The following is a 62,906-nucleotide window of genomic DNA, read 5'->3' on the forward strand; positions in this document are numbered from 1 at the left end:
AAGGTTCTCTGTCTACTCAGTAGTTACAAGAGAATGTCTTAAAACACTAAACAGAAGTGCAAGAAGTTTCTTAAGCATTAAGCCAAATTAGACAACAATCTCCCTGGATTGTCAGATTAGTCTTAGTTTCTCATTTCGCCTGTTCCCTGAACAGAAGGCAATATTGTGTCCAGACACGATATGAAAGTAAGTAACTGTTATACTTACTGGGATCGAGACGTGGCCAGTGCCCTCCGGGTCGACAATACCACACAAGGATATGGTTCTTACTGGTCCGGAGGATGACCCTCTCAATCCCGGACGAGCCCCCAGCTGAAAGGTTCTCTGTCTACTCAGTACCCCTGGTACCAGGTCCAATTTGTCTTAAGGCTTGTACTGGCGCCAGGAGAGCATCTTGTCGGGTGTGGAAAGAATACATGCACACAGGATACCATCTAAGATCACTCTGCATTACTTTTACCAATTCTTAGTTATATATCATGAGGAAACAACAAAATTGTACAATAGTTACAAGTCAGCAGTCAAGCGAAGCAGAATAACAGGATGTACGTGACTTAAGGTCTGTACCCTTATATGGATTGGTGTAACTTATGCCTTGCGGTTACTAGAAAGGAGAACTATGATATGTCATACAAGGAATAAAAGATCTGTATAGAAATAATACAAATTTATCAGGATCCTTGCATTCAATCCCCTTCTGCCCTAACACACCACCCCGCCCCCCCCCCCAAGACCCCTGCATCATTCCTATTTACACTTTTATGCCCCACCCAGACCCCTTTATCCCCTTCTGCCCAAACACCCCCAAGACCCCTGCATCATTCTTATTTTCACTTTTATACCCCCCAGACCTCTTTATCCCCTTCTGCTCTAACAACCACCCCACCAAGACCCCTGCATCTTTCTTATTTTCACTTTTATGCCCCCCAGACCCCTTTATCCGACTCTGCCCTAACAACCACCCCCCAAGACCCCTGCATCATTCTTATTTTCACTTTTATGCCCCCCCAGACCCCTTAATCCCCTTCTTCTCTAACAACCCCCCCCTCCCAAAACCCCTGCATCATTCTTACTTTCACTTTTAGACAGCCCGATCCAGCTGCTTCTCTGTCCCAAGTCTCAGCACTGCTCTACTGCTCTGGCCTCTTCTTGTCAGGTCTGGCCAGAGCATATGATGCAGGCAGAGCTAATCATGCCGCCTGCATCATAGAAGAAGCGCAGGCCAGGCAAGGAGCAGTGTTCCCTTGCTCCAGCAGTGTTCAGCTATTCATTTGTATCGGTGTCTAAAACACACCGATACATATAAATGCCAGAACAGCGGCTGACACCGCTGAAGCGGACAGAAATCCGGATGCTTCCCTGAACCGGCCAGAGGTCCAGATCATTGGTGTCCACGGTCCGGATCTGGACCGCGATCCGCCAGTTGAGTTTCGCTGTTTTAGGGTATGCTGCCATCTAGTGCTTGGCGGTTCATATCGAATACCGAAATTGTTTTCCTGCACGATATGAATTTTACCCATACCAAAATACCTGTTGGGCCCCTCCCCACCTCTCGAATTAAATTAAGTAATTCAATTTAATTAATTACGCGCACAATAGACCGGCCTAACACTCTGTAGTTTGGTCTATTTTGATGCGGGAAATAGACAACTTTGATAAATCCTCCCCCCCCCGAAGCAAGTACCTATGCCGATCCTCACCTAGAGGAAAACTGTCTGTCCGTTTCTAGACCTGCAAAATTCAAACCCACCCATTCAGCCATATGGGAAACAAACCGGGGGGAACCCTTGCCTGTCCAAAGAGAATAGAGATGTTCTCCTATTCGTATGGATACTTTTCGTTTTGGTTTTACCAACATTAAAAAAAAACTTGCACGGACAGATTAGAAAGTAAATAACATAGGTAGATTTGCTTGTAATAAAATGGTTTAGGAAAATGTTAACTCCTCCCAGGATAAAATTCCTCTTTGCTAAATTATACAGACAATAATTACTGTTCCTGCATGGATAGTTACCCTTGGGTTCATATTCCTTTAACCAGTTCGTTTTCTCCTTTTTCTCTTTATATTTTTGATATACCGGTAATCTCCAATAGTTGATTTTCTAAATGTATTAATGGGTTTCTTTCTTGCTACCTCTCCTAATTAAAGGGGTATTCTGCCCCTAGACATTTTATCCCCTATCCAAAGGATAGGGGATAAGATGTCAGATCGCCGCGGTCCCGCTGCTGGGGACCCCCGGGATCCCCGCTGCGGCACCTCGCTATCATTACAGCACAGAGCGAGTTCGCTCTGTGCGTAATGACGGGCGATACAGGGGACGGAGCCGCGTGATGTCATGGCGCCGCCCCTTGTGACATCACGGCCCGTCTTCTTAATGCAAGTCTATGGGAGGGGGCGTGACGACCGCCACGCCCCCTCCCATAGACTTGTATTGAAAGGGGCGGGCCGTGACATCACGAGGGGCGGAGCCGTGACGTAACGATGCTCCGGCCCCTGTACCGCGCATCATTACGTGCAGAGCGAACTCGCTCTGTGCTGTAATGATGGCGGGGTGCCGCAGCGGGGATCCCAGGGGTCCCCAGCAGCGGGACCGCGGCGATCTGACATCTTATCCCCTATCCTTTGGATAGGGGATAAAATGTCTAGGGGCGGAATACCCCTTTAAGCATCGGGTTAAAAAAAAATTATCACCCAAAAAATATTATTTTTTTATTATTAAGAGGGGAGTTAGCAAGAGAAAGTAAAACGTGTGTTAGTAGAAGTGTTTTCTTTTCTTAGGTTTTAATAGTGCCTGTTTTTTTCTCTCTGTTTTTAGAAAAGCTTTTCTAATAATAGATTGAGGATAACCACGCTCGAGTAAGCGAACGGTAAGAGCATCTGCTTGCTCAAGAAAAGTTTTATGATCGCTATTAACCTTTTTTAACCTAAGAAACTGGCTATAAGGGATGTTATCTTTTATGTGTCGTGCTATTGTAGTGCAATAGGAAGTTTTTTGCAATTTCTTTGTTGTAACCTGATGTATGTAAAATATTCTCTCAAAGGGGAACTCATGGAAAACTTTTTTTTTTTTAATCAACTGATGCCAGAAAGATAAACAGATTTGTAAAAGATTTCTATTAAATCTTAATCCTTCCAGTACTTATCAGCTGCTGTATACTACAGAGTAAATTATTTTCTTTTCTATGTGACCACAGTGCTCTCTGCTGACACTTCGGTCCATGTCAGTTCCTAAAATGGACAGAGGTGTCAGCAGAGAGCACTGTGGTCGTGACAGAAAAGAAATCCCAAAAGAAAAGAATTTCCTCTGTAGTATATAGCCTGTGCTGCCTTCGCAATGTATTTTACATGCTTGGCACTCAGCAGGGTCTGTCCCTTTAAGACCCTCCATTTTCTTGAAGCCTAGAGGCGGGCCTTCTCTCTAAAGCCTAGGGCTAGCCCCGGCACGTCTCATTCATTCCAGCTCCAGCTACCACAGTGACCAGAGATCCACAGGACTTCTTAAAGCTAATACAGACTGCAAATCTGATAAATGCCAAAGCCTGTGAGTACGGAATTGTTAGTTAGCCTGTGTAGAGAGATGCTAGGCATTTGTAGATAGATAATGTGTGTTTTCAGTGTGTAGTAAGTGAGCACATGTTAGACTATCTATGTATTAGCTATGCATAATGTAAGGCACTTGAATAGCCATGCTTATATTTGTCTTTCATATGTTTGTTTTACAGTTTTACCGTGTGTTCATTATATCTCAGTAAAGATTACATCAGTTAAGCAAACCAGCGTGTCTTTCCTTGAGATTCGGTATAAACTTGATGTGAAGCTGTGTCCACGAGACAGCGGAGACATTATAGTAAAAAGGCTTTTAAAACGTTATCAGAAGCAGTTAATCAGCTTTGAATCGTCTGCAGCAGTAAAAAAGACTCATAAATCCTGTGCCCTGCAGTCTGTGTCGGAGTAAGGGCGCGAAGCACTAGAAAGTGAAACTAATTCTCTCACGTGCTATAACACCGCTGTGCTGTGTCCAGTCATCATCATTATCTACGCTGCCAGCTAAATCAAGATGCAGAACCCAGAGAACAGCACTCTGACAGTTAACCCTCAATGCTCCTATAAAGAGGAAGACACCTTGCCAAGAAGTAGATCTAGGTGCACAACATTGTCTAGAGCGTCCAGTCAAACAAATCTAACTTCGGTTAGCGCCGATTTAAACGCCATAGTTCTAGACACTCAAGCACCACCAGCCTGTCATCCGCTAGCGCCATAGCAACTAAGGCAAGAGCGAAAGCAGAGGCAGCTTGTGCAATGGTGTCCTATGCAAAGCAGTAAGCTGAATTGATGAAAGAACAAGCTGAAGTGCAAGCATCTTTACACTTACTGCAACAGCAGAAAAACGCTGCAGCAGCCTTAGCCGAGGCAGAAGTTCTCACAAGGGCTGCCGAAGCTCAGTTCGCTGACATAGAAACCCAGATGTCACCCCTCAGCGCAAGCCAACGTACCCGTGAGTACATACAGTCACTAGCAACCATGTACACTGACCAGCAGTTCAATTATGCACCAAGACCATCATTGACTCCACCAGCAATAAGCAACTTTGATACTATGCAACACTGCAAGACTGAATCAGAACCTCAGGGTAGGAAGTTAAGTGGTCGCATGCTCAGAGACCAATCTGCCAACCTGACAAGAGTGCAAACGGATGCTGATTTACTCCCTCCTCAAGCAAATACAAGTCTGGATTATAGCAGAAAGACTTACAATAGAGGAGAACAAAGCAGACTTAGTCAAGTACCTCATCAGCCTTACCAGCCGCAGCCATACCCTGAGTTTACACCCAGGAAGTATTCACCAGATGCAGCAAGAGCTACAGAGGTAGCAAGATTCCTGATGCGCCGTGAGATAGTGAGCGCTGGTCTCATGAAATTTGACGACCGTCCAGAAAACTACTGGGCCTGGAAGTCATCTTTCCTAAGCGGTACCCAAGACTTAGATCTGACAGACAGAGAAAAGCTTGATCTGCTCGTCAAATGGCTAGGACCAGAGTCCACTGAGCAAGCCCAAAGAATCAGATCAGTACATGTTCATGACGCAGCAGCAGGACTTGCAATGGTGTGGAGGAGACTAGAACACTGCTATGGGTCACCTGAAGTGATTGAAGATGCTCTTCTGAAGAGGATAGAAAACTATCCAAGAATGACAAACAAAGACAATCAAAAGCTGAGAGGGTTTGGGGACCTACTCTTAGAAATAGAAGCCGCTAAGTCTAGTGGATATCTGCCAGGTCTCTCATACTTAGATACAGCACGTGGAGTTGATCCCATAATCGAGAAACTTCCTTTCAACTTGCAGGAAAGGTGGGTCACTCAAGCATCAAGATACAAGAAAGATCATCGAGTCGCATTTCCACCATTCGCCTTCCTTGCTGAATTCATCGTAGACCAAGCTGAAACACGCAATGATCCAAGCTTTGCTTTCCTGAACAAGAGAACTGCAAGCTCCCCAAAGGTAGAGCAAAAACATCCAACGCCTTACAAAGAACGCAGAGCAACAGTTTCTGTACGGAAGACAGAAGTCTCGCCTGAGTCTGCAGTCAATCAGGAAGACAACAATTATTTACCCCGGAATGGGTTAGGGTCAATTAAACATAACACCATTGACCAAGGGACAAAACTCTGGGTCACTAATACCCTTCTTAATCCCACCCCCTAAAACTTAACTTTTATTAAAGTCACAATAATAATAGTGATATGGTGATCAACTGAATTAAAATGAACCTCCTTGTGTGTATATAACTGTATAATTGTTGAACTGTGAGCAAGTTGCTTCCTAGTAATTAGTCATAGCCAGTGGTTTTCAGTCTCACTGGTTAATAAGACACAAGAGAGGTTTTGATAAAAACTGAATATGCCCCCTCTACATGTTTTGTTGCAGCAGCAACGTCTTCAGGAGGGAAATGGGCATCAACCTGTGTTGTCAACTCACCAACTATTTATGGACCAGACCCTCATGCTGACACCGCCCCAACCATCGTTCTGACCAATCAGTATTCGCTAGTCCTATCAAATTGTCATACACACATGTCGTTGATAACATCTCTACAGTACCACCAATCAGATCAGGGCTAACCTCGTACCTCATCCGTGCGCGCCTCCTGGCGCTTTCACCTGCGTTCTTCAGCGTGTCTTTGTTTACTTTCGTTATCGGGTCGGCGCATGCGCATTGCCGCTCCGCTCGTTCCTATCTTAGCGCAGGCGCACAGGATGTCGGACGGCACTTAGAATTATTCTGTTAGTTGTTCTAAATAGCGCATGCGTGAGTATAGTTCTCCATCTGACTGTTAACAGATTATTTATGTGATAGACTTAAAGCTTTGCAGGTTGGCATTAACATATGCCTATCCAGTGACCCAAAGGAATATTATGTTAGATCTAATAGTTATGCTCCTTACTTTTCATTAGTAAGTGGTAATATTTATACAGTAGTACAGTACCAATATCTGTCATTTAGGTCTAAATACCTATCATGGGCAAATGGTATTGACTATAACATATGGATAGCACCGTAATATGGGTATATTAGGTTTTAAGAACATCAGGTCATAAACGACAGGGATCGCAAAAGCCTACTACCATCTGCTAGATGTAATTAACAGAAATATATATAGTAATAGTATAATTAAGTATTCCATGAGATTCATCTCATGGACACCTCACTAAAATAATTAAGGTGACCTTGATATTATTCATATATGGCAACTGTACGGGTTCATAATATATGTGGTCACTGGAGAGGTCCTACATGTCAATATTGCTCTGGGCTACATATATATTGTGTCTGGTCCATCCTGTATAAGGGAGTATACAACTTAAGAATCTACCAATATAACTAAACAATAAGTAAATTAACACAAATTGTGCTAATAATATTGTCGCAACGAATCATAGGAAGGCTGTGAAGGAAAACCCTTCATTTAACCCATTAGGCGACAGGCTTTTCAGCCTGTAAATCCATTTGGCTTCCTCTCTAAGGAGAATCTTGTCGATGTTCCCCTTCCTAGGGCCTAGTCTTAACCCCTTCCCGACCTATGACATACCTGTACGTCATGGGTGGCAAGGTGTTCCCGACCCATGACATACAGGTACGTCATGGATATTACTGCCGCTACTCGCGGCATCCCGCAGCGCCCGGAAAGATGGTGGCTATCACTGATAGCCAGCCATCTTACCGTGCGACCACGGGGGGTTTCGTCCCCCACCCCCCCCAGCGATCGCTGCTATCAGCTAGTCAAATCTGACTAGCTGATAGCAGCGTTTCGCTATCAGAATACTTAGCAGCGCGGTGTGTGAGTTCCGATCACGGGGATCGGGACTCACACCGCTCTGCTAAGCGTCCCTGACCCGTCCCCCGGCGTCACTTACCCGTCGGAGCGGTGTCCCGAGCGGTCCTGGCGTCCTCCGTGCGGTCCCGGCGTCCTCCGTGCGGTCCCGGCTGCGCTGCGTCCCGGAGGTGAGTTTGCAGCAGCAGTGCGGCATCTTCATTGGCAGCAGTGAGATCGCCGTAAAGCGATCTCACTGCTGCCTCTGAGAGTTTCAAAACTGCAACTCCCAGCATGCCCAGACAGCCTTTGGCTTTCTGGGCATGCTGGGAGTTGTAGTTTTGCAACATCTGGAGGTCCACAGTTTGGAGACCACTGTATAATGGTCTCCAATCTGTGCTCTTCCAGATGTTGCAAAACTACAAATCTCAGCATGCTCAGTCTGTCCAGGCATGCTGGGAGTTGTAGTTCTCTAACATCTGGAAGAGCACAGATTGGAGACCATTATACAGTGGTCTCCAAACTGTGGACCTCCAGATGTTGCAAAACTACAACTCCCAGCATGCCCAGACTGCCCAAGCATGCTGGAAGTTGTAGTTCGGCAACATCTGATCCTTCAGATATTGCCGAACTACAACTTCCAGCATGCCTTGGCAGTCTGGGCATGCTGGGAGTTGTAGTTTTGCAACAACTGGAGGCACACTAGTTGGGAAACATTGTCCGTTTCCTACCTCAGTGCCTCCAGCTGTTGCAATTGTTGCAAAACTATAACTCCCAGCATGCACTGACAGACCATGCATGCTGGGAGTTGTAGTTTTGCAACAGCTGGAGGCACACTGGTTTGGAAACACTAAGTTTGGTTGCAAAACACTTGAAAGTTTATTACTTAACTTAGTGTTTCCAAACCATTGTTCCTCCAGCTGTTGCAAAACTACAACTCCCAGCATGCACGGACAGCCAAAGGGCATGCTCGGAGTTTGCAACAGCTGGATGTTTGCCCCCTCCCCCCAATGTGAATGTACAGGGTACACTCACATGGGCGGAGGTTTACAGTGAGTGCTGCAAGTTTGAGATGGCGCAAATTTTGCGCTGCAGCTCAAACTTCCAGCGGCAAACTTGCTGTGAACCTCTGCCCATGTGACTGTACCCTAAAAACACTACACTACACTGACACTAACCTAAAATAAAAAGTAAAAAACACTACATATACACATACCCCTACACAGCCCCCCTCCCCCCAAAAAATGAAAAACGTCTGGTACGCTACTGTTTCCAAAACGGAGCCTCCAGCTGTTGCAAAATAATAACTCCCAGTATTGCCGGACAGCCATTGACTGTCCAGGCATGCTGGGAGTTTTGCAACAGCTGGAGGCACCCTGTTTGGGAATCACTGGCGTAGAATACCCCTATGTCCACCCCTATGCAAATCCCTAATTCAGGCCTCAAATGCGCATGGCGCTCTCACTTCGGAGCCCTGTCGTATTTCAGGGCAACAGTTTTGGGACACATATGGGGTATCGCCGTACTCGGGAGAAATTGCCTTACAAATTTTGGGGGGCTTTTTCTTCTTTAACCCCTTATGAAAAGGTGAAGTTGGGGTCTACACCAGCATGTTAGTGTAAAAAAATTAATTTTTTACACTGACATGCTGGTGTTGCCCTATACTTTTCATTTTCACAAGAGGTAAAAGGGAAAAAAGACCCTCTAAATTTGTAACGCAATTTCTCCTGAGTACGGAGATACCCCATATGTGGGCGCAAAGTGCTCTGGGGGCGCACAACAAGGGCCAGAAGGGAGAGTGCGCCATGTACATTTGAGGCGATTTGCACAGGGGTGGCTGATTGTTACAGCAGTTCTGACAACGCAAAACAATAAATATCCATATGTGACCCCATTTTGGAAACTACACCCCTCACGGAATGTAATAAGGGGTGCAGTGAGCATTTACACCCCACTGGTGTATGACAGATTTTTGGAACAGTGGTCTGTGAAAATGAAAAATAAAATTTTTGATTTGCACAGTCCACTGTTTCAAATATCTGTCAAACGTGAGTGGGGTGTAAATGCTCACTGCACCCCTTATTAAATTCCATGAGGGGTATAGTTTCCAAAATGGGGTCACATGTGGCACCATAGGGGCTTCCTAAATGGGACATGCCCCCCAAAAACCCTTTCAGAAAAACTCACTCTCCAAAATCCCATTTTCGCTCCTTCCCTTCTGAGCCCTCTACTGCGCCCGCCGAACACTTTACATCCGCATATGAGGTATTTCCTTACTCAAGAGAAATTGGGTTACCAATTTTAGGGTGATTTCTCTCCTTTTACCCCTTGTAAAAATTCAAAAATTGGGTCTACAAGAAAATGCGAGTGTAAAAAATGAAGATTTAGAATTTTCTCCTTCACTTTGCTGCTATTCCTGTGAAACACCTAAAGGGTTAAAACACTTACTGAATGCCATTTTGAATACTTTGGGGGGTGCAGTTTTATAATGGGGTCATTTATGGGGTATTTCTAATATGAAGATCCTTAAAATCCACTTCCAACCTGAACTGGGCCCTGAAAAATTAAGATTTTGAAAATCTTGAGAAAAATTGGAAAATTGCTGCGGAACTTTGAAGCCCTCTGGTGTCTTCCAAAAGTAAAAACTTGTCAATTTTTTAATGCAAACACAAAGTAGACATATTGTATATGTGAATCAATATGTAATTTATTTGGAATATCCATTTTCCTTTCAAGCAGAGACTTTCAAAGTTAGAAAAATGCTAAATTTTCAAAATTTTCATGAAATTTTTAGATTTTTTTACCAAGAAAGGATACAAATATCAGTGAAATTTTACCGATACCATAAAGTAGAATATGTCACGAAAAAACAATCTCGGAACCAGAATGATAAGTAAAAGCATTCCAGAGATATTAATGTTTAAAGTGACAGTGGTCAGATTTTCAAAAAATGCCCAGGTCATGAAGGTGAAAATGGGCTGGGTCATGAAGGGGTTAAATGACACAATCCCCAGAACTTCAAGTCCTGTAGTCTACCTCCATGCATAGCATGCATGTGTCTTGCTACAGGTGTGTCAGTATTCAACCTGATGTTACTAAGGTGTTGACAAATTCGTCTCCTAAACTCCTGCGTGGTTTTACCCACGTATAACTTGGGACATCCGCAGCTGGCAATGTATATGATGTTCCTAGACCTACAATTCATGAACTGTCTAATTTCGTATTCACGGTTGTCCACTGGATTAACAAATTTCTTAATCCTCGGTAAGTATGGGCAAAAACTGCACTTGCCACAGCTGTAGGAGCCAGTTGTTTTGCTCCTCAACCAACTGTGGGGTTCACTCTCCTGGGAGAAGTGACTCCTCACTAGGAGTTCTTTCAGGTTAGGCCCCTGACGAAAGGTTACATTTGGTTTATTCCCTATCGCGTCTGCTAGATCAGGATCCCCTGATAGCATATGCCAGTGGCGACGTAATATCTGCATGACGGCATCTGTATAGCCATCATAAGTCCCAATGCAACGAATCTTCTGTTGAGAAGGACCATTGCTTCCTCCATGTCCTTTTGGTTTAGCATCCAGGAGAGATTTCCTATCACTCCCTATTGCCCTATGGTAGGCCGACTTTAGGTGTTTTTTCGGGTATCCCCTCTGTCGGAAACTATTGTACAGTTCACGACTCTCTTTCTGGAATGTTACCTCTTCGGAGCAATTCCGCTTGGCCCTCAAATACTGGCCAATGGGTATGCTCCTCTTTAGAGATCCCGGATGCCAGCTTTCCCAGTGTAATAGTGCATTAAGCGATGTAGGTTTCCTGTAGATCTCGGTTTGTAACCTGTTATATCCGTCCACATAGATGTGAATATCCAAGAAGTTTATCTCCTTGCCTCCAATTTCATAGGTGAAGGCCATGCCTATCTCATTAGAGTTTAGCCTAGTGACAAATTCTGAAAATAAATCCCTCACCATCCCACAAAATGAGGACGTCATCTATATAACGTCCCCAAAATAAAATGTGCTCAGTGTAGTGATGAAGTGTCTCACCAAAAACAATAGTGTCCTCCCACCACCCCAAAAATAAATTTGCATAATTAGGTGCACATGAGGCCCCCATAGCGGTGCCTTGTTTCTGGTGATAGTGTTTGCCATTGAAAAGAAAATAATTGTGCTTCAAGACAAAATCCAGAAGTGCATATACAAAATCATTGTGCTCAGAAAGATAAGTGCTCCTAGTGCTCAAAAAGTGTCTAATAGCTATCAGGCCTAGTTCGTGTCTGATGTTGCTATATAAGCTTTCCACGTCTAGATTGGCCAAAATCATAGAATCTGTGACAGTGATGTCCTGAATTTTCTTAAGTGTATCTTTAGTGTCACGTAAATGTGATGGTAGTGAGGTGACAAAAGGTGCAAAAACTAGATCCAAATAGATACTCGCCCCCTGTGTTAGGCAATCATTGCCCGACACTATCGGGCGCCCTCTAATGGGGTTCACTGACTTGTGAGTTTTGGGTAAAGCATAAAAGGTGGCTAAAGTGGGGTGAGGGTTAAACATAAATTTTAATTCCTGATCTGAGATGAGCGATTTACTCCTGGCTTCACTCAAAAGATTCTTATAGGTTTCCAAATAGGCTGATGTAGGATCTGTTGGTAGAATCTCATATTTTTCTCTATCTGAGAGGAGTGTCATCACCATATCAGTATATTGTGTTTTGTCCATGATGACGATGTTACTCCCTTTGTCTGAGGGTTTGATCACTATGGTGTCATCCACCCTCAGACTTAATAATGCCTGTTGCTCATCTTGGGGTAAGTTATTCGTCTCCATGTTTACCTTGGGGCGGATACTCTCTATGTCCCGAGTCACAGATGTAACAAACATTTCCACATTTGGATATTGTGAGAAATGAGGGGTCATCTGTGACTTGGGCTTGAGATCTGTAAATGGAGCCATGAACTGAAGCTGGTAGCCTTCACTCTCCAGCCAGAGTTCATGGAGGTTATTACGTTTTTCTTCGTCACTTTGTAAGATAGATCGTGCATCGGAGTTGTATTGTATATGCCATTTATGAAGTGCAACCTTCCTAGCAAACATATTGACATCCTTTATCCAAGAGAACTTGTCAAACCTTGGTATGGGTGCAAAGGACAAACCCCGACTTAAAAGTTTATTTTCTGTTGAGTTCAGTTCCCGTGAGGAGAAATTGAAAATCTGTAATTTATTGTCAGGTTGTTCACCTATGTCATGTCCGTCCTCCCCAGTTGTGAAGGCAGGGGCGGGCCTAAAAAAGGCATACCTGCTTGTGGGGGGGCCTGTGTTAAAAACATAGGCATCGTAGTTTGGCTTGATGCCAAATTCGCTTGGTGAGACATGGTCTGAGAGCGCGTGGTCACACCACCACTGGTTGCTTGTCCCAGTGGTCCAACATATGGTAAACCACCACCACCACCAGCAAATAAAGCTGGTGTGTTTGGACCTTGTGTAGTGTTGGCACCTATCGGGCCTACTACGGGACATGACTGTTGTCGTTGATTAGACTGATGTAATGTAATGTATTATAGGGTCTGGGCTGAAAAGTTCTCTTATTTCCCTGTTGTCTACCCCTATAGTACTTTGCCTTCCTTCTGTTTGGTGGTCTCTGTGACCCACTCACATCAGAGAAGGCCCCTTCTGTGCCCGATGTGTCCGACTCAGAGTAAGTCCTCCCCGAGTTAGTCTGTATAGGCACAGTTGAGGGTCTGCCCTGTGCTCGATTCTGACTTTTATAGGTGTAAACCTGATCGGAGGCAAAGTCCGTATAATCCCTGACAAATTTCTTATGTTTTTTCTCCTTTATTTCCGTCTTATATAATTCCAGGTGGGTTTTTAGTTTGTTCTCAAGTGCTACAAACTCAGGATTATTGACAAAGTTCTGGATCTCCCTGATTTGGCCTTCCAACTCAGTATTCACTTGTATTAGATATTTCTTCTCGTATTCAAGAAGATAAGAAATAAGACGTAGGGAGTTCTCTGTTTGTAATTGTTCCCAACCTTTGAGAAATGAGATGTCCTCCCTATGTGAGTTGGGCGTAATATGGATCCTAAGACCTCTGTAGACCAATTTCTGTTGGAGGTAAGTCTCAAAACTTGCTACCTCCCACCAGGATCTTATGCAATTTTTATAAGTTTTGGAGATGTTTTTTGAATGCTTGCTGAATATTCGTTTGATCTAATGGTAACGTATTCGTAGAGAATACATGTGAGGCTTCTATGGCCAAACTGTCCAAGTTAGGACGTTGCGACAAAAAAACGGCCATTACATACCATGTGCCGAAAGTATGGGGTGAAACCAGAGAACTAAATCTCACATATCATAAACAACAATTATTTACCCCGGAATGGGTTAGGGTCAATTAAACATAACACCATTGACCAAGGGACAAAACCCTGGGTCACTAATACCCTTCTTAATCCCACCCCCTAAAACTTAACTTAACTTAACCCGATAACGAAAGTAAACAAAGACACGCTGACGAACGCAGGTGAAAGCGCCAGGAGGCGCGCACGGATGAGGTACGAGGTTAGCCCTGATCTGATTGGTGGTACTGTAGAGATGTTATCAACGGCAGGTGTGTATGACAATTTGATAGGACTAGCGAATACTGATTGGTCAGAACGATGGTTGGGGCGGTGTCAGCATGAGGGTCTGGTCCATAAATAGTTGGCAAGTTGACAACACAGGTTGATGCCCATTTCCCTCCTGAAGACGTTGCTGCTGCAACGAAACATGTAGAGTGGGCATATTCAGTTTTTATCAAAACCTCTCTTGTGTCTTATTAACCAGTGAGACTGCAGACCACTGGCTATGACTAATTACTAGGAAGCAACTAGCTCACAGCTCAACAATTATACAGTTATATACACACAAGGAGGTTCATTTTAATTCAGTTGATCACCATATCACTATTATTATTGTGACTTTAATAAAAGTTAAGTTTTAGGGGGTGGGATTAAGAAGGGTATTAGTGACCCAGGGTTTTGTCCCTTGGTCAATGGTGTTACAATCAGGAAGACAACACAAGTAAGAAGGTTGAGGAGCCAGACAAAATATGTCTAATCCACAACAAGCCTCATCCACTAAGAAAATGTCGCAGTTTCAGAAGTAAGACATTAGAAGAGCGCAAAGCTTACCTTAAAGACAATCACATTTGTTTCAGATGTTGCGCTTCAATTCAGCATCTTGAAAAAGCCTGTACAAAAACAATACAATGCACAGAGTGCAACAGTGACAAACACCTGTCAGCACTGCACCCAGGACCACCACCATGGAAACAAGAAGTTCCAGCAACTCAAGAAGATCATGGTGGGGAGCAAGGCAAGAGTACAACGCCAGCAGTAACCTCAAAGTGCACTGAGATCTGTACAGAGCAGGGCCGCCCCAGATCATGTTCCAAGATATGCTTAGTCAAGGTGTATCCTGCAGGCTTCAGAGAAAAAGCAATCAAGATGTACACAGTCTTGGATGAACAGAGTAACAGATCTCTGGCAAAAACAGAGTTCTTTGACCTCTTTGGTGACAAAGGAAGTCCAACTCCATACACCCTGAAGACTTGTTCTGGAGTTGTAGAGACAACAGGGAGAAGAGCAAACAACTACATCATTGAGTCATTAGATGGAAAGATAAAGGTGACTCTTCCTACCCTCATAGAATGTGATGAGATACCAGACGACAGGTCAGAGATCCCCACACCTGAAGTTGCTCGTCATCACCCCCATCTGGTGCGAATAGCAGACCAGATACCAGCACTAGATCCAGATGCTGCAATCATTCTTCTACATGGGAGAGATATCCTCAGAGTGCACAAAGTCAGAGAACAGTACAATGGGCCACACAATGCACCATTTGCACAACGCCTTGATCTCGGATGGGTCATCGTTGGAGAAGTATGTCTAGACGGACTCCACAAACCAGAAAAGGTGAATGTCTACAGAACACATCTGTTACAGAATGGTCGCACATCTTGTCTTTGCCCATGTACCAACAGTCTACACATTAAAGAGAGACTTGTTAACCCAACATATCATCAGAGTATCCAGAGGTGCATGGAAGACTTAGCCTCAACTGGAGATACAGATGAACTGGGATGTAAGGTGTTTGAAAGAACACGAGACGACGACAAGCCAGCACCCTCTGTGGAAGATACTCTCTTCCTTGAGATCATGGACAGAGAAGTCTTCAGAGACAAATCAGGCAGCTGGGTAGCCCCTCTACCCTTCCGGTCACCACGCCATCGCCTTCCTGACAACAAGGTACAAGCAGAGAAACGCTTCACCTCGTTGCAGCACATACTACAAAGAAAGCCAAATATGAAGAAACACTTCCAAGCCTTCATGCAGAAGATCTTTGATAACGATCAAGCTGAAAGGGCACCACCACTACAAGAGAACCAAGAACACTGGTACTTACCAATATTTGGGGTGTACCATCCTCAGAAACCAGGCCAGATACGCGTAGTATTTGACTCTAGTGCGAAGCACAAAGGCATCTCACTAAATGATGTCCTTCTCAGCGGACCTGACCTGAACAACACACTCCTTGGAGTACTCATCAGGTTCAGAAAAGAACTCATAGCAGTGACAGCAGACGTACAACAGATGTTCTACTGTTTCCTTGTTCGTGAAGATCACAGAGACTACTTAAGGTTCCTGTGGTATGCAGACAATGACTTTAACAAAGAAATCACAGAGTACAGGATGAAGGTACATGTGTTTGGAAACAGCCCTTCTCCAGCTGTAGCTATCTACAACCTGAGACGAGCAGCACAGCAAGGTGAAAGACATGGTCAAGAAGCCACACAGTTCGTCATGAAGAACTTCTACGTAGATGATGGACTTGCTTCTTTCTCCAGCAACGAAGAAGCTATCAACGTCCTGAAAAGTACAAGAGAAATGTTTGCAGAATCCAACATAAGACTGAACAAGGTAGCTTCCAACAGCAACAGAGTCATGGAAGCATTTCCAATGGAAGACCGTGCTAAAGACCTCAAAGACTTGGATCTAGGAACAGAATCACCACCCTTGCAAAGAAGTCTTGGGATTAGTTGGGACCTGAAGACTGACAGTTTCACCTTCAGGGTCTCCAGAGAAGAGAAGCCATTCACAAAAAGAGGTGTCCTATCTACAGTCAACAGTCTTTACGACCCCCTGGGGTTCATAGCACCCATCATCATGCAAGGTAAAGCTCTCTTGAGACAGATCACTACTGAGCAAGAACAAAGTGACTGGGACGTACCACTACCTGAAGAGAAGGAAATGCAGTGGAAGTTGTGGAAAGACTCATTGTTAGAGCTTGAACAACTCAACATCCCTAGACCATACGTATCTGTTTCCTTGTCTGCTACAAAGAGAAGAGAAATATGCATATTCTCTGACGCCTCCACTATGGCTATCGCATCTGTCGCCTACCTTAGGGTAATAGACACTGAGGGACAAAGCCATGTCGGGTTCCTCATGGGAAAATCTAAGCTGGCTCCCAGACCGGCTCACACTGCCCCACGTCTAGAACTTTGTGCTGCTGTCTTAGCTGTAGAAATGGCAGACATGATTACAACAGAACTGGACATCGAGATCCATGCAGTGAACTTTTATACAGACAGCAAGATTGTGTTAGGATATATTCACAATGCTTCAAGAAGATTTTATACATACGTGGCCAACAGAGTGACACGTATCAGAAAGTCTACAAGTCCAGAACAGTGGCATTATATCAGCACAGACAAGAACCCAGCTGATCATGGGACGAGACTAGTGCCAGCCGCTGCGCTCAAGCAAACTAACTGGTTTGTAGGTCCACCTTTTCTTCGTAAACCAGAAACCAAAGAAACTACTCAGGTAGAGACCTTTCAGCTCATAGAACCAGATCAAGACAAAGAGGTAAGACCTCAAGTTGCAGTTTGTAGGACTTTAGTTACAAGAGACAGTCTGGGCGCCCATAGATTTGAAAGGTTTTCCAGCTGGAAGTCGCTGACCCGTGCAATCGGAAAACTTATCTGTCTAGCCAGATCCTCCTGCAGAGCTACCAATACTGATCAGCGTAGCAATGACCACTGTGAACAAGCCAAGGTCACGATCATCAGATGCATCCAACAGGAAGTCTTTAAAGAAGAAATCCAAGGCCTTCTGAAAAAGGAAGAGATTTCTCAACACAATTTGCTCAAGGACTTGTACACCAAGCAATGGAAACAAGTTCAAAGTCTTGCAGACATTTTCTGGAAGAGGTGGAGACAGGAATACCTGGTGACACTCCAGCAACGCAAGAAATGGCAAGAAGACAAGCCCAATTTACAAGTTGGAGACATTGTCTTACTGAAAGACTCTCAGGCCCACAGGAACGAGTGGCCTATTGGACTCATTGTGGGGACTGATCCTAGTAGTGATGCTAGAGTTAGAAAGGTTGAAGTTAGGATTGTTAGACAGGGCATTCCCAAAGTGTATGCAAGCCAATTTCTGAAGTAGTTTTACTCCTGTCCAAGGGTTAGTGGCATAACAAAAAGTATGCCAGGTGGGGAGTGTGCTGCCTTCGCAATGTATTTTACATGCTTGGCACTCAGCAGGGTCTGTCCCTTTAAGACCCTCCATTTTCTTGAAGCCTAGAGGCGGGCCTTCTCTCTAAAGCCTAGGGCTAGCCCCGGCACATCTCATTCATTCCAGCTCCAGCTACCACAGTGACCAGATCCACAGGACTTCTTAAAGCTAATACAGACTGCAAATCTGATAAATGCCAAAGCCTGTGAGTACGGAATTGTTAGTTAGCCTGTGTAGAGAGATGCTAGGCATTTGTAGATAGATAATGTGTGTTTTCAGTGTGTAGTAAGTGAGCACATGTTAGACTATCTATGTATTAGCTATGCATAATGTAAGGCACTTGAATAGCCATGCTTATATTTGTCTTTCATGTTTGTTTTACAGTTTTACCGTGTGTTCATTATATCTCAGTAAAGATTACATCAGTTAAGCAAACCAGCGTGTCTTTCCTTGAGATTCGGTATAAACTTGATGTGAAGCTGTGTCCGCGAGACAGCGGAGACATTATATAGCCACTAAGAAGTACTGGAAGGATTAAGATTTTTTTTTATAGAAGTAATTTACAAATCTGTTTAACTTTCTGGCATTAGTTGATTTAAAGTAAGTTTTCCACTGGAGTACCCCTTTAAAGCTTCTATCTTTGGATCATCTACGCTTCAGGTGAGTGCGACTTTTGTTACAAGAGAAGTTAGCACCCCTGACTGGATCCTAGTAGCAGTTAAATTTAGTCGTCATTAGAAGCTCGGATCACAGCAGCGCCTCATTGCTGTTCTGCCTCTTGTTCTTTGTGTTAATACTATAATACATTGCAGGTTTTCCATATGCACAAAAATCCCAGCATATATGCTATATGTGCATTTAACTGGGTTTTCCAGGCAAAACTAATAGTTGGATATCTAGCTCTCTGTGCATTAGCTGGCATACTTGCCTCCAATGCTCCTGGTCCCTGTGCTGTTTTCCCTCCTTTTGATGATGTTCCCTTCCCAGTCAATCACTGGGATGAGCAGGATGCCATTGAAATAACAGCACAGGAGCAGGAACAGGTGGGACATAAGCTCTCTCTATTGACTGCAATGCATTATCGAGCAGATTCCGTTCAGAGAATTACATGTTCAGATGTGAATTTTCTGCTGAGGATATTCTGCAGTGTGTGCGGTGCAGCAAAGTCTCATTAAAGACGGTGGAAGCAGCTACATTGAAATTTCCTAGCAGAATTATTGCACTCAGAAATTCCATAGTGTGAATGGGCTTAACTTAGATTCGCCTCTTTAACCAAAAGCTTCCCCTAAGTTACTATGGTTAAATTGCCTACATTGTACAACTGTCCTGTTCTTACCGTAAAGAACACCAGCTCTCTGTACACCATGGCATCAAATCTGAACAAGCAGAGTTTTAGTGTAAAGCAGAGAAGAGGGGCAGAACAAAAGCCTAAAGGACCCATATACAGGTTTCTACTGAACCCCAAAGTTTTGAAGAGACCATCCGACCATCTAATGTGTAGGGTCCTCCCGACTCTCGGGGGGAAGAAAGGATCAGGTATGTTTAAATATTAAAGACTCCATCCTCTTGTTATTGTAGACTCCTCTGTTGTCAGATGTAAACCTCCCCACCTGAACACGCTCTATTCTGCGCACATGAACTCTCAGATGAGTCAGTCGTTCATATGTATGTTGGTATTGGGACAGAGGTTGTCTTACATGTATGGTCACCAAAAACCAGGGAGCTCAGCTGGAGTTCCCTAATAGTTCAGAGCTGCAATGTGAAGACTGAGGGAGGACAAATAAAATACCTCCTGCTCTAATATGACTATGCAGCTAAGCCAAAGTTACAGATGTATCCTAACCAAACAGAGTATGAAAACCATAAATTCCTTTATTATAAAATACAACAATGTTCAGATAAAATGAACAGATAACAGTATGAACATTTTAAGACTGAATATTCGGGGTAATAACATGAGGCAAGAAGGCCATTAAACTCTGCAAGGTGTCACAGATCTTCAATGTAACTACCTTCAGGAGGAGGCACTAAAGCCAAAATTCCTAACTTTGCAAGAAAACATCCCCGTTAACATTAAAGTCTATAAAATTTAAATAAAACATAACTTGTTCACAAGGCATTATTCAAGTCAATCCTCAATGCCTCGGATTCTCTTTGCAAGCTGTATATCCTCCTTGCGGAGAGTGACCCTCTTTGCATGGCCTCTGCAGAGGTAGGCATGTTGAAATAGATCCACAAGGAAGAACTCAGATGCCTGTGGATACAAGGAGACATCAGCACATTACGTCCTTCTTAAAGCAACAGTATTTCTCCTGTGTAGCCTAATACATCAATGGCCCATTAAATCCTATCAGGAGAAAAGCCCACTCCATACACAGCAGGTGTCAGCTGACACACCACCGCCAGCAGCCAAGATCACAGGTGACTGATCCCAGGCTGTTTAATGGGATTATCCAGGAATAGAAAAACTGGGATCATTCTTTTTCCAAAACACCTGTCCTTATTTTGTATGTGTTATTACAACTTGGCTCCATTTCCTTCAATGTAACTGGGCTGCAGTTTTATTAATCCTGAGTAACCCCCAGAACACCCTAGATGATGTAAGCAATAGTAACAGCAGCATCTGGGTGGTGACAGACAGGGGAGAGGCCTGCACATCGCAATCACAGGTTGTTGCTGGGTTGTCATTAAAGCAAAGGGACCTAGTGAAGACCTCCAGGTCTGCCATGACTGTACAGAAAAATTCTCAGCGCCAGAACTGCTTTTTTGGTCACCTCTGCTCCAAAAACATTTGGATTACAGCAATACAGCTGTTTTTACTATTTTTAATCATACTTACCCACAGAATAGAGTTAGGGCTCGTTCACATTAACGTCAGACCCCGTTAATTCATACCCATTCTCTAATCTGTTCAGGTTTTTTGCAAACGGCTGTAAATGAATCCCATTGATGTCAATGGAATTTTTATTACAGTACTTTGCAAGCCGCTTGCACCTGTTTGGTTCCTAATCTGTTATTTTTGATGGCAAAAAGACATTGCATACAGTATTTGTTTTCCTGTCACAAGTAACAATAAAACCTGATATTATAAAGGCTTATCAGTTTGCCATAGACTTCAATGTTAGACTTAATATCATCCCTTTGCACCCAGTTTTTAATATCTGTTTTTGAACAGTTATTACTTCTGAACATACTCCGAAAAGGTGAAAACAGCAGACTCCTGAAATGCAGTGTGGGAGTCTGGGGAGGATACATTAGTGCTTGTACTACTACCCCCATCATAGAACAGAGTCTGTTCCATGTTAGGGGTAGTAGTATAGGGGGCTGAGGTATTAACCGCTCTGGGTCTCACTTCTGAGACCTGATGCGATCAAAAGCTATTAACCAGGGGAGTGGACGGCATGTTCCGTTCCCCTGCCATGTATATACTGTGGAAATGAATGTACAAGACAAATCCCTGCCGGGATCCCTGAATGGCCGGCATTCAGGTCTCCCGGAGAGGTTTTTAAAGTCAGTCAATGAGGATCAACATAGCGCTGCAGGGGCCATGTGTGTATAGAAGCGCAGCAGGGGGGGGGGGGGCGCTATATGCGCTATATGTCTGGCCCCACGCAGTGCTTCTATATGTCTTGCCCCCCCGCTAAGCTATATCTATTTTGCCCCTTGCTGCGTTTGCCCCCCCCTGCACTATGTGTCCGAAGGATTGTATCAGCAGCACAATCGGGCTGGCCGGGGAAGCAGATGGTATTGCGCTGCGTTCCTCGGCCGGCTGATGCCTGCTGATAAAATCCTTTTGACACATAGTACTGCGGGTGCCATATGTATATAGAAGTGCTACGGAGGGCCAGACATATAGCGTTATACGTCTCCGGGAGTCTATAGGTGGCTGACTTTTCATACTAAGGGATGAAAAACTGATGCAAAAGGATGGCACTAAATGGAATCAGTGTACATCCGTTAGTAGTATGCTCCCTTTAGGAACAGGAACAACCGATGTGAACCTAGCCTTAGCATGTAATTTTTTTTAATGATTAAAAGGGTTGTCTGGCAAAACAAACAACCTGTGTATGGTGTGAAAAAGTAAACAAAGCAACTCACTAATATGTTAATAGCCATAGTGCTCCCTTGTACGCTGTGCTGTGACGTTATGTCACAGGCTCCTACTGCAGGGAGCTCCCGTCCTTACTTCCCCCTACCCTCCTGTCAGTTTGGAATGAGATCAGTAAAGTGAAGGGGGAGCTGGTATTACTGCTCATTAGACTTATGGCTTTCAACATTGAAAGCCTGTGACATGATGTCACAGCTTACAATGGAGAGGACATGGCTCAAATAGATGATCTTTGCACTATGGCTTATAACATTATATTAGTAAGTTGCATTACTATACTTTTTCACACAATACACAGGTTGTTTTTTTCTTGTTGAATAACCCTTTTGAAGAGTTTTGAATAGCTTTTTAATTCTTTAACTTGTCAATAAAATTAATGTGGAAGGTCAGGCCTCCAGGAATTCTACAGTAGAAAGCAATTCTTATGCCAGTAAAGCATATGGATGTAATAAAAGGGGTCTCCTACTCTGCTCCCTCCCTCTATTATCCCATCCACTGTAAAGTACAGTTCTGCCCCTGGTTGGCCCAGCAGGTCGAAGCATTACCTAACTTGTAAAAGTGCCAGGATACTGACCTCTTGTAAAGCCTTTAGTGCCATGCTTTGCCAGAGGAATGTCACACCACGGGTATACTTCAGGCAAATTTCTCTAACCTGCAACAATTAAAAGATACGTTTTAACCCATAGATTACTGAAGATGGGGGGGGCACAGAACACTTCCACTTACCAGTCTGGCAAACGGAGCTCTCTGGATGAGCAGATCGGTTGTTCTTTGGTACTTTCTTATTTCCATCAGTGCTCTGGTACCTGGGCGATAGCGCCTTGTTTTTTGTTTGGTCTCATTGCGACTGGTTTCTGGTCTTTCTGTTATGAAAAAAATGAAAGCACAGCTTATAATAGAATCTTCTAGAAAAGGCCACTGAGGGAGGTCACTGTATAGTCATACAACCCACAGGGTGTGGGGGGGGGGGGGTGTAAGTGGACAGCACTGTATTTAGCTCTAAGCGCGTCCTCATAACATGCCTATAGCTACATACAGTGGCAGCTCACAGCTTTCACTAGAGGTCTGGAGCCTGTCTTCCTGTGCGCAAAAGAAAACAGGCTGCAGAGCAGTGGAATAGAGAAGAGGAGCCGGAGGGGGGAGCCAGAAGCCTTGGTATGTTCTTATTTTGTTTGCTTTTTTTTATAAGGGGGGAGGGGGGGGGGGGTTGGGGGATACTATATACAGGTGGGAAGAAACTACCTATATGGAGGTCTAATGTTAATCTACTTGTATTGCTAAAATTAGAGATTCTGATAGGAGAGGTACAAAATAGTGTCAATCTTCCATATTAAAATTTGAAAAAAATATTTTAATTCAAAATTTGGTAGGCATCCGATGTGTTTTTTTTAGGCCATAGATTGTGGACAATGGAATGTCTGAGATAAACAAGAGGTGGCAATATATGTTTTTTTTTCTATTAGAAATGTTAGTTGCTGTGTTATCTTAAAGGGGTACTCCGGTGAAAACCTTTTTTCTTTTAAATCAACTGGTGCCAGAAAGTTAAACATATTTGTAAATTACTTCTATTAAATCTTAATCCTTCCAGTACTTATTAGCTGCTGAATGCTACAGAGGAAATTCCTTTCTTTTTGGAACACTGATGGCATCACGACCGCAGTGCTCTCTGCTGACATCTCTGTCCATTTTAGCAACTGGGCATAGCAGATGTATGCTAAGGGCTGCATGGTGGCTCAGTGGTTAGCACTGCTGCCTTGCAGTGCTGGGGACTTGGGTTCAAATCCCACTAAGGACAACAATAAATAAAGAGTTATTATTATAATGACATCAGCAAAGAGCACTGTGCTCGTGATGTCATCAGAGAGAATTCCAAAAAGAAAAGAATTTCCTCTGTAGTATTCAGCAGCTAATAAGTACAGGAAGGATTAAGATTTTTTAATAGAAGCAATTTACAAATCTGTTTAACTTTCTGGCACCAGTTGATTTAAAAGAAAAAAGGTTTTCACCGGAGTACCCCTTTAAGCCACAAGGTTTATGGAAGCCTCTAGTACCTAAATGAATATGTGTTCTCTTATTGTAAGAGTCTTTACCTTATCAAGGAGATGTTTATGACCCCAAGGTAAGGGGTGATGTAAATCTCAGAATGTACCATACAAACGTGTAATGTAATGCAGGTACCCAACCTATAATTGCATAGTTCATAAGGAGGAAAAATTCCTTCTTGACTCCAATATGGCAATTAAAATAAATCCTTGGATCAATGTTCTGTTCCTATAAATCTAGTATCAATAACTTGTAATGTTATTATTCTCCAGAAACACATCCAAGCCCCTTCTGAACTCTTACTGAGCTCACCTTGACCACTTCCTCTGGCAGGGACTTCCTCTCACTGTTCTTACAATAAGTACCCCCGTCTGTGCCCCCTACTTATAGATAGTCTTGGGTATAAATAGATCATGGGAGAGAGCTCGGTACTGCCTCCTGATATAGTTATACATGGTTAGTAAGTCACCCCTAAGCAGTCTTAATTCTAAACTTAACCCTAATTCTGCTGATCTTTCTGGGTACTGTAGTCCTCCCATTCCCCGTATTACTCTGGTGCCGGTCATTGATCCATCTCCAGCTCCACTATATCTTTCTTGTACACTGGTTTCCAGTACTGTACACAGTATTCTGACCACAGCGGTCTGACCAGTGGTTTGTACAGTGGTAGAATTTTTTATTTGTCTAGTCCATCTAAGCCCCTTTTAATGTACCCTATGATATAATTTGCCTTGGCAGCAGCTGCCTGACACTTGTCCCTCTAGCTTAATTTACTGTCGACTTAAAGGGTTACTGCAGTGTAGGACAATTTATCCCCTTTCCAAAGTAGGGGATGTGTCTGTTCACAGGAGTTCCGACCGCTGGGCCCCGTCTCAGCTCCTGTGTGTGCCGTTTTTAACACAAAGCAGGTCAGCTTATCCAAACACGCCTCTTCCATTTATCTCTCTGGGAAAGGTGGAGACACAGCGTTTGTATGTCTCCACTTCTCCCATAGAGATGAATGGAGGGATGTCTTTGGACCTGCTGGGTATGAAATGCACTTTAACGGAGCAAAGCCGGAGCTCCCGTAAAGGACATCACGGGGGGTCCCAGTGGTCGAACCCCCCACAATCAGACACTTATCCTCTATCCTGTGGATAGGCAAGAAGGTTATTACCACTGGACATCATCTTTAAGAACATGGGGGAGATTTATTAAAACCTGGTGAGTTAAGTCCAGGATGGCAAGGGCGTACATTAAAGCTCTCCGTTGTCTAGAAGTTAAGGACATAGGTCAAACTTTTTACATCTGACCTGTCCTACTTTTGTTGTGATAATTTCGGGATGCTTTACCGTATCCTAGTGATTTTGAGAAGAAAATTCTGTGAAAAATTAGAATTTTTCTGAATTCCAGATTCTCTACTCATAAGATAGTCATACCACATAAACTAGTTATTAATTCACATTTACAATATGTCTACTTTATATTGCCATCACTTGATAAAGGGGTTCTCCGGTGCTTACACATCTTTTCCCCTATCCAAATCCCGCAGCTGGGGACCCCCTGGATCATGCACGCGGCACCCCGTTTGACCCCGTGTGACGTCACGCTCCGCCCCTCAATGCAAGCCTACGGGAGGGGGCGAACACGCTGCGGGGACTGATTACAAACGGGGTGCCGCGTGCATGATCCCAGGGATCCCGAGCGACGGGACTCCCCCGATCAGGCATCTTATCCCCTTTCCTTTGGATAGGGGAAAAGATGTGTAAGCACCGGATAACCCCTTTAAATGCCCTTTAAATTTTTTAGGACATTACGAGCCTTAGAATTTGGCTGCAATTTTGTATATTTTCGAGAGAATTTCAAACTCAGATATTTTAACCCCTTGGGGACGGAGCCCATTATGACCCTAAGGACGGGAGCATTTTTTGCAAATCTGACCACTGTCACTTTAAGCATTAATAATTCTGGGATGCTTTTACTTATAAATTTGATTCAGAGATTGTTTTTTCGTGACATATTCTACTTTATGTTAGTGGCAAATTTTCGTTGATACTTCCATCATTTCTTGGTGAAAAATTCTAAAATTTGATGAAAAATTTGAAAGTTTTGCATTTTTCTAACTTTGAAGCTCTCTGCTTGTAAGGAAAATAGAGATTCCAAATAAATTATATATTGATTAACATATACAAAATGTCTACTTTATATTTGCATCATAAAGTTGACAGGTTTTTACTTTTGGAAGACATCAGAGGTCTTCAAAGTTCAGCAGCAATTTTCCAGTTTTTCTCAAAATTTTCAAAATCTGTATTTTTCAGGGACCAGTTCAAGTTTGAAGTGGATTTGAAGGGTCTTCATATTAGAAATACCCCACAAATGACCCAATTATAAAAACTGCATCCCTCAAAGTATTCAAAATGACATTCAGTAAGTGTGTTAACCCTTTAGGTGTTTCACAGGAATAGCAGTAAAGTGAAAGAGAAAATTCAAAATCTTCATTTTTTACACTGGCATGTTCTTGTAGACACAGTTTTTTAACTTTTACAAGTGGTAATAGGAGAAAAATCCTCTCAAAATTTGTAACCTAATTTCTCTCGAGTAAGAAAATACCTCATATGTGAATGTTAAGTGTTCGGCGGGCGCTGTAGAGAGCTCAGAAGGGAAGGAGCGACAGTGGGATTTTGGAGAGTGAGTTTTTCTAAAATGGTTTTTGGGGGGCATGTCACATTTAGGAAGCCCCTATGGTGCCAGGACAGCAAACCCCCCCCCCCAACATGGCACACTATTATGGAAACTACACCCCTCAAGGAACGTAACAAGGGGTACGGTGGGCATTAACACCCCACATGTGTTTGACAACTTTTTGATAAATTTGGAAATGAAAAAAAAAAATGTTCACTAAAATGCTGGTTTAATGCTGGGGTAATAGGAGAAAATGCCCCCAAAATTTGTATGGAAAGTATGGAAATACCCCATATTTGGACGTCAAGTGCACTGCGAACGCACTACAATGCTCAGAAGAGAAGGAGCTTTTAGAGAGATAATTTGTTTGGAATGGAAGTCGGGGCCATGTGCATTTACAAAGCCCCCCGTGGTGCCAGAACAGTGGACCCCCCCACATGTGACCCCATTTTGGAAACTACATACCTCACAGAATGTAATAAGGGGTACAGTGAGCATTTACACCCTACTGGCGTCTGACAGATCTTTGGAACAGTGAGCTGTGCAAACAAAAAAATAAAATTTTTAATTTCCACTTACCACTGTTCCAAAAATCTGTCAGACACCTGTGGGGCGTAAATGCTTACTGTACCCCTTATTACATTCCGTCAGGGGCGTAATTTCTAAAATGGGGTCACATGTGGGGGAGGTTCCTTGTTCTGGCACTATGGGGGCTTTGTAGACACACGTGGCCTTCAATTCCAGACAAATTTTCTTTCCAAAAGAACAATGGCGCTCCTTCTCTTCTGAGCATTGTATTGTGCCAGCAGAACACTTTACATCCACATATGGGGTGTTGATATACTCAAGAGAAATGGGGTTACAAATTTTAGGGGGCCTTTTTTCCCTATTTTCCCTTGTGAAAATGAAAAATTTAGGGTAACACAAGCATTTTAGTGAATTATTATTTTCTTATTTGTATTTTCCCATTCAACTTTAATGAAAATGTATCAAACACCAGTGGGGTGTTAAAGTTCACTATACCCCTTGTTACGTTCCGTGAGGAGTGTAGTTTCCAAAATGGGGTCACATGTGGGTATTTATTTTTTTGCGTTTATGTCAGAACCGCTGTAAAATCAGCCACCCCTGTGCAAATGCCCAATTTAGGCCTCTATAATGTACATAGTGCGCTCGCAGAGCATTTTACGCCCACATATGGGGTATTTCCGTACTCAGGAGAAATTGCGTTACAAATTTTTTTTTACCCCTTTTACCTCTTGTGAAAATAAAAAATAAAGTGCAACACCAGCATGTTAGTGTAAAAATTTTTTTTTACACTAACAGGCTGGTGTGGACTCCAACTTTTCCTATTCATAAGGGTTAAAGGAGAAAAAGCCCCTAAAATTTGTAGTGCAATTTCTCCCGAGTACAGAGATACCCCATATGTGGCCCTAAACTGTTTCCTTGAAATATGACAGGGCTCCGAAGAGAGAGAGCGCCATGCGCATTTGAGGACTAAATTAGGGATTGCATAGGGGTAGGCATAGGGGTGGACATAGGGGTATTCTATGCCAGTGATTCCCAAACAGGGTGCCTCCAGCTGTTGCTAAACTCCAATCATGCCTGGACAGTCAGTGGCTGTCCAGAAATGCGTGGAGTTGTTGTTTTGCAACAGCTGGAGGCTCCGTTTTGGAAACACTGCCGTACAATAAGTTTTTCATTTTTATTGGGGTGGACAGTGTAAGAGGGTGTATATGTAGTGTTTTACCCTTTATTATGTGTTATTGTAGTGTAGTGTTGTGTTTTTAGGGTACATTCGCACTGGCGGGTTACGGTTAGTTTCCTGCTAGGAATTTGCGCTGCAGCAAAAAATTTGCCGCAGCTCATACTTCAAGCAGGAAACTTACTGTAAACCTGCCTGTGTGAATGTACCCTGAACGTTCACATGGGGGGCAAACCTCCAGCTGTTTCAAAACTACAACTCCCAGCATGTACTGACAGACAGTGCATGCTGGGAGTTGTAGTTTTGCAACAGCTGGAGGCACACTGGTTGGAAAACCTTCAGTTAGGTTCTGTTACCTAACTCAGTATTTTCCAACCAGTGTGCCTCCAGCTGTTGCAAAACTACAACTCCCAGCATGCACGGTCTGTCAGTAAATGCTGGGAGTTGTAGTTTTGCAACAGCTGGAGGAACACTTGTTGGAAAACCTTCAGTTAGGTTCTGTTACCTAACTCATTATTTTCCAACCAGTGTGCCTCCAGCTGTTGCAAAACTACAATTCCCAGCATGTACTGATCACAGAAGGGCATGCTGGGAGATGTAGTTATGCAACAGCTGTAGGTATGCAACTACAACTCCCAGCATGCCGAGACAGCTGTTAGATGTTTGGGCATGCTGGGATTTGCAGTTTTGAAATAGCTGGAGTGCTACAATTTAGAGACCACTGAACAGTGATCTCCAAACTGTGGACCTCCAGATGTTGCAAAACTACAAATCCCAGCATGCCCAGACAGCAAACAGCTGTGTGGGCATGCTAGGAGTTGTAGTTTTGCAAGATCTAGAGGGCGACATTATAGAGATCTCTAAACTGTAGACCTCCAGCTGTTGCAAAACTACAAATCCCAGCATGCCCAAACAGCTGTCTGCAAAACTACAACTCCCAGAATGCCCAGACAGCTGTTTGGGCATGCTGGGATTTGTAGTTTTGCAACATCTGGAGGGCTACAGTCTAGAGACCACTATAGTGGTCTCAGACTGTAGCCCTCTAGATGTTGCTAGGCTACTTACCGTCTTCCGTCAGATTCGGGGAGCCGTCCTCCTCTGCAGCACGCCGATCACAGTCGATCCGCTGCCTCCGGACGGGTAGGTGGACGTCGGCGCCCGTTCTGGCCTGCCTATTGTGGGTGGGCAGGACGGGGAAAACGAAAATAAAGCCCCCCCACCCCCAATCTGCTATTGGTGATCGCGTCTAGACCACCAATAGCAGGGATAGGAGGGGTGGCACCCCTGCCACCTCACTCCTATCCCTTCAGGGGGATCGTAGGTGTCTTAGACAACCGCGATCCCCCTTATTTTCCGGGTCACCATAGACCCGGAATCGGCGTGAATTCACTTGCGATTTGCGGCGATCGCCAACATGGGGGGGTCTAATGACCCCCCCTGGACATTTCTGCGGGGTGCCTGCTGATAGATATCAGCAGTCACCTCGGTCCGGTCCCCGCCCGGCGCACGGCGGGGACCAAATTTCCCATAGGCGAATGAATACGCCCTTCGTCCTTAAGTACCAGGACGCAAGGGCGTATGCATACGCCCTTCGTCCCCAACAGGTTAAGGGACCAGTTCAGTTCTGAAGGAGATTTGAAGGGCCTATATGTTAGAATCCCCTATATATCACCCCATTATATAAACTGCACCCCTAACAGTAATCACAATGACATTTAGAAAGTTTATTACCCATTAAATAAACCAAAGTGGAATAAAAAAAAAATTGTAGGGGATTGTAGGTAGAACCCCCAATCTGCCGCTTAACCCCTTAAGGACCCGGGGTTTTTCAATTTTTGCATTTTCGTTTTTTCCTCCTTACCTTTAAAAAATCATAACTCTTTCAATTTTGCACCTAAAAATCCATTAGATGGCTTATTTTTTGCGTCACCAATTCTACTTTGTAATGACGTCAGTCATTTTACCCAAAAATCTACGGCGAATCGAGAAAAAGACACGGCACGGGAACGGGAGCGGACTCAGGACGAACCGGTACGTCATGGGTCCTTAAGGGGTTAAAGTTCAGGCAGAAATGGTCACAAGTATTACAGCATATAAATCTACCAGTAATAAGAACCCATGGTAGAAAAACACAGAATAAAATGCATGAATGGAGATATTTACCAAGTGGCAAAGAGATGGTCAGGTAAGGCTCCTTTCACACTACAGTGACCCCTCGACTTATGATGGCCCCGACATATGATCATTTCAACATATGATGGCCTCTCAGACCCATCGTATGTTGAAGGCAGCATCGACATATGATGCTGCTGTGTGTTGGGGCCATCACATACACTGCTATCTGACAGCGCTGACAACTTCAGCAACTGACAGATAGTTGCTTAATGTGCCCCGTGTGCCCTGTTCTGCCTCCTGTTACTCACATGCTGTCCTGCTAACTCACGCAGGCTTCCACTGTGAGCTCCGTGTAAGCCCCGCCCCCCCAGTGCAGCCATAGCCAATAGCCTGGAGCATCTTGCTGCAGGCATCCAATGAGCTGCTGGCTGCCCTCCCCTTCCTTTCCTATAGAGCTGTAGTCGGCAGGATGGTAATGGAGGACATTCTGTCTCCCCTGAAGGTATTTAAAGAACTGTACAGTACTGTATGCAATGTCACACATCACATACAATACATATACACACAATACACCCCATACATCAATGTTCCCTATCAGTGTGCCTCCAGCTGTTGCCAAACTATAACTCCCAGCATGCCCAGACAGTCAATGGCTGTACATGCATGCTGGGAGTTGTAGTTGTGCAACAGCTGGAGGCACCCTGGTTTGTTAAACACTCCCCATACACTACCCATACAATGGTCATCCCAGAACCAATTAGCAGTTTCCCATAGAGATATATATTCAACATACAATGGTTCCAAGGCCCCAGAACCAATTACCATTTTTACATAGACATATGTACTCGACATATGATGCTTTCAACATATGATGGTTCTCCTGGAACCAATTAATATCATATGTTGAGGGACCACTGTATACTGTTGCTCCGTTTTAAAGAGTACCTATCAACAACTAAACTTTCTCCATCCCCCACCCCCAGCTGTCCCTGACTGACACTATCCCTGCTTTTTGGGGGGAAAGACCACCCAAAATACCTTTTATTACTATGAGCTAAGTTACTCATTCTGCCGGCCATCTGAGAGAAAGGGAGGGGGAGTGGCCCAGCAGGTGTGACGTCAGCTGATGCCTGGCCGGGCTCACTGCCCCCTTCTTCCTCTATGCTGCGATCCCTCTCGGGAGCGTGCATAGAGTCTCAGCAGAGGGCAGGCACGGCAGCTCTGAAGATCGGAGGACAGAGTTGCCGTGCCTGCAGCAGTAAAATAACAAAAGTGGGTGGCCGGCCAAGCGCTGAATGGCAGTAGTAGGAACTGAAGTGCTAAAGTACGAGCACAGCGCTCGCTCCCGCCTGTCTGATTGGCAGACGGGGAGCTGAGCTGAGCTCGTACATGTCCTGGCTGCAGTGTGAAATCAATAGAAATGCTTGCGGCCAGGACTGCTAGGGAGACCCCTAGTGGTGAAATTTTTTAACGTAAAGTGCACATGAAAGGATGCAATTTTTTTTTATTAAAAGCAATTAGAAAGTTATTCATTAGGGTTCGATCTTTAATACATAAAAAGTTTTTTGATGATAGGTACCCTTTAACCCCTTAAGGACCAAGGGTTTTTCCGTTTTTGCACTTTCTTTTTTTCCGCCTCACCTCTTAAAGATCATAACCCTTTCAATTTTGCGCCTAAAAATCCATATGATTACTTATATTTTGCACCACCAATTCCACTTCGGAGTGACATCAGTCATTTTACCCAAAAATCTATGGCGAAAGGGAAAAAAAATCATTGTGCACCGAAATTGAAGAAAAATTAGCATTTTGTAACTTTTGAGGGCTTCCGTTTCTACGCAGTAAATTTTTAGGTAAAAATGACACCTTATCTTTATTCTTTAGGTCCATACGGTTAAAATGATACCCTACTTATATAGGTTTGATTTTGTTGTACTTCTGGAAAAAATCATAACTACATGCAGGAAAATTTATACGTCTAAAATTGGCATCTTCTGACTTTTTAATTGCTTTTTATTAATTTTTTCATGATATAAAAAGAGACCAAAAAAATGTTATTTTGGACTTTGGAATTTTTTTGCGCGTACGCCATTGACCGTGCGGTTTAATTAATTATATATTTTTAGAGTTCGGAAATTTACGCACGCGGCGATACCACATATGTTTATATTTATTTACATGTTTTTTTTAATGGGAAAAGGGGGGTGATTTGGACTTTTATTAGGGAAGGTGTTAAATCACATTCATTAACTTTTTTTTTTTTTTTTAGCCCCATAGGGGGCTATAACACTGCACACACTGATTACAGATGAGCGAACATACAGTAAATTCGATTCGTCACGAACTTCTCGGCTCGGCAGTTGATGACTTTTCCTGCATAAATTAGTTCAGCTTTCAGGTGCACCGGTGGGCTGGAAAAGGTGGATACAGTCCTAGGAAAGAGTCTCCTAGGACTGTATCCATCTTTTCCAGCCCACGGGAGCACCTGAAAGCTGAACTAATTTATGCAGGAAAAGTCATCAACTGCCGAGCCGAGAAGTTCGTGATGAATCGAATTTACTGCATCTCTAACACTGATCTTATACTCTGATCACTGCAAAGCCATAGCTTTGCATTGATCAGTGTTATACGTGCTCGATTGCTCAAGCCTGCATCTCAGGCTTGGAGCAATCAATCGCTGAAGGGACGCACCGGAGGAAGGTAAGAGGACCTCCACTCGCGCCCCAGCTGATCGGGACACCGCATTTTCACTGCGGTGTTCCCGATCAGCCCCGCTGAGCAGCCGGGAAGCTTTTATTTTCGTTTTCGGCGCGGTGTTCAACTCTGAACGCTGCATCTAAAGGGATAATAGCGCGTGGCACTGCGATCGCTGCCGAGCGCTATTAGCCCTTGGTACCGGCATGAGTTACATGTCGGGACCGACCCGATATGACACGGGGTCACCGCGTGACCCCGCGTTATATCGCGGGAGCTGGCTAAGGACGTAAATATAAGTCCTTGGTCGTTAAGGGGTTAAAGACCTGTTACAATGTCCCGTTTAGAAAATCCTGAAAAATGGCCGTTAAAAAATCCCATTCAAGTCTATGGGATTTTTGGATTAATGTGGGGGAAACTATACTGCCAACCTAATGTGGGGTGGAACTATACTGCCAACCAAAAGAGGGGTGAAATAGACAGCCAACCTAATGTGGGGGGGAACTATGCTGACAACCTAATGTGGGGGGAGCTATGCAGACAACCTAATGTGGGGGGGGAAATATACTGCCAACCTAATGTGGGGGGAACTATACTGCCAATCTAATGTGGGGGGAACTATACTGCCAACTTAATGTGGGGGAAATATACTTCCAACCTTATGTGGGGGAACTATACTGCCAACCTAACGTGGGGGAACTATACTGCCAACCTAATGTGGGGGAACTATACTGCCAAACTAATGTGGGGGGAAACTACAACCGAAAGTGAAGGAAACTATACTGCCAACCTAATGTGGGGGGAAACTACAATCTAATATGGGGGAATTATACTGCCTACCTAATGTGGGGGAACTACAACCTAATGTAGGGGGAAACTACAATCTAATATGGGGGAAGTATACTGGCTATCTAATGTGAGGGGAACTACAATCTAATATGGGGGAATTATACTGCCTACCTAATGTGGGGTAACTACAACCTAATGTGGGGGAACTACAACCTAATGTGGGGGAACTACAACCTAATGTGGGGGGCCACTATGCTGACAACCTAATGTGGGGGAACTATACTGCCTACCTAATGTGGGGGGCCACTATGCTGACAACCTAAAGTGGGAGAAACTATACTGCCAACCTAATGTGGGGGAACTACAACCTAATGTGGGGGGAACTATGCTGAAAACCTATTGTGGGGGAACTACGCTGACAACCGAATGTAGGGAGAACTATGCAGCCTACCTAGTTTGGGTTAACTATGGTAAGGTACCGTATCGCGGTAGAGGGGGTAGTCTTATACGGCGAGTATATCCCAAACTCTATATTTTAACTGTAAAAGTTGGGAGTCGTCTTATACGCCGGAAAATAGAGTATGTTGTATGCAGCAATACTTTTTACATTTCTTCCTGCACTTTCAGATAGGAACAGAATGCGTGTACTACCAACATGCCCTACTTTGGTTCCCCATTTCACATATCCTATGGATACTGTAAGCCCCCACTTTTCTTCTGTTTCACCTGTTGAAATCTCTGTACACTCTCTGTACCTTAAATGCTAGCAGTGAGTTTCAACATGTATGTCCTTTTTTTGCATCAATCTATATATATATATATATATATATATATATATATATATATATATATATATAAAACTCAATGGGGGACATGTATCAAAGATTTTACCCCTGTTTTGTGTGTATAATTTTGCGCAAGCCCTTTTTTTGCGCACGTTTTGGTAGAGCATGTCCTCCAGATGTGGCCGAATCGGGGTACCTAGGAGTGACATCTATAGTACGCATGGATTTATTAACTGCGTACTTTTCCTTTACACCAAAAATGTTGCCGCAAGAGCAGTTTTTTTTTTGCGCAAATATAAGCCATCTTGGACTTAACGTAGCAAGATGCTCTAAATCATCGATTCTATTTTCCAAAGAGTGGATTGAGGAGATTACTATATTTACCCGCAATTTATGAAGCTCATTGCACTTGATTGATAAATTTAGCGCTTCTGCACATAATTTAGAATTCGGGAAAAGGGGTAAAATGCTTCTACCATACACAAAGAGTGTGTGTGTGTGTGTGTGTGTTCCACAAAAACTTCCAAACGGCTAAAGATATTAACATGAAACTTGGCATACATGTACATGTTACTAAAATGTCAACAACAAACATAGGATAGGTGATTTAACCCTTACTCACCCCCATTTGCCAGGGGCGGGGTTTATGTTTAAAGTACCATACAAGTCTATGGGAAATATATGTTATTGCATAACTTCCAAACGGCCGGAGATATTTCGATAATACTTGGTCACATGTTACTTATATGTCCACTTAAAATATAGGATAGTTAATTTAACCCTTAACTACCCACATTTGTGAGGGTCAGGGTTTTTGTTAAAAGTCCCATGCAAATCAATGGGAAATGTAAGGAAACTATAGACCGGTAAGTTTAACGTGCATTGTGGGTAAATTGTTTGAAGGACTTATAAGGGATTACATACAGGAATACATAGGGGATAATAGTATTATAAGTGATAGCCAGCATGGGTTTACTAAGGATAGAAGTTGTCAAACCAATCTAATTTGCTTTTATGAAGAGGTGAGTAGAAGCCTTGATAGAGGAATGGCTGTGGATATGGTGTTTCTGGATTTTGCCAAAGTGTTTGATACTGTCCCTCATAGACATCTGACAGGTAAGTTAAGGTCTTTGGGTTTGGAAATTTTAGTTTGTAACTGGATTGAACACTGGCTCATGGATCGTACCCAGACAGTAGTGGTCAATGATTCGTACTCTGATTGGTCCCCGATAATTAGTGGTGTACCCCAAGGTTCAGTACTGGGCCCGCTGTTGTTTAATTTATTTATCAATGATATAGAGGATGGTATTAACAGCTCTGTTTCTATCTTTGCAGATGACACCAAGCTTTGTAGCACAGTACAGTCTATAGAGGATGTGTATAGGTTACAAGATGACTTGGATAGACTAAGTGTCTGGGCATCCACTTGGCAAATGAGGTTCAATATGGATAAATGTAAAGTTATGCATCTGGGTACTAATAACCTGCATGCGTCGTATGTCTTAGGGGGGATTAAACTGGCAGAGTCACTGGTAGAGAAGGATCTGGGTGTACTTGTAGATCACAGAATAGCATGCAATGTCAGGCTGCTGCTTCCAAAGCCGGCAGGATATTGTCATGTATCAAAAGAGGCATGGACTCAAGGGACAGGGACATAATACTCCCCCTTTATAAATTATTGGTACGGCCTTACCTGGAATATGCTGTTCAGTTTTGGGCACCTGTCCATAAAAGGGACACTGCGGAGTTGGAAAGGGTGCAGAGACGTGCGACTAAACTAATATGGGGCATGGATCATCTTAGCTATGAGGAGCGATTAAAGGAGTTACAATTGTTTTGTCTTGAGAAGAGACGCTTAAGGGGGGATAAGATAAATATATATAATTATAATATACTTATATATAATATATATAAATATATTAATGGCCCATACAAAAAATATGGAGAAAAACTGTTCCAAGTTAAACCCCCCCAAAGGACGAGGGGGCACTCCCTCCGTCTGGAGAAGAAAAAGTTTAGTCTCTAGGGGCGACACGCCTTCTTTACCATGAGAACTGTGAATTTATGGAACAGTCTACCTCAGGAACTGGTCACAGCAGGAAAAATTAACAGTTTTAAACAGGATTAGATACATTCCTGGAACAAAATAACATTAATGCTTATGAAGAAATATAAAATCCCATCCCTTCCCCAATATCGCGCCACACCCTTACCCTTCAATTCCCTGGTTGAACTTGATGGACGTATGTCTTTTTTCAACCGTACTAACTATGTAACTATGTATGTTCCCACATAACATCCGTACAGCTGGAGATATTTCAATACCTGGTACACATATTACGGGTCGGGATAGGAGGACGGGATATGAGGATGAGATATGAGGTTCGGGTAGGAGGTCGGGATAGGAGGACGGGATAGGAGGACAGGAAAGGATGTCGGGAGAGGAGGTCGAGATAGGAGGACAGGATGTCAAGATAGGAGGTCGGAATAGGAGGACGGGATACGAGGTTGGGATAGGAGGTCTGGATAGGAGGTCGAGATAGGAGGATGGGATAGGAGGTCGAGATATGAGGACAGGAAAGGAGGTCGAGATATGAGGACAGGAAAGGAGGTCGGGATAGGAGGTCGGGATAGGAGGTCGGGATAGGAGGTCGGGATAGGAGGACGGGATAGCAGGACGAGATGTGAGGACAGGAAAGGAGGATGGGAAAGGAGGTCAGGATAGGAGGTAACGATAGGAGGTCACGATAGGAGGTCGGGATAGGAGGACGGGATAGGAGGACGGGATAGGAGGTCGAGATAGGAGGACAGGATAGGAGGACGGGATAGGAGATCGGAGGACGGGATAGGAGGACGGGACAGGAGGTTGGGACAGGAGGTCGAGATAGGAGGTCGAGATATGACAACAATATATGAGGACTGGATATGAAGTCAAATGCTTCCTCATTGTTTGTTTTCCTCCCCAACAAAGATTAGGAAGGAAAAACCGGGCAACGCCGGGTACTCAGCTAGTATATCTATATATATATATATATATATATATATATATATATATATATATATATATATATAAAACTCAGTGTGTGTGTATGTTCAACAAAAACTTCCAAACGGCTAAAGATATTAACATGAAACTTGGCACACATGTAACTTATATGTCAACAACAAACATAGGATAGGTGATTTAACCCTTACTCACCCCCATTTGCCAGGGAGGGGGATTATGTTTAAAGTCCAATACAAGTCTATGGAAAATAAATGTTACTGCATAACTTGCAAACGGCTGGAGATATTTCGATACTACTTGGTCAAATGTTACTAATATGTCCACTTAAAATATAGGATAGCTAATTTAACCCTTAACTACCCCCATTTGTGAGGGTCGGGGTTTTTGTTTAAAGTTCCATGCAAATCAATGGGAAATGTATGTTCTCACATAACTTTTGTACGGCTGGACATATTTCAATACTTGGTACACAGATTACAGGTCGGGATATTAGGACGGGATGGGAGGTCGGGATAGGAGGTCAAGATAGGAGGACGGGATGCTCGGGATAGGAAGTCGAGTTAGGAGGTCGGGATATGAGGACGGGATAGGAGGTTGAGATAGGAGGACGGGATAGGAGGTCGGGATAGGAGGACGGGATAGGAGGATGGGATAGGAGGACTGGATAGGAGGTCGGGATAGGAGGTCAGGTTATGAGGACGGGATATGGGGTTGGGATATGACAACAATATATGGGGATGGGATTTGAAGTCAAAAGCTTCCTCCTTTGTTGATTTTCCCCCCTTAACAAGGATGAGGAAGGAAAAACCGGGCAACGCCGGATACTCAGCTAGTCTATATATATAAAACTCAACGTGTGTGTGTATGTATGTATGTTCCAGCATCACGTCCAAACGGCTAAATATATTAAAGGAAAACTGTCACATATTTTCTCCCGCACTATCCACCGGTATTGGTGAATAGTGCGGGAGACGCTGATTAAAACGAGCCCTACCTTGGTCTGATCCGCGCCGCCGTTCGCCCGCACTTGTAGTTTTAATCTCTGTGTATATCCGGCTGTAAATGGCATAGGCGGTGCTTCTGCGGGCTAACTGACACTGACGTCAGCGCCGCTCATGAATATTCATCCTTCCTGTTCTCCCTCTCTTTGCCGCTCCTAACCAGAGGGAGGGATGAATATTCATGAGCGGCGCTGACGTCCGTGTCAGTTAGCCCGCAGAAGCACCGCCTTTGCAAGTTACAGTCGGATATACACGGAGATTAAAACTACAATTGCGGGCGAACGGCGGCGCGGATCAGACCAAGGTAGGGCTCGTTTTAATCAGCGTCTCCCGCACTATCCCCCAGTACATGTGGATAGTGCGGGAGAAAATATGTGACAGTTTTCCTTTAACATGAAACTTGGCACACATGTTACTTATATGTCAACAACAAACATAGGATAGGTGATTTAACCCTTACTCACCCCCATTTGCCAGGGGCGGGGTTTATGTTTAAAGTCCCAAACAAGTCAATGGGAAATACATGTTACTGCATAACTTCCAAACGGCTGGAGATATTTCGATACTTGGTCACATGTTACTTATATGTCCACTTAAAATATAGGATAGCTAATTTAACCCTTAACTACCCCCATTTGTGAGGGTCAGGGTTTTTGTTTAAAGTTCCATGCAAATAAATGGGAAATGTATGTTCCCACATAACTTCCGTACAGCTGGAGATATTTCAATACCTGGTACACATATTACGGGTCGGGATAGGAGGTCGAGATAGGAGGACGTGATATGAGGACGTCATAGGAGGTCGAAATAGGAGGGCGGGATATGAGGTCGGGATAGGAGGTCGAGATAGATGGACTGGATAGGAGATTGGAATAGGAGGTCGAGATAGGAGCAGGGGCTATGAGGATGGGATAGGAGGTCAGAATAGGAGGTCGAGATAGGAGGTTGGGATAGATGGATTGGATAGGAGGTCGAGATAGGAGGACGGGATAGGAGGACGGGATAGGTGGTCGAGATAGGAGGACGGGATAGGTGGTCGAGATAGGAGGACGAGATAGGAGGTCAGGATAGGAGGACGAGATAGCAGGTCAGGATAGGAGGACAGGATAGGAGGTCGAGATAGGAGGATGGGATAGGAGGTAGGGATAGGAGGTCGGGATAGGAGGTCAAGATAGAATGTCGAGATAGGAGGTCAAAATAGGAGGACGGGAAAGGAGGACAAGAAAGGAGGATGGGATAGGAGGACGGGATAGGTCAGGATAGGAGGTCAAGATAGGAGGACGAGATAGGAGGTCGGGATAGGAGGACGGGATAAGAGGTCAGGATAGGAGGTCAGGATAGGAGGTCGGGATTGGTGGTCGGGATATGAGGACGGGATAGGCAGTTGGGATACGACAACAATATATGAGGACAGGATATGAAGTCAAAAGCTTCTTCCTTTGTTTATTTTCCTCCCCATCAAGGATTAGGAAGGAAAAACCGGGCAATGCCGGGTAATCAGCTAGTCTATATCTATAAAACTCAATTTGGGCCATGTATCATTATTTGTGTATGGTAGAAGCATTTTACCCCTTTTCCCGAATTCTAAATTATGCGCAGAAGAGCTAAATTTATCAATCAAGCGCAATGAGCTTCATAAATTGCGGGTAAATATAGTAATCTCCTCAATCCACTCTTTGGAAAATAGAATCGACGATTTAGAGCATCTTGCTACGTTAAGTCCAAGATGGCTTATATTTGCGGGAAAAAAACAGCTCTTGCGGCAACATTTTTGGTGTAAAGGAAAAGTACGCAGTTAATAAATCCATGAGTACTATAGATGTCACTCCTAGGTACCCCAATTCAGCCACATCTGGAGGACATGCTCTACCAAAACATGCGCAAAAAAATGCGCAAGAAAAATAGGGCTTGCGCAAAATTTTGCACACAAAACAGGGGTAAAATCTTTGATACATGTCCCCCTATGTGTGTATGTATGTATGTGTGTGTGTATGTTCCAGCATCACGTCCAAACGGCTAAAGATATTAACATGAAACTTGGCACACATGTTACTTATATGTCAACAAAAAAACATAGGATAGGTGATTTAACCCTTACTCACCCCCATTTGCCAGGGGCAGGGTTTATGTTTAAAGTCCCATACAAGTCTATGGGAAATATATGTTACTGCATAACTTCCAAACAGCTGGAGATATTTCGATAACACTTGGCCACATGTAACTTATATGTCCACTTAAAATATAGGATAGTTAATTTAACCATTACCCATTTGTGAGGGTCTGGGTTTTTGTTTAAAGTTCCATGCAAATCAATGGGAAATGTATGTTCCCACATAACTTCCGTACAGCTGGAGATATTTCAATACCTGCTACACATATTACGGGTCGGGATATGAGGTCTGGATAGCAGGTCGAGATAGGAGGACGGGATAGGAGGACCGGATAAGAGAACGGGATAGAAGGTCGGGATAGGAGGAAGGGATAGGAGGAAGGGATAGGAGGACGGAAAAGGAGGTCGAGATAGGAGGACGGGAAAGAAGGTCGCGATAGAAGGTCGAGATAGGACAGGATATGAGGTCAGGATAGGAGGTCGGGATAGGAGGACAGGATAAGAGGACGGGATAGGAGGTCTAAATAGGAGGACAAGATAGGAGGTCGAGATAGGAAGACGGGAAAGGAGGTCTGTAAATGAGGACGGGAAAGGAGGTCGAGATAACAGGACGGCATATGAGGTCAGGATAGGAGGTCGGGATAGGAGGACTGGATATAGGGTTGGGATATGACAACAATATATGAGGATGGGATATGAAGTCAAAAGCTTCCTCTGTTGATTTTCCTCCACAAGGATTAGGATGGAAAAACCGGGCAACGCCGGGTACTCAGCTAGTGTATTAATAAAATGTATATTTTTTTTAATGAGGACAAACTCCTTTCTTGTATGTTTAAGGGTTGTAAGCATGCTCAGCACCCTGTGCATAGACCGTTCTACAGAAAAGGGGGGCCTATTGTCTTCTTTATATACTGGTGTCAGCTTTCACTGTAACGCCGAACCTAAAGGAGTACATGTAGAGGTAAAAAAAAAAGTTAAGGAGATTATGTGGGGTGATCAGATACTTATCCTTATCCTGTGGATAGGGGACAAATTGTGTTCCCCAATATACCTCTTAAAAGAAAGCCTAATACAGCACTGCTAGGGAGACCCCTAGTGGTGAATTTTTTTAACGTAAAGTACACAACATGAGAGGATGAAAACATTTTTATTAAAAGCAATTAGAAAGTGATTCATTAGGATTTGATCTTTAATATATAAAATTTTTCAAATTTTTTTTGATGATAGGTACCCTTTAAAGACCTGTTACAATGTCCCGTTTAGAAAACCCTTAAAAACAGCCGTTAAAAAATCCCACTCAAGACTATGGGATTGTTTGATTAATGTGGGGGAACTATACTGCCAACCTAATGTGGGGGGAGCTATGCTGGCAACCTAATGTGGGGGAACTATGCTGACAACCTAATGTGGGGGAACTATACTACCAACTTAATGTGGGGGGGGAACTATACTGCCAATCTAATGTGGGGTGGAACTATACAGTCAACCAAAAGAGGGGTGAAATAGACAGCCAACTTAATTTGGGGGGAACTATGCTGACAACCTAATGTGTGGGGAAGTATGCAGACAACCTAATGTGGGGTAGTATACTGCCAATCAAATGTGGGGGACTATACTGCCAACCTAATGTGGGGGAAACTATACTGCCAACCCAATGAGGGGAGAAATAGACAGCCAACCTAATGTGGGGGGAATTATAACCTAATGTGGGGGGGAACTATACTGCCAACCTAATGTGGGGGGAAACTACAATCTAATATGGGGGAATTATACTGCCTACCTAATGTGGGGGAACTACAACCTAATGTGGAGGGGGGGGGGGGAAACTACACTATAACATGAAAGCCTAATCCAGAGTGCTCTGGACCTAAGACCGGGCCAAAGATTCACCCTCCAACAGGACAATGGGGGTGGGGGGGGGGGGGGGGTATTCATCATGCCAGTTGCCCATTGCAACCAATAAGATTGCTTCTTTTATTTTTCAGTGGCCTTTTCAAAAATAAAAGCAGAACATAAAGTTATAGTGGTAAGAAAATGGCAATTAAAAAAGAAAATTCTAAAAAGTTTTTAATTTTTTAAAATTAGTAAAACATGATGCAAACTATACAAATTGGGTATGATTTTAATTGCGCCAACCTACAGTATCAAGATTACATGTTAGTTTGACCGCACGAAGAATGGCGTAAAAAAGATAATAGAAATTTGATAAATTCCTTTTTTTTCCAATTTTTTTCTTCTGTTTTGGAGCATATGTTATGAAAAAATGAATGAAGAGATTACAAAGTAAAATTGGTCACGCAAAAAATAAGGCTTTATAAGGGTGTGTAGATGATAAAAATAAGAGTTATAGCTATTAAAGGGCAAGGAGGAAAAACACTAAAGTGCAACAATGAAAATTAGCCCGGTCCTTAAGGGGTTAATTCCATATAGGGAATATGCAAAAATTGGATTGCATTTATTGTTCAAAACTACACATTTACATAGCATTATACAGGGAAATCTGTGAACTGCCAGGTGGTATCACAAGAGTAATCATCTGGCAGTAGAAGAAAGTATAAGATCTCGGTAGCGATTTCAACTTATCAGATCCCCGTGATCGCACTGCGGGGGTCAGAGGAGCACCAGAACCCAACTACACCTATCGGTAAGTTTTTAGATGCTGCGATTGGCATAGATAACCACAACTAAAGGGTTAGTTGTTTTCCCCTGAGGAAGTCTTCTGGGGGGTGGGGGTGAACGGAACATGTGGGGTCCAGTAGGACATATGTCCCAATTGTTACTTCAATTGCACTTTAATCTGGTCCTCCTATTTTACATTGCATGTGGCTTAGGGTGCATGCACACCAGGTTTTCAGGCTACGGCTGGGGGAGGGGAAAACCGTGCACTCTCATACCCCAGCCGGACCGGCACTGAAATCCATTGACTTTAATGGGCCAACCGGAGTCACTGCTTGACCCCGGTCCGCTCATTTCTGGTTTTGTGACCAGACCTAAAACCGTAGTATACAGTACTAGGGTTTTAGGTCCGGTCAGAAAACTAAAATAGATTTCAGCGCCAGTCCGGCTGGGGTAGGAGAGCGCACGGTTTTCCCCTCCCCCAGCCGGATCTGGCAGCCGTAGCCTGAAAATTTGGTGTGCATGCACCCTTACTGGGACTGCAGGTTGTATTATGGGGCTTATGGCTTTATTGTATGTGATGCCTTTGAACTATATTTAAATGCTGTATTTGCCTAGCCTTGTGTGTATTGACTAGTAGTATATGAGATATAGAGATCTGTGTGAGTTGTTTGGAGGTTCAGGAGGATAGTTACAACAAGGGATGGGCACCCAAGGTGGGGGTCCGTGTGCCCCCTGGATGTGGAGTAAGGCTGGTGGAAGCTTTTTAATTGTTTTTAATGTGTTATATGTCCTTTTTGTCATGTTTAATTATAAATAAAGGAGATCTTCAGAATTAGTGTCTAATGGTGGGGGTCTGAACACTGGGACCCCCCTCCCCCCCATGAACTCCTGTATGAGGCCCTGACTCTGCTGTGGCCCTCCCGTCCAGGAGGCGTGTCAGCCGCAGCAGAATATCCTGGCCGACACCCCCCCTCTATGTATCTCTATGAGAGAGGTGGGCATGCGGCATTTGTGCATCCCTGCCTTTCCCATAGAGCTGTATGGAGGGGGCCTGCAAGGATTACTTATATTAACCCTTCAGGGGTGATGGTGGTTTTAGTGTTTTCATCCTCTCCATGGTGCACAGCTGTTTCTCATTCTCTCCAGTTCAGGGGGTGGCACCAGGGCTGAGTTGTTTACCAGTAGTGCGCGCAGATCGGTGAGACGGACCAGGATTCTGCCGTGAAGCCGAAGCTCTAGGTTCCTTTGGTGCTGCTGAGGCTCTAGGTCTCTTCGGTGGTGGCGGTGGCAATTCCGCAGTCCTCTTCCGTGGCGCCTTTGACTTCCTGCTCCGGGAGGAGGGCTTTTCAGGCACTTTCATTATGAAAAGATCTGTTAAGACACAAGTACAGCCGTGTAAGACTCAGGGACAGTTTAACTAAATCAAGAATAGGTTACACAGAGAGGAAACGTGATCCCAACCTCATGTCTACCACTAAAGCATGCAGAAAAGCCCACACATGAAATACCCCACAATGACGTGATTGAGATGACTGTAACAGAGCACATGAAGTGAATGTATACACAAAATAAAGCCCTGTATGTAGATATATTTTCTGTAGGGTATTAGTGTCAGAAATTACTCTTGGATTTCTGATGTGGATTTTCATGTGTTAGAGATTTTTGCCTCCGTTTTAGTTGTGCATTAACCATTATAGAATACAATAGGGATAATTTATGTCCTGGCTACCCAATGTGGTTTCCATGAGAAAATATGCTAATAAGCAAAACACTTTTTTTCTGCATAAAACTACAATCCTCAGTATGCCTCAACTGCAGCGTCATACTGTAGGTGGGTGGGGTTTATCCAGGAAACAGATATGAAGAGCTGTGGTTGCACTGAAACTAATGGGATGTGATGTAGGAACATAATTCAGGCAGTTATAGGCAAACTGTCACCCGTTCACTCACACTAAACCCGATACACCAGGTTATAGTGCGGGTGCCGGAATGCAGGTACGTGTATAGGTCAGAAACCCGCACCGGTCTCCTGTTCACCCGTACTATAACTTGGTGTGTCTGGTTTAGTGTGGGTGAACGGGTGACAGCTTTCCTTTAACATTCCCCAATGCCGCCATAGATGTCAGTTACCAATGGGCTACAACTATGAGGTTAGAAGGAGTAAAGGGAACATAGTAATCCTGTCTGCCTAAGGGTAGAGTCACTCAGCGCATCAGCTTTGTATTTGATGCTGTGGATGCGCTGCCTGCAGTCAAACAATTCACTATGCAAATGTTATGAAGCCTCCTCAGTAACAGTAACCACAATCTGCAATATTACGGTACGGAAGGAGGGAGCTGCAGCTTCTCTCTAAGAAAGACTGTTGTGTGAGAAGAGTCAAGGTATTAGATTTTACTGTGAGATCCCGAGGATTATTGTAAGATGTAGATAGGGAAAGGGTTGAGATATAGTAGACAAAAGCAAAAATAACAGTGACACCTGATAGCCAAAGCTTGTATTACTCTAGGTTTATCTGAGGGAGATTTTTAACCCCTTCATGACCCAGAAAATCTTTTTTTCTGGCTCACATTTTTTACCTACTTACTTTCTAAGTCTACTTTCACACTGTCACGGGGCTCCGCCACAAACGGCCCTTAAGGGTATTTTTTTTTCCTTAGTGTGACGGAGCCCAACGGGAAGCATAACATTCACTTGAATGGGATTCTCTGACATCCGGTATTGTGACCGTTATTCCATCGGAAGGTAGCAGAAGAAAAAGATGGCGCAAGCAACAAATTTTCTCCAAACATTGTAGAACCAGTCCAGCACCGCACACCTGACCCAACGTCCAGCTTGCTGAAAGGCCTAAACACATGTGGATCCTATCCAGGGGTGCTATCCAAAATGCAGATAAGAACTCTGGAAATGTAGCAAAGCGTTCTCTGCCACATGTCAAACAGTTAGCCTGGCAACTCTGGCCTGACAGCTCTCATAAGCTTCAGTGACATTGTGCCTGCTGGGGAACGCCCACTTTCTCCTGCTGGGAGCTCACACATTGTGAGCAAGGAGATAGGTATGCTACAGAGCGAGCTAAAGCTTGGAAAAAGGGCAGGAGGGGTGTTAGGAGTACTTAGGGAATATAATCCGAGTTAGTTTAGAAAATATGGTTTGATGACAGGTACTCTTTAACAGTACTTTTGTGTAGTTCTTGCTTTTTGATCACTCTTTATTACTTTCTATTTGGGATGTAATGTAACAAAAAAAAAAATCAGCAATTTTGGCATTTGGAATTTTTTTATGTTCACCATTGCAGGATCAGAAACAATACAGTGATCCCTCAACTTACAATGGTCTCAACATACAATGGTTTCAACATACAATGGTCTTTTCTGGGCCATTGTAACTTGAAACCAAACTCAGCATACAATGCTACAGACAGTCTAGATCTGCAAAACATGTAAGTGGCTGGAAGAACCGACCAATTAGAATGGGCATTCACTGGTAAAACACTTGTATTACTGAAGCGTATGCACTGAATTCCTGTCTGGTAGCGCCCCTACAGTACAGGGAGGTATTACATGTTCTGTACTACCTTTAGCCTATGCCACAGTTAGCTGCTCCTTTGGACACCAGGTGAGGGCAGCTCCATTTTACTTTTTTAGGACACTGGCCCAGATTTATCCATCTGTGTGAGAGAAAATGTGGAGGGATTTTCCCACAGCAACCAATCACAGCTCAGCTTTCACATTATCAAAGCTCATTAGCTGAGCTGTGATTGGTTGCTATGGGAAAATCCCTCCACTTTCTCTCTCTCACAGTTTGATAAATCTGGGCCACTGTGTCTATGTAGAGGACCCTGAAGAAGCTCCTGTCCTCTACATAGACAGTGATTTACAGCACCAGCAGCTCTTTCTTACTTTTATATGTATGAACTTGCTTTATCTATATTAGTTATCTACTTACTTATCTTTAATCCTCACTTCTTCCTATTTTTGGATGACATTTTGGTGGCTTCAGAACCAATTACCAGGTTACAATAAAATGGTTTCAACATACAATGGTTGTCCTGGAACCAATTAATATTGTAACTTGAGGGATCACTGTAGTTTGGACAATATATTAAATATATTATATTATTTAAAAAAAAAAATTTCCAACACACTTTTTGGCCATCATTAGATGGCGTACATAGATCAATGTAATGCTATTGCATTACATTGATCCATGAAATCTTTGCTCAACTGCTAAGGGCTGCCTTAAGCAATCACACATTCAGAGAAGACACAGAAGACCAGGTAAAGCCTTGGGCTTCCCTAGCAACTCATAGATTACATCGCGGTGGGGACTATGGGACAGCTAGACACCAGGGAACAGCAGCATTTAATGTTTAAACACCGTGTTCTATACAGACTACGGCATTTTACCAGTTAACCCCTTTTCCGCTATGGGACGTATGCCTACGTCCCAGCACCCGATATGTTTGCGCACTGTGACGTAGGCATACGTCCACGCGGGCAGCTTAGGAGTTCGCTGGCGCGACCCGGCTGTCAATCAAGCCTGTACCAGCAGCATTAACCCCATAGATGCCGTGATCACAGCATGTATGGTGTTGACAAGGGGAGGGGGCTCCCCCTGTTCACCAACAGCAGCGCCGCAATACGATCGCAGGTCGCCGTTGATTGCAATGGCAGCAGGTGGTCAGATGATGACCTTCTGTTTGCCAGCTACCGAAGCCTGTTGGATCCAGCTGATCCAGTGTGCAGCTGATCAGGTCATACTGTGCTCCAGTACATATGTATTGCAGCATAATTTAACCTGTAATAAGGGAAAAAAACTTAAATAAAAAGTTTGTTCATAAAAGTATGAAGTGCCCCTTTCCCAATAAAAGCTCTGTATTATCATCCATTTAAAAAAATAAATAAATACAAAATCATATACATACTGAGTATTGCCACGTCTGTAATGATGTGTACTATTAAGCTATAATGTAAATTATCGCGCACGGCGAACGCCACAAAAGATAGCACGTATCTCAAAAAATGAAGCCCTTACTCAATGGCGTCGGATAAAAAAAAAAAAAAGTTACGGCTGTCGATTTGCAGGGATCGACCGATTATCAGTTTGGCCGATATTATCAGCCGATATTCACGATTTTGGACGTTATCGGTAATTACCTTGCCGATAATGCAACGCCCCCCCACACTGCAGCCCCCACCGCACCGCCCCAGCCAGAGACTGCCGCCGTCCCATTGCCTTTCCCATCCCCGGTTTTATAATTACCTGTTCCCAGGGCCCGGTCTCCGCGCTACTTCTGGCTCCTGCGCCGTCCTGTGTTACGCTGTGCGCTGTGCAATGACGAGTGACGTCCTCAATGCGACGTCACCGTCAGTGCGCACAGTGACAGCTCAAGAGGATGCCGCCGGAGCCAGAAGAAGCGGGGACCCCGGGAACAGGTAATTATAAATCCGGGAATGGGGGAGGCAATGGGGGGGGGTGGTGGCGGTCTCTGGCCGGGGCGGTGCGGTGGGGGGGTGCGGTGTTGGTGGGTCACGGTGGTGTTGATAGGACGCAGGAGGATCCCAGGACAGGCAGGAAGAGAGAAGCGGGTGGCGGCGGTCTCTGGCAACGCAAAATTTGCTGCAGTTCATTGATTTAAAGCGCCCGCTTTAAATCAATGATCTGCAGCGGTGTCGCTGGGGGGCGGGGATAAATAGAATAATATGCTTATTGCTATAATTGTACCGACCCACAGAATAAATATAGCATCACTTTTACCGCACAGTGAACACTATAGGAATTTTTTTTTTAAATAAAAATGCTTCACGCCCCAAACCCCCCCCCCCCCCCCTCGCAATCTGAAACTTATCCCCTATCCTTAGGATAAGGGATACGTTTTTCAGGACTGGACTACTCCTTTAAATCCTTGGGGACGGAAGGCGTATGCATACGCCCTCGCGTCCCGTCACTTACGGACGGAGGGCGTATCCATACGCCCTCCGCATTTCTGATCACCGCCGCTCGCCGGGCTGTGATCGGACCGGGATGACTGCTGATATCTATCAGCAGGCATCCCGTGGCAATGCCTAGGTGGGTCCTGAGACCCCCCCATGACAGCGATCGAGGCAAATCGTTGGTCAATTCAGACCAGCGATTTGTCCACGATCCGGGCTAATCAGGTAACTGATGACCCGATCTCCCGGAAAGACAGCTCCGACAATCCTAAAGGATAGGAGTGAGGTGGCAGTGTTGCCACCCCCTCCTATCCCCTGCCAATGGTTGGTCAGGCTGACTACCAATGGCAGGAAGGGGGCGGGGGGTTAGAGTTCTTTTCCCCCCGCTCTGCCCACCGATCGAAGTCGGGGCAGAGCGGGGGGAACACGTGCGGCGAGGGGGGAGCATGGTCCGGCCTACCCTGACCGGTGGAGGCATCCTGGACCAGCGGCAGCGACGACATCGACAGCAGTTGGAGCGGCCGGAAAGTGCGGCGTGCAGAAGGCTGCAGTGAAGATCGCGGTAAGTGATCTTCTCTGTGGCCTTCTAAAAGCTGCAAAACTACAACTCCCAGCATGCCCACACAGCCAAAGACTGTCTGGGCATGCTGGGAGTTGTAGTTTTGCAACATCTGGAGGGTCACAGTTTGGAGACCACTGTATAGTGATCTCTAAATTGTGGTCCTCCAGATGTTGCAAAACTACAACTTTCAGCATGCACTGACTGTCTGGGCATGCTGGGAGTTGTAGTTTTGCAACATCTGAAGTGGCAGTTTGGAGACCACTATAAGGTGGTCTCCAAACTGTAGCCCTCCAGATGTTGCAAAACTACAACTCCCAGCATGGCCAGACAGTCAGGGATGCTGGGCGTGTAAATCTGCAATAACTGGCCACTACTTCGCAGTCTCCAAACTGTTCTTCCCCAGTTGTTGCAGAACTTCAACTCCAAGCATGCCCAGACTGTCCAGGCATGCTGGGAGTTGTAATTCTGCAATATATGAAGGGCCAGATATTGCAAAACTACACTACCCAGCATCCCTGACTGTCTGGCCATGCTGGGAATTGTAGTTTTGCAACAGCTGTAGGCACACTGTTTCCCAAACTCAGTGATTCCAAGCCGTGTGCCTCCAGCTGTTGCAAAACTACAACTCCCAGAATGCACTGACAGACCATACATGCTGGGAGTTGTAATTTTGCAACAGCTGGAGGCACATTGGTTGGAATCACTGAGCTAGAGTGGTTCCCCACCAGTGTGCTTACAGCTGTTGTCAAACTACAACTACCAGCATGTACGGTCTGTCAGTGCATTCTGGGAGTTGTCATTTTGCCACAGCTGAAGGTTTGGGGTGGAGCTGTGGCAAATTTTCCGCCGCAGCTCAAACTCCCAGCGTAAAACTTACTGTGAACCCCCCGTGTGAATGTACCCTAAAAACACTACACTAACAAATAATAAAAAGTAAAACACTACATATACACCCCCTTACACGTCCCCCCCCCCAATAAAAAACATCTCATACAGCAGTGTATCCTAAACAGAGCCTCCAGCTGTTGCAAAACCACAACTCCCAGTATTGCCGGACAGCCATAGACTGTCCTGGCAGGTTGGGAGTCTTGCAACAGCTGGAGGCACCATGTTTGGGAAACACTGCTGTAGGGTTTTACTGTAGGTAATCGGGTCTGCCCCTATTGCATATTCCTTATTCAGGCCTCAAATGCGCATGGCGCTCTCTCACTTCAGAGCCCTGTCGTATTTCAAGGCAACAGTTTAGGGAAACATATGGGGTATTTCCGTACTCGGGAGAAATTGCACTACAAATTTTGGGGGGCATTTTCTCCCATTACCCTTTGAAAAAATGGTAAATTTGGGGGGAAAAACTGCACTTTAGTGAAAATTTTTTTTTTTTCATTTACACATCCGACTTTAACGAAAAGTTGTCAAACACCTGTGGGGTGTTAAGGCTCACTGTACCCCTTGTTACGTGCCTTGAGGGGTGTAGTTTCCAAAATAGTATGCCATGTTTTTTTTTTTGCTGTACTGGAACCATAGGGGCTTCCTAAATGTGACATGCCTCCCAAAAACCATTTCAGAAAAATTCACTCTCCAAAATCCCACTGTCGCTCCTTCCCTTCTGTGCCCTCTACTGCGCTCGCCGAGCACTTGACATTCACATATGAGGTATTTTCTTACTTGAGAGAAATTGGGTTACAAATTTTGGGGGGATTTTTCTCCTATTACCCCTTGTAAAAATTCAAAAACTGGGTCTACAAGAACATGCCAGTGTAAAAAATGAAGATTTTGAATTTTCTCCTTTATTTTGCTGATATTCCTGTGAAACACCTAAAGGGTTAACAAACTTTCTGAATGTCATTTTGAATACTTTGAGGGGTGCAGTTTCTATAATGGGGTCATTTATGGGGTATTTCTAATATGAAGGCCCTTCAAATCCACTTCAAAACTGAACTGGTCCCTTAAAAATTCTGATTTTGAAAATTTTGTGAAAAATTGCTGCTGAACTTTGAAGCCCTCAGGTGTCTTCCAAAAGTAAAAACTCATCAATTTTATGATGTAAATATAAAGTAGACATATTGTATTTGTGAATCAATATATACCGTATTTATCGGCGTGTAACACGCACCCCCATTTTAACAGGGAAATTTAAGTAAAAAAGATAAAATGTAAAATAAATGACTTGGACTAAATGCCACATCATCCCCCCCAACTTCATTTTCTTCTGCACCTCAGTTTGGTCCAATCCCCTCCCTTTTATCAGTCCCTGTGCCACATTTACCCCTCTCATCGCCACCCCCCATGTCTCATCATTTCCCCCTGTCATAGATCACCACTAGCCATACAGACATTAAGCATTTAGTGCCTCCCCCCACCATCATTCCCCCGTCTCATCATACCCCACCGTCTCATCCTGCCCCCGATCATTCCCACCCCTCATCATTTCCTCCTGTCCCATCATCCCCCACCCTGTCTCATCCTCCCCCGATCATTCCCACCCCTCATAATTTCCCCTGTCTCATCATGTCCCCATCATTCCCCCCTGTCTCATCATCCCCCGATCATTCCCACCCCTCATCATTTCCTCCTGTCTAATCATCTCCCACCCTGTCTTATCCTGCCCCCGATCATTCCCACCCCTCATAATTTCCCGTCTCACCATCCCCCACCCTGTCTCATCATGTCCCCACCATTCCCCCCTCATCATTTCCTCCTGTCTCATCATCCCCCCACCCTGTCTCATCATGTCCCCGATCATTCCCCCCTCATCATCCCCCCACCCTGTCTCATCATTCCCCCACCCTGTCTCATCATGCCCCCCATCATTCCCCCTCATTTCCCCTGTCTCATCATCCCCCCACCCAGTCACATCATGTCCCCCATCATCCCCCCTCATCATTTCCCGTCTCATCATCCCCCACCCTGTCTCATCATGTCCCCCATCATCCCCCCTCATCATTTCCCCTGTCTCATCATCCCCCACCCTGTCTCATCATGTCCCCCATCATCCCCCCCTCATCATTTCCCGTCTCATCATCCCCCACCCTGTCTCATCATGTCCCCCATCATCCCCCCCTCATCATTTCCCATCTCATCATCCCCCACCCTGTCTCATCATGTCCCCCATCATCCCCCCTCATCATTTCCCGTCTCATCATCCCCCCGCCCTGTCTCATCACGTCCCCATAATTCCCCCCTCATCATCTCCACACCCAGTCTCATCATCCCCTCATTTCCCCCTGTCTCATCCCCCCCATCATTCTTCCCCCTCATCATTTCCCCGTCTCATCCCCCATCATCATTTCCCCGTCTCATCCCCCCTCATCATTTCCCCGTCTCATCCCCCCCTCATCATTTCCCCGTCTCATCCCGCCCTCATCATTTCCCCGTCTCATCCCCCCCCCTCATCATTTCCCCGTCTCATCCCCCCCTCATCATTTCCCCGTCTCATCCCCCCCATCATCATTTCCCCGTCTCATCCCCCCCTCATCATTTCCCCGTCTCATCCCCCCCCTCATCATTTCCCCGTCTCATCCCCCCCATCATTTCCCCGTCTCATCCCCCTCATCATTTCCCCGTCTCATCCCCCTCATCATTTCTCCCCGTCTCATCCCCCTCATCATTTCTCCCCGTCTCATCCCCCCCTCATCATTTCCCCGTCTCATCCCCCTCATCATTTCTCCCCGTCTCATCCCCCCTCATCATTTCTCCCCGTCTCATCCCCCCCCATCATTTCTCCCCGTCTCATCCCCCCCATCATTTCCCCCCGTCTCATCCCCCCCATCATTTCCCCCCGTCTCATCCCCCCCATCATTTCCCCCCGTTTCATCCCCCCCATCATTTTCCCCGTCTCATCCCCCCCATCATTTCCCCGTCTCATCCCCCCCTCATTTCCCCGTCTCATCATCCCCCCCATCATTCCCCCCCCCCCTCATCATTTCCCCGTCTCATCATCCCCCCATCATGTTCCTCCTATGGCATCCAGTGGTCTTCAACCCGCAGACCTCCAGATGTTGCAAAACTAAAACTCCCAGCATGCCCGGACAGTCAAATGCTGTCCGGGCATGCTGGGAGTTGTAGTTTTGCAACATCTGGAGGTCCGCAGGTTAAAGACCACTCTTCCCCTTTCCTTACTTGTCTGCGCTTCGGCTGTCTTGCGGGGTCAGTGAAGCAGATGAGTTACGTCCTCTCCCGGCTTCTCTGTGCGGCACGTCACTTTTCGGCGGAGACTACAGGAAATGAAAAGTGACGTGAGTGATGCCGAGAGAGGACGTAACTCATCTGCTTCACTGCCTCCACCTGACCTGACCTGCCAAAGCGCAGACAGATAAGGAAAATAAACAAAACTAAAATAAGCAGGAAAGAGGGAATGATGAGGGAGGGGGAGGGAGGGGGAATGAAGTAAAAGTGAAACTCACTTGTTTTCTCCCGCACTATCCACAGGTACTGGTGGATAGTACGGGAGACACTGATTAAAAGGTAGGGCAGATCCGGACAAGGTAGGGCTCATTTTAATCAGCGTCTGCCGCACTATCCACCAGTACTTGTGGATAGTGCGGGAGAAAACAAGTGACAGTTTTACAGAGCGGGAAGGAGACGCCACTGGTCACTGATTTAAAGTGGCCGCGGCCGTGCTGTTAATACTTAACTGCTGCTGCGGCCGCTTTAAATCAGTGACCAGAAGATTTATCGGCGTATAACACGCAGGCAGACTTTTTAATTTTTAAATTTAAGTTTTAAAAGTGCGTGTTATACGCCGATAAATACGGTAATTTATATGGAATGTCTGTTTTCCTTACAAGCAGAAAGCTTCAAAGTTAGAAAAATGCTAAATTTTCAATTTTTTCACCAAGAAATGATGCAAGTATCGACAAAAATTTACCACTACCATAAAGTAGATTATGTCACAAAAAAACTATCTCGGAATCAGAATGAAAAGTAAAAGCAACTCAGTTATTAATGCTTAAAGTGACAGTGGTCAGAATTGCAAAAAATGCTCCCGTCCTTAGGGTTATAATGGGCTCCGTCCCCAAGGAGTTAAAGAGACACATGTCAAATAAAAAAAAAAAGAGCCTGGTCATTAAGGTAAAAAATGGGTCCGTATTTAGGGGTTAAATTACAGACATCGGAGCGATCTCCGAGGTCCCTCATTACCGGCAGGTGACAGCTGCTGATAGCAGTGGACATCTCCCAGTTATGACGGGGAACAGACCCGTGGGCCTGCGCCATGTCCGCTCACCCAACTCATGCCGTACATGTCTGTCATGGGTCGGGAAGAGGTTAAAACTGATTCAAAGGCAAAATGAAGCAGTCATCCATAGCAACCAATTAGGATCCAGTAAGTGTAGAGGGGTGATATGGTGCAGAAGCTGAGCCCACTCCACACGCGGTGTGTGCCTGGTGTTTATTATAGGTTAACCCCTTAGATGACATTGTAGCAACTGCAGAACCAAGAGGTTATCTGAGGTGTCAGTCCTGTCAAGGATCTTATCGCTATCATCACAAAGTGGGTACAACTGAGATCTCCTGCTCTACACAGGCTGTACTAGGAGATTGGAGGTTTAAAAGTACACTATTAGAAATAGAAAATACATTTTTCTCTCCCTATTTTATATTAAATAAGAAAAAAACATAAAAAATCTCACATTTCTATCTGATATCTCCTCATGTACAAAGGTTTCAAACTCTTCAAATATAATATTATTGATCCTCACATGGTAAATGCCCTAATGATCAAAAAGTCCCATCTACCCCAAAAGGATGCCGGTAAAAACTACAGATCACGGCAACAAACAAAAAAATAAAATCACCAATCACACCTGTCATGTCTTATAAATGAAAAAAAGAAAAGTTATTGGGGTCAGAATGCAACGAGACAAAGGTTTTTATTTGCGGCCTCACAACCTCACTTTGCTCAGAAGGTACATCACGTGACTGGCTTTGCAGCAGACCATTAGGCGGTCAGTGGAGTTGAGTCATGTGACAATGTAAGAGTGGTATTTCTAGTACCAGCTCCCCTCAACCCCACGGTGCATCTCTCCATCACCAGCCTTGTATTGGAAATGTTCACCTGTACGAAATACAGTAGAGGAAGAGTGATGCCATTCACCATATGTCTCTCCAGTGGTCTGTCCGGGAATGAAGGGCGATACTGGTCATGGTGGCACCATAGCAGAGCGCACAAATAAATGTACACAGGACCCTATCACGTCAGCCTCACCCACCACACGTGACACAGAAAGACTATATAAGGGGTTAACACTCTACTCGGAGCACAATGTACTTGTCCTAGTACACAACAGAATTTTAACCAAAATAGCAAGTAAATAAGGTCTTTATTAGTTTATTTAGTTTTTTCCCCCTATAATAACCATAACTGTTTTATTTTTCCCTCTACAGACCCATATGGGGCTTGTTTTTGGCAGGACCAACTGTAATGACATCTTTCATTTTTCCCTGACATATGTTCCGAAAAAATAAAAATAAATTGTGACGTGAATAAATGCAGTTTGGCTAATTTGGGGGTTTCCTTTTTTACGCCCTTCACCTTGTGGTCAAACATGTTATTGTGATACTTTAGGTCGACCTGATTACAGCAATACCACATTTGTTTCATTTCAGTCATGTGTTACTAAAAAGTTTATTATGTTTTTAACATTTTTATTGCCATCTGCTGTTTGTATCGGTACCATTTTAGTATTGATCGAACTTTTTGATTGCTTTTAACTTAATTTTTTCTGTTCTGAAAAACTGCAATTCTAAGTTTGGTATTTTTTTAAGTTAATGCCATTGACTTTACAGAATATATTATGTAATATTTTAATAGTTTGGGCAATTAAGCACATGCCAATACCAAATTGGTTTATTTTTATCATGTTTACATGTTTTTATATGAAACGTGTGAAAAGTGGGAACTTTTATCATGGAAGGGGTTAATGTATGTTTTAACCCCTTAACAACCAAGGACGTAAATGTACATCCTGGTGCGGCGTTAATTCACGCAGCAGGACATACATTTACGTCCTGTACACGACTATCAGAGGGATGATCGGGTTATGTGCAGCAGATCCCGGCTGCTGATAGCAGCCAGGGACCCACCGGTAATGACCTACATTCGCGATCGTGCGTATGTCTGCCATTAACCCCTCAGATGCTGTGATCAAGGCAGACGGAGGTCCCCACACCTGCCTCCACCGCCGCCTTCCGCTCTAGTCTGACATCAAGCAGAGCAGAAGATCACTGATAACACTGATCAGTGCTATGCCCTATGCATAGCAATGGATAATATTAGAATAGTCCCCTATGGGGATATAAAGAGTGTAAAAAATAAAAAGTAGTAAAAAAAACATGAAAAATCCCCTCCCCAATAAAAATTTAAAATGTCCCTTTTTCCCACTTCACCCCCAATAAACATATTTGGTATCGCCATATGCGTAAATGTATGAACTATTAAAATATTGTGTTAATGATCCCATACGGTGAATGGGCGTGAACATAAAAAAAAAAAAGTCCACAACTGCTGCTTTTTTGTCACATCTTATTTAAAAAACAAATTAATAAAACAATTATAAAAGCTTTATATACACAAATGTGGTATCAAAAAGTACAGATCACTGTGCAAAAAATGAGCCTTCATACCGCAGCTTATACGGAAAAATGAAAGTTATAGGTCGTCAAAATAGAGATATTTTAAAAGGACTAAATTGGTTAAAAAGTTTACTTTTTTAATTTTTTGTTTTGTTTTTTAAGTGCAACAATAATCTAAAAGTATGAAATCATGGGTATCATTTAAATCGTATTGACTCACAGAATAAAGAACACATGTCATTTTTACCATAAATTGGACAGCATGAAATCGAAACCTTCCAAAATTAGCAAAGTTGCATTTTTCTTTTTAATTTACCCACACAAATAATATTTTTTTGGTTGTGCCATACATTTTATGGTAAAATGAGTGATATTATTACAAAGGACAACTGGTCGCGCAAAAAACAAGCCCTTATACTAGTCTGTGGATGAAAAAATAAGAGTTACGATTTTTAGAATGTGAGGTGGAAAAACAAAAATGCTAAAGTAAAATTGGCCTCATCCTTAAAGGGGTAGTCCAGTGGTGAAAAACGTATCCCCTATCCCAGTGATGGCGAACCTATGGCACGCAGAGCCCCCTCTGTGGGCACGCGTCCATAGTTCGCCATCAGCCCATTCGGGACATCCCTGTGTCGTGAAAGATCTTTTCAGGACACAAGGATGTCCCTGTTACCGCTCTGCGGCCCCACGTTAACTTTAAAAATGCAGGGCCGTCAGGAGGTGGCGTACACAGGGACGTCCCGTGTGTGCGCCCATAGCAACAGCGGAGCATCGAGGAGGACGACGTGCGGGCATGGTAAGTTACCTGCGCGTCATCTTCAGTGTTTCGACATCGCTCCTCCATTCCCGGGACCCCTGACCGGCGGATCAGTGGTCGGAACACTGAAGTGGGGCACAACACAGGCATACAGCCTCCAGCCAAACACTGTATAAGGCTGGAGGCTGTATGTCTGTGGGGGAACATACTGCATCATATGTGGGGGGGGGGGGGGGGGGGCGGGACTATACTGCACCTAATGTGGGGGGGGGGGGAACTATACTGCACCTAATGTGGGGAACAATGCTGCCAACCTAGTGTAGGTGAACTATACTGCACCTAGTGTGGGGGGAACTATACTGCCAACCTAATGTGGGGGAACAATGCTGCCAACCTAATGTGGGGGAACTATACTGCACACCTAATGTGGGGGAACTATACTGCACACCTAATGTGGGGGAACTATACTGCAAACCTAATGTGGGGGAACTATACTGCCAACCTAGTGTGGGGGAACTATACTGCCAACCTAGTGTGGGGGAATCTATACTGCCAACCTAGTGTGGGGGAAACTATACTGCCAACCTAATGTGGGGGAAACTATACTGCCAACCTAATGTGGGGGAAACTATACTGCCAACTTAATGTGGGGGAAACTATACTGCCAACCTAATGTGGGGGAAACTATATTGCCAACCTAATGTGGGGGAAACTATACTGCCAACCTAATGTGGGGGAATTATACTGCCAACCTAATGTGGGGGAAACTATACTGCCAATCTAATGTGGGGGAACTATAAACTATTTTTTAAAAAACAATTTTTTTTTAAAGAAAAGATGTTCGTTATGGCAACTGTAAGCATTGTTTTTTCTAAACTTAAACCTCAGTATTTTGATTTAATTGCTGTGCTGGCAATTTCAGGTAAAAAAAAGTTGGCGTGCATTACGGTTTTGGCACTCGGGCTCAAAAAGGTTCGCCATCACTGTCCTATCCTAAGGATAGGAGATACGTTTCAGATCGCGGGGGGGTCCGACCGCTGGGGCCCTCACCGATCTCTCTGAATTGGGATCTCTCTCACCACTGGATATTTCCTTTAAGATCAAAAAGGGGCTTGGTCCTTAAGGGTTTTTTTTTTTTTTTTACTTAAGGGATATCTGCAGCAAAAAGTAACTTATCCCCTATCCACAGGATAGGGGATAAGTGTTTGATCGTGGGAGGTCCTAACGGTGTGATGCTGGGACCGCCAACCTCATTGAGATCGACACTAAGCGCATTAGCCACTCACATAGAGCAGCAATGCGGGGCCCCGTTTGGGAGATTGCTGGGGTACCAGTGGTCGGACCCCCCACCATTAAACACTTATTCCCAATCCTGTGGATAGGGGATACTTTTTTTTGCTGCAGGTGTCATTTAAAGAAGGAATCAATAGATTCCTCATACAGAACAATTACGTTCCATAGAACTCCACTAGTCTGTGTGATCATTGAGCCTGGTCCAGATCCATGGGATGAGAGGTAGCCCTCCTGGCTACCTGTACAGTATAGTGGATGTAAAGGGTTAGTAGTGGACTATTTGCTGGAGCTGGGGGCTCTGGCTATGGGGCGGGCACGAGTCAGGAGCCGGCGTCTCACAATTAGAGGTCCGGTGTGATGAGAGAACTGCGTCCGTTCTGCACCTCACACCGGCCCTGCTTACCCGATACAGGGCTAATTTACCTGCCTGGTGCCCGGAACTTCATGTCCGGCCGATAGGATTTCCTGTGCGCATTAAAAAAAGAGAAAAGATCCCTAAAATGGTCACGTGCGTCTTACAGCCCGCGCTTTTCCTCCCTCTGTAGCTGACGCAGGCCACGTGCTGTGAGCAGACCCTTGTTCTGTGACCCTTGTACGGCGCTCGTTCGGTCCGTGAGTAATGCTGGGAGTTGTAGTGCCACAATCGCGCACTGCTGTACAGGGTAGTAAGGTAAGAGGACGGGTCGTCAGTCCGTCACACCGTATACAGGGCTCCCCACCCTGCGGTCATACCTCTACCGACCCCCGTACCAGTCTCGTACTTCACTGTTCGCTGTACCGGTATGAGGTGAAAATTTGCGCCCCCGTGCAGATGTGCGTCTGCTCTTCCGCCAGCTCTCCGAAGATTACCGAAGCTGGGGGAGGGCGGAGCAAGGGGAGAGAGGCGGTGCATGTCCCCTCCCTCAGCTACGCAGTTCTGCACGGGGAGAGAGTACACGCCCCCTCCCTCAGCTACGCAGTTCTGCACGGGGAGAGAGTACACGCCCCCTCCCTCAGCTACGCAGTTCTGCACGGGGAGAGAGTACACGCCCCCTCCCTCAGCTACGCTGTTCTGCACGGGGAGAGAGTACACGCCCCCTCCCTCAGCTACGCAGTTCTGCACGGGGAGAGAGTACACGCCCCCTCCTTCAGCTACGCAGTTCTGCACGGGGAGAGAGTACACGCCCCCTCCCTCAGCTACGCAGTTCTGCACGGGGAGAGAGTACACGCCCCCTCCCTCAGCTACGCAGTTCTGCACGGGGAGAGAGTACACGCCCCCTCCCTCAGCTACGCAGTTCTGCAAGGGGAGAGAGTACACGCCCCCTCCCTCAGCTCGGGATGAAAAAAGCCACAGCAGGGGGAGATTTATAGACTGCAGGGGCTGGGAATAAATCTCGGACTGGGGAGGGGGCACATGCTGGGAGTTGTAGTCCCTGTTATTTTTGTGTGTGTGTATACTAGTGGTCCCCAACCAGGGAATTCTGGGAGTTGTAGTCCCTGTTATGTGTATGTATGCTAGTGGTTCCCAACCAGGGGATACTGGGAGATGTAGTCCCTGTTATGTGTATGTATGCTAGTGGTCCCCAACCAAGGAATGCTGGGAGTTGTAATCCCTATTATGTGTGTGTGTATGCTAGTGGTCCCCAACCAGGGAATGCTGGGAGTTGTAGTCCCTCTTATGTGGGTGTGTATGCTAGTGGTCCCCAACCAGGGAATGCTGGGAGTTGTAGTCCCTGTTATGTGTGTGTGTGTGTATGCTAGTGGTCCACAACCAGGGAATGCTGGGAGTTGTAGTCCCTGTTATATGTGTGTATGCTAGTGGTTCCCAACCAGGGAATGCTGGGAGTTGTAGTTTTGCAACACACGGCAGAATTTCTGCATGCAATTTCCAATGTAGGACATTCACACGGCAGAATGTCTGTGTGGAATTCGGCACAGTAATTCTGCAGCAACAGAGTCCCACTGAATTCAATGGGATTCTGCTGCGCTGTGCACTCGGCGGAATTTGCACGCCAGATGTCTCCGGTACAGAAATTCACAGTTTTTCTGCGGACTCCGCACAGAACGCATTGCTGTCATGCCCACAGTCTGCAGAATGTCCACATGGCTGGCCCCATCTGGAGACACACAACTACAACTACAAAGGATACCCTTTGGCTGTGCATGCTGGGAGTCGTAATTATGGAAGAGCTAGTGGCACTTTATTCCACTAGCTCTTGCATAACTACAGCTCCCAGCATGCACAGACATCCAGAGGGCATGTGAGGAGTTGTAGTAATGTGCATTTAGCTGTTGCATAACTACAATGCCCAGAATGCCTTTTGATTGTCTGTGCATGTGAGAGTTGTAGTTATGCAAAATCTGGAGGCACTTTTTTTTTTTCTAACTACAACTCCCAGCATGCCCGGACAGTCAAAAGGCATTCTGGGCGTTGTAGTTATGCAACAGCTAAATGCACATCACTACAACTCTTCACCTGCCCTCTGGCTGTGGGCACATGCTTCGATTTGTAGTTATGCAAGAGCTGGTGAAAAAAAGTGCTGATAACTGTTGCATAACTACAACTCCCAGCATGCACCGACAGCCAGAGGGCATGCAAGGAGTTGTAGTTATGTATATTCAGCAGTTGCATAGCTAAAACACCTAGCATGCCTTCTGACTGTCCGTACATGCTGAGAGTTGTTTAGCAACAGCTGGAGGTACACGGGTGGATTGCGGAAAATCCGCCGTGGCTCAAACTAATAGAAGGAAACTTGTTGTAAACCTGACTGTGTGTACGTACTGTAAAAGCAACAAACACCACACTACATTTCACTACACTAACACAAAAAGAGCAAAACACTTCATATACCCACAACCCTTACCCCCCCCCCCCCCTCCTCCTGTATCCTAAATGGATCCTCCTGCTGTTGCAAAACAAAAACTCCCAGCATGGCTGGACAGCCACTGACTGTCTAGGAAAGCTGGGAGTTGTAGTTTGGCAACAGCAGGAGGCACCTTATTTGGGAAACACTGCCGTAGTGTATGCAAATCCCTAATTTAAGTCTCAAATGCGTGTGGTGCTCTCACTGTGGAGCCCTGTCACATTTCAAGGCAACAGTTTAGTGCCACATATGGGGTATTTCTGTACTCGGGGGAAATTGCTTTTCAAGTTTGTTTTTTTTGTTTTGTTTTGTTTTTTTTTGGGGGGGGGGGGCTTTTTGAAAAAAAAAATTACGCTAACATGCTGGTGTTGCCTCATACTTTATATTTTCACAAGATGTAAAAGGAAAAAGACCCCCAAAATTTGTAAACACAATTTCTCCTGAGT

General features: G+C 44.6%; 1 protein-coding gene across 7 annotated transcripts; it reads right to left on the reverse strand.

Moving 5' to 3' along the window:
• Positions 1 to 19,721: 19,721 nt before the first annotated feature.
• LOC130368811 (histone H3-like centromeric protein A) lies at positions 19,722 to 60,602 on the reverse strand. 7 transcript variants are annotated; one of them, XM_056573075.1, is made up of 5 exons: positions 60,467 to 60,602; positions 44,683 to 44,874; positions 22,704 to 22,840; positions 22,552 to 22,629; positions 19,722 to 20,123 (listed from the first exon to the last, which is right to left on the reverse strand). In XM_056573075.1, exons 1-5 carry the CDS (start codon positions 60,507 to 60,509, stop codon positions 19,998 to 20,000), a joined length of 576 nt encoding a protein of 191 aa, XP_056429050.1. In that variant the 5' UTR covers positions 60,510 to 60,602; the 3' UTR covers positions 19,722 to 19,997. The 7 variants fall into 7 exon arrangements, with proteins under 7 accessions (XP_056429050.1, XP_056429065.1, XP_056429042.1 ...); XM_056573090.1 differs by having other exon boundaries at positions 60,396 to 60,553; XM_056573067.1 differs by having other exon boundaries at positions 60,368 to 60,524.
• Between the last annotated feature and the right edge of the window lie 2,304 nt (positions 60,603 to 62,906).

This window comes from Hyla sarda, chromosome 1, assembly GCF_029499605.1.
Source record: "Hyla sarda isolate aHylSar1 chromosome 1, aHylSar1.hap1, whole genome shotgun sequence".
In the NCBI taxonomy this organism is placed as follows: Eukaryota; Metazoa; Chordata; class Amphibia; order Anura; family Hylidae; genus Hyla; species Hyla sarda.

Excerpts from the sequence above, each read along its gene's own strand:
- LOC130368811 (XM_056573057.1), bottom strand. The coding sequence starts at position 60,509 with ATGCACCGCCTCTCTCCCCTTGCTCCGCCCTCCCCCAGCTTCGGTAAT. Across the intron at positions 44,875-60,349 it reads TGGTACGGGGGTCGGTAGAG|ATCTTTTCATAATGAAAGTG; the intron begins GTATGACCGCAG and ends GTGTCTTAACAG. Across the intron at positions 22,841-44,682 it reads CCGATCTGCGCGCACTACTG|AAAGACCAGAAACCAGTCGC; the intron begins GTAAACAACTCA and ends TTTTCATAACAG.